This window comes from Uloborus diversus, chromosome 2 (assembly GCF_026930045.1).
Source record: "Uloborus diversus isolate 005 chromosome 2, Udiv.v.3.1, whole genome shotgun sequence".
NCBI lineage: Eukaryota > Metazoa > Arthropoda > Arachnida > Araneae > Uloboridae > Uloborus > Uloborus diversus.
This window is the reverse complement of record NC_072732.1, coordinates 47,428,930-47,501,018: the sequence shown is the minus strand read 5'-3', so window position 1 is coordinate 47,501,018 and position 72,089 is coordinate 47,428,930. Positions and strand designations below refer to the sequence as shown.

Below are 72,089 nucleotides of genomic sequence, written 5' to 3'. Positions count from 1 at the left end.
AATTCTTTTTTTTTTATTTTTCCCTTTTGCGAAGTCAGTCAGTTAGTCTGACAGTCAATCAGTCAAGCACTCAGTCATTCAGTCTCAGTCAGTCAGTCCAGTCAGTCAGTCACTCAGTCAGTCAGTTAGACCTTCAGCCAGTCAGTCAAGCAGTCAGTCATTTAGTCTCAGTCAGTCAGTCATTCAGTCAGTCAGTCAGTCAGGCAGTCAGTCAGTCAGTCAGTCGGTCAGTCCTGTGCAGTCAGTTAGTCACTAAAGCAGTCAGTCAGTCTCAGTCAGTCAGTCAGTCAGTCAGTCCAGTCCAGTCTCAGTCAGTCTCGGTCAGTCAGTCTCGGTCAGTCAGTCAGTCAGCCTTATTCAGTCAGTCTGTCAGTCAGCCTTATTCAGTCAGTCTGTCAGTCATCCTTATTCAGTCAGTCTGTCAGTCAGTCGGTCAGTCCTGTCCAGTCAGTTAGTCAGTCAAGCAGTCAGTCAGGTAGTCAAGCAGTCAGTCAGTCAGTGTCAGTCAGTCATTTAGTCATTCAGTCAGTCAGTGAAATAGCCAGTCAGAGAGTCAAGCAGTCAGTCAGTCAGTCTCAGTCAGTCAGTTAGTCAGTGAGTCAGTCAGTCAGTCAGTCAGTCAGTCCAGTCTCAGTCAGTCAGGCAGTTAGTCAGTCAGTCTCGGTCAGTCAGTGAGTCAGTCAGTCAGTATCAGTCAGTCAGTGAGTCAGTCTGTCAGTCGGGCAGTATCAGTCAGGCAGTAAGACTCCGCTCGATAGAACTCCGATAGCCTAATGGCTAGACCGCTGGTCTTCCAAGCGAGTGGCCTGGGTTCGAGTCCCAGCCGGAGCGAATATCTTCAATGTATATATTTCTTTTCTAATTTGAAAATTCTTTTTTTTTTCAATTTCTTTCCTTTGCAATTATTGATTATTTATGTAGGGAAGAAAATTCTGAGTCAGTTTAATTTTTCGACACGAAGATTTCAAAGTGTTTAAATAAACAATTACCAAGGTGCATTTTTTGTTTTTATTATAATTAAAACTCCCACCGACAGAGCTCCCATAGACTAATGGCTAGAGTGTTAGGCTTCCAAGCGAGTGGCCCTGTGTTCGAGTCCCAGCCTGAACGAAAATCTTCAATGTATACTTTTAGTTTCTAATTTGAAATTTCTTCTTCTTTTTTTTTTCAATTTTTCTCTTTTGCGAATATTGATTATTTATGTAGGGAGAAAAATTCTGAGTCAGTTTAATTATTCGACCTGTAAATTTCAAAGTGTTTGAATCAATAATTACCAAGGTGCATTTTTTTTTATTATATTTAAGACTTCCATCGACAGAGCTCCGATAGCCTAATGGCTAGACCGTTGGGTTCCTAGCGCGTGGTACTGGGTTCGAGTCCCGGCCGGAAAGGAAATCTTAAATGCAAATATTTTTTTCTAATTTTATAATTCTTTTTTTTTATTTTTCCCTTTTGCGAAGTCAGTCAGTCAGTCTGACAGTCAATCAGTCAAGCACTCAGTCATTCAGTCTCAGTCAGTCAGTCCAGTCAGTCAGTCACTCAGTCAGTCAGTTAGTCCTTCAGCCAGTCAGTCAAGCAGTCAGTCATTTAGTCTCAGTCAGTCAGTCATTCAGTCAGTCAGTCAGTCAGGCAGTCAGTCAGTCAGTTAGTCGGTCAGTCCTGTGCAGTCAGTTAGTCACTAAAGCAGTCAGTCAGTCTCAGTCAGTCAGTCAGTCAGTCAGTCCAGTCCAGTCTCAGTCAGTCAGTCAGTCAGTCTCGGTCAGTCAGTCAGTCAGTCATTCAGTCAGTCAGTCAGTCAGGCAGTCAGTCAGTCGGTCAGCCTTATTCAGTCAATCTGTCAGTCAGTCAGTCAGTCAGCCTTATTCAGTCAGTCTGTCAGTCATCCTTATTCAGTCAGTCTGTCAGTCAGTCAGTCGGTCAGTCCTGTCCAGTCAGTTAGTCAGTCAAGCAGTCGGTCAGGTAGTCAAGCAGTCAGTCAGTCAGTCTCAGTCAGTCAGTTAGTCAGTCAGTCAGTCAGTCAGTCAGTCCAGTCTCAGTCAGTCAGGCAGTTAGTCAGTCAGTCTCGGTCAGTCAGTGAGTCAGTCAGTCAGTGAGTCAGTCTGTCAGTCAGGCAGTATCAGTCAGGCAGTAAGACTCCGCTCGACAGAACTCCGATAGCCTAATGGCTAGACCGCTGGTCTTCCAAGCGAGTGGCCTGGGTTCGAGTCCCAGCCGGAGCGAATATCTTCAATGTATATATTTCTTTTCTAATTTGAAAATTCTTTTTTTTTTCAATTTCTTTCCTTTGCAATTATTGATTATTTATGTAGGGAAGAAAATTCTGAGTCAGTTTAATTTTTCGACACAAAGATTTCAAAGTGTTTAAATAAACAATTACCAAGGTGCATTTTTTGTTTTTATTATATTTAAAACTCCCACCGACAGAGCTCCCATAGACTAATGGCTAGAGTGTTAGGCTTCCAAGCGAGTGGCCCTGGGTTCGAGTCCCAGCCTGAACGAAAATCTTCAATGTATACTTTTAGTTTCTAATTTGAAATTTTTTCTTCTTTTTTTTTTTAATTTTTCTCATTTGCGAATATTGATTATTTATGTAGGGAGAAAAATTCTGAGTCAGTTTAATTATTCGACCTGTAAATTTCAAAGTGTTTGAATCAATAATTACCAAGGTGCATTTTTTGTTTTTATTATATTTAAGACTTCCATCGACAGAGCTCCGATAGCCTAATGGCTAGACCGTTGGGTTCCTAGCGCGTGGTACTGGGTTCGAGTCCCGGCCGGAAAGGAAATCTTAAATGCAAATATTTTTTTCTAATTTTATAATTCTTTTTTTTTTATTTTTCCCTTTTGCGAAGTCAGTCAGTCAGTCTGACAGTCAATCAGTCAAGCACTCAGTCATTCAGTCTCAGTCAGTCAGTCCAGTCAGTCAGTCACTCAGTCAGTCAGTTAGTCCTTCAGCCAGTCAGACAAGCAGTCAGTCATTTAGTCTCAGTCAGTCAGTCATTCAGTCAGTCAGTCAGTCAGGCAGTCAGTCAGTCAGTCAGTCGGTCAGTCCTGTGCAGTCAGTTTGTCACTAAAGCAGTCAGTCAATCTCGGTCAGTCAGTCAGTCAGTCATTCAGTCAGTCAGGCAGTCAGTCATTCAGTCAGTCAGGCAGTCAGTCAGTCGGTCAGCCTTATTCAGTCAGTCTGTCAGTCAGTCAGTCAGTCAGCCTTATTCAGTCAGTCTGTCAGTCATCCTTATTCAGTCAGTCTGTCAGTCAGTCAGTCGGTCAGTTCTGTCCAGTCAGTTAGTCAGTCAAGCAGTCAGTCAGGTAGTCAAGCAGTCAGTCAGTCAGTGTCAGTCAGTCATTTAGTCATTCAGTCAGTCAGTGAAATAGCCAGTCAGAGAGTCAAGCAGTCAGTCAGTCAGTCTCAGTCAGTCAGTTAGTCAGTCAGTCAGTCAGTCAGTCAGTCAGTCCAGTCTCAGTCAGTCAGGCAGTTAGTCAGTCAGTCTCGGTCAGTCAGTGAGTCAGTCAGTCAGTATCAGTCAGTCAGTGAGTCAGTCTGTCAGTCAGGCAGTATCAGTCAGGCAGTAAGACTCCGCTCGACAGAACTCCGATAGCCTAATGGCTAGACCGCTGGTCTTCCAAGCGAGTGACCTGGGTTCGAGTCCCAGCCGGAGCGAATATCTTCAATGTATATATTTCTTTTCTAATTTGAAAATTCTTTTTTTTTTCAATTTCTTTCCTTTGCAATTATTGATTATTTATGTAGGGAAGAAAATTCTGAGTCAGTTTAATTTTTCGACACGAAGATTTCAAAGTGTTTAAATAAACAATTACCAAGGTGCATTTTTTGTTTTTATTATATTTAAAACTCCCACCGACAGAGCTCCCATAGACTAATGGCTAGAGTGTTAGGCTTCCAAGCGAGTGGCCATGGGTTCGAGTCCCAGCCTGAACGAAAATCTTCAATGTATACTTTTAGTTTCTAATTTGAAATTTCTTCTTCTTTTTTTTTTAATTTTTCTCTTTTGCGAATATTGATTATTTATGTAGGGAGAAAAATTCTGAGTCAGTTTAATTATTCGACCTGTAAATTTCAAAGTGTTTGAATCAATAATTACCAAGGTGCATTTTTTGTTTTTATTATATTTAAGACTTCCATCGACAGAGCTCCGATAGCCTAATGGCTAGACCGTTGGGTTCCAAGCGCGTGGTACTGGGTTCGAGTCCCGGCCGGAAAGGAAATCTTAAATGCAAATATTTTCTTCTAATTTTATAATTCTTTTTTTTTTATTTTTCCCTTTTGCGAAGTCAGTCAGTCAGTCTGACAGTCAATCAGTCAAGCACTCAGTCATTCAGTCTCAGTCAGTCAGTCACTCAGTCAGTCAGTTAGTCCTTCAGCCAGTCAGTCAAGCAGTCAGTCATTTAGTCTCAGTCAGTCAGTCATTCAGTCAGTCAGTCAGGCAGTCAGTCAGTCAGTCAGTCGGTCAGTCCTGTGCAGTCATTTAGTCACTAAAGCAGTCAGTCAGTCTCAGTCAGTCAGTCAGTCAGTCTCGGTCAGTCAGTCAGTCAGTCATTCAGTCAGTCAGTCAGTCAGGCAGTCAGTCAGACGGTCAGCCTTATTCAGTCAGTCTGTCAGTCAGTCAGTCAGTCAGCCTTATTCAGTCAGTCTGTCAGTCATCCTTATTCAGTCAGTCTGTCAGTCAGTCAGTCGGTCAGTCCTGTCCAGTCAGTTAGTCAGTCAAGCAGTCAGTCAGGTAGTCAAGCAGTCAGTCAGTCAGTGTCAGTCAGTCATTTAGTCATTCAGTCAGTCAGTGAAATAGCCAGTCAGAGAGTCAAGCAGTCAGTCAGTCAGTCTCAGTCAGTCAGTTAGTCAGTCAGTCAGTCAGTCAGTCCAGTCTCAGTCAGTCAGGCAGTTAGTCAGTCAGTCTCGGTCAGTCAGTGAGTCAGTCAGTCAGTATCAGTCAGTCAGTGAGTCAGTCTGTCAGTCAGGCAGTATCAGTCAGGCAGTAAGACTCCGCTCGACAGAACTCCGATAGCCTAATGGCTAGACCGCTGGTCTTCCAAGCGAGTGGCCTGGGTTCGAGTCCCAGCCGGAAGTAGGGAGATAATGCGTTTCTGCCCCAAGAGGCGGCACTGCGGCTATGCATCTGCAATCCGGCTCATAGCCGCCTCCCACTCCCCCCTCCGACCTTGGGGATGACCTTGGGGTTGCGCCTCGAACTTGAAGAAGGTGACCACCGCGTTTTAGATATTTTCCCGCATTTTTTGGACTTTGTCATTTTACCGTGAAAGGTTACGAATAGTTTTCGCGCGTTTTAGATATTTTCCCGCGTTTTTGTACTTAGAATATTTTCCGTGATTTTTTCTTTGTAACGAATGTTTTCACAAAAATAATTAATTAAAAGATGATGGTCCCACCAACCAACCAGGTGTATTAAATACACCCTATCAACCTTTTTTTTTTTCATTTAGGTCTTAGACTATTTTCCAGTCTTTTGATCTTCAATTATTTTCCTACATATTTGAACTTTGAATATTTTCCGCGAATTTAATTATTTTTATTTTTACAGAGTATCGGAGTTGGGAATCGAACACCCAAACTTTGATTTATACACGTATTTCCATCTTTTTTCATTTTTACAGCTTAATTTATTTTTCCGCCTTTCGAACTTCACAGTTTTCAGAATTAGTTTGTTTTCACGTATTTCGAACTTTGTCATTTTTTCTTTGTAACCATTTACGAGGGTATTTTCGCGCATTTTGTCGTTTTTTTCGCGCGTTTTCGAACTTTGTCATTTTTTTTTGTAACCTTTTAAGAGGATATTTTCGCGCATTTATATTCCCCCCCCCCCCCCCCCCCGCGTTTTCGGACTTCGTCACCTTTTTCTCATAATCTTTTACGAGGATATTTTCACGCGTTTTTAGATATTTTGCCGCGAATTTTATTTATTTTCGGTCATACTGGACTTAGTTGTTTTTTCTCACAAACTTTTACGAGGATATTTTCACGCGTTTTGATTTATTTTCAAGCATTTTAGAGTTCGAGGATTATTTTACCGTTTTAGTCTTAGACTATTCTAAAGTCTTTTAATCTTTGATTATTTTCTCACTCTCTTAGTCTTTCACTATTTTTAATCATTTCAGACTTTGAATATTTTTCACAAGTTAGATTTTTCTTTCATGCATTTTTGGACTGGAAATTTTTTCACATCCATACATTTAGGATTTCGATTATTTTTTCTAGTTAGGTCTTTGACTATTTTAAAGCTCTTTTGTCTATTTTTAGCAATTTGTAGACTTAGTTTATTTTTATACCTTTTGATTTCTAATTACTTTTGCATCTTTTATTCATTTACAAGTGTACTCGACTTTATCATTTTTCCAACTTAAACTATTTTTTTCATCATTTAGGAGTTCAATTGTATTTTCATACATATTTACACTTAAAATATTTTTCGAATTTTGATTTTCTTTTTCATGCATTTCAAACTTTATCATTTTTACAACTTTGATTCTTTGCACGAATTTCAAAACTTGCAATCAATTTACTCTTAGTAGTAATTAACACTTATCATTAACAAATTTTCACGAATTTTAAAAATCAACTTAATTCATTTTATCGTATTACTTTATTTATTTTTTCATACAAGCACTCTTGTTAGAATAAAACAAAATTTTCAACTTTCATGAATTTGAATCACTTTGACTATTTCATTTTCCCAATAATATTTTATTTTACTTTAACATATTCTCACGCGTTTTACTATTTATCATTCATTTACCAAAGTGATGAAAAATGTTCCCGCTATTATATTCAAAATACAACTCTTTCAATATAGTTATTTTCCAAGACGAAAGTTAACAAGTTTTTCTAAATTATTACTTTACAGTCAACTAACTTCATTAACAGAGTTTTCAATACAATTTATAAATTTCAGTTTTATTTATTAATTTTTCATTCGCATGCAAATAAATTCAAAGTCGCATATTTCATTCAAGTCGGCTTCAATTTGTTATAACTGAAGAAGCTTCCAACAAAACACTGCCACATCACAACCAAGACTTACAAAAGATATTTTTACAAAATTTCAAATCATTTCAAGAATATACACACTCATAGAAAATCCCCAACGAAATAAAATAAAAAGTTTGCTTAACACAATTTTAGACCTATCACAAGTACTATATTTGCTCCTTTTTAAGAATTTTCATTAAACTTCGAATTAATTTAATACTAGTTCATGATCAACATAAACAGATAGGAACAGACACATACAATCTTCGTGAAAAAAAAAAAAACAAAAACCCGGAATCAATAGTAAATTTATCATACGAAGAAAAAAATATTTTAAAGTCAAAAATCCAACCTTTGTAGGAAAAGACTCCTCCAATACTTTTGCATTGATGCATTATTGAAGATAATGAATTATATTACAAAATATGCGTCGATTTTAAATTTAACAACGGCATAAAATGTAATATTATCCAAGCTTCATTTCCATGCCTTCCTAGAATGTTCTGACTGCAACCAACACTCTCTTCGCTAAGCGTCCATCCACATCGAAAGCACAATGGATAATGAAAGATGAAACATAGGCTTATCTCAGATTTTATCTTATCATAGTGAGTCATGGAATTCACGTGGTAAGATTTCAACTCAATACTAACGGCTGTTAACACATGTGACCTCTTTTATCGCTGATAAATGTTTGATATCACAACAAAACCATTTGTAATAATCTTATCTCCCAAAAACTTATTTAAAGAAGATACATCGATTTAAATCTTTATTTGAAACTAATTTCCTAATTAATTTCAAAACCACTGTCGACGATTTATTTATTTTTTATTTTTTCCCGAACTTGAACTGTCTACAAAGTTATTCTATTCTATTCGTTTCTCATGCACACACACACACACACACACACACACACACACACACACACACACACTTAAAGACTTAATTTTTTCTATTCGCAATCAGTCCACCATAACATTTCACATTTTGAAAAAGACCATAGTTATTACTTTTTTAAACTGAGTTGTTTTCCAATGATTATTTCACTGTGGAGATTATTTTCAATGCGTTCTTATTCTTTTAATAGTTTTCATCAATTAAGCATTATAATTATTTATTCTTCCAAAAACATAGCGATTTTCACATTTCCAAAACATATTTCTAGTGATTTTATTTTTACAACAGCGAATTCAATTTCCTTAGAAATTTTCGAATGTATTTTGTCATATTTAAACGAATGCAATATTCAAGTTATACATATGTACATGGTGTAGCAATCAACCTTGAATGAATAATTGCAGGTCTTAACATATAAAAAAAATTTCAAGTTGTAAGAATATTTTTTTTTTTTGTTTCAAAACAATATTTTTTCAAACTTGTAATATTTTTCTACTTTGAAAATGAAATCAAATATTTTTTTTTCTTCAATTATATAAAATGTTTTTAAGAATTAATTTCTCAAACTTGTAATGTATTTCCACTAATTAAAAAAAAATCAATTTTTTTTTCAATCATATAAAAATAAATTTTTAATCTTACAAAAATAATTTTTTCCGCAAAAATATTTTTTCAAAACAAAAAATAATATTTTTATAACATATTATTTTTTTTCTTTTCAATCTTTTTTCACAAAACTATTTTTTTTTTTTCATTTTTTTTTTCAAACTTACAAAAATAAATTTAATCAACTGAATCTTCAAACAGAATGATTTAATTAATTTTAAAATTAGCAATCACTTTACTTTTTGTATTAATAACAACTATTGTTAATCCATTTACTCTTTGCACTCTCAGTATTAATTAGCACACATGCATTTCAAATAATAGTAATGTTTAAGATACTTATAAATCATTCACTCAAGCTTTCAAATATCCAATTATCATGTTATTGTTCAATCATGTGAGGGAACTTGTAATGAAACTTTACTCATCAATCGAAATTATAAGCGAAAATATCACATTTTTAGCAATTAATATAATCATACAATTAACTTTGAATTTAAGAAAATTAAAAACTATTATACACTTAGTAACACATAGGTCGAAATGGTTTACGATCAGGTGAGTGTCTTTTATCAATTGAGAGAACAACATAGTTGAGAAAGAGCGCTCACATTTCATATTAGAATTTATAAGTCTTTAAGGTATTTCTCCAATATTGAATTCAGTATTAATACGTATGAATTTCAACATGTGAATGTGACTGTATATTATTTTTCAACCCATTAACTTGTTTAAGGTTCACTATCATAATTTTCAACTTTTTCTTAGCATATGTTGAAATATTTTATGTGTGTCAATCTATTGAAATATCACAAAAATCATATTCTCACTCAAACTTTATTACAATACCATACAGTGAAACAAACAAAATACAGCCATTCTAAAGCTTGCTTACAAGAAAACGCATGTAGAAATTTATGAAAGATTAATTTCAAAGCACAAATCATCAACTATATACAACGCAAAGCAACAAAACAAGTTTAACTGCCTTAAAGGATAACAGATACATTTTGAAGGATAGAGGTAATTCATTTATAAAACTTATTAATTTACTACTTAGCTAAAGGTGCGTATTTCGCAGTCTGAACTTCCACATTGACAATATGATCCAACATCCACCCAGATCCAAGTTGTATAAACACCTCTAAGGCGTTTTCAACCTGACCAATAGCATCATTCAAATGTTCTAAGATAGTGTCCTTAACAAGTTCTATTCGCATTACACTTCTAAAATAAGAAGTAATCAAATTATCATCATCATCACCAACATGACGACTCAGCACTGCCTTCATTACTATGCACCATTTAATGCTTCGTTTTTCATCTATTTCATCCTCCAATATTTGAATAATTTGGAGTCTTAACTCATCAAAACACATTTTTATGTCTTGAGAATTTTTAGGAGCAGGTGTTACAAACTCCGTAGCAAAAACACCGAATGTAGTTTGTCGAGTAGGTTTTAATCTCTTTGGGACATAAGTTTTCACTGTAACTTGCTTCACTGCACTATGCATAACACGAACGTGATGCAAAAAGGTAGATTTACTAGCAAGCACTTTTCCGCACTGATCACATGTATAGCTTCGTCCATGTATCAGTATATGCCTTTTCAAACTATCCTCTCGTTTAAACTTTCTGTCACATTTCGAACATGCAAAGGTGGTAGTAGAATTATGAATCTTCAAATGACGATTCAAAGCAGATTTCCACTTGAATGACTTTCCACATTCTTGACATATGAATGAGGGACCATGCTCCTTAATATGTAGATTCAAATGCTTTCTTTCATCGAATAGCATGTCGCACTTTTCACATCTATAAGACTTCTTTCTAGAATGTATCTTTTGATGACTTCTCAAAGTAGACTCACGCCCAAAGGAAGCATTACATTTCATACAACAAAATGGTTTCATTCCTGAATGAGTCTTAAGATGTTGATTCAAATTTGAATTTGAACTAAATTGCTTCCCACATGAAGCACATACCTGTAAAAGATATAAAGGAAAAATAAATCAAAAATTATCAGAAACTTTTTTTTATTTAAGTCAATTCTATCATTGAAAATAGCATTTAAAACACTAGCACATATGAAGTTTCGTGCTATATACTTTCTCAACATCATTTCATCATCTAAATTTAAACTCAAATGAAATGTAAATAAATACATAAAACGTGAAAACAAAACTCCTGTTTACATCATATTCAATTCTTTTAATAAGACAAGAATCCGAAAGTTGAAATTTTATAAAAGTTCATTTAAAAATACAGCACACAATATCGTTTACTGTTCCGCTACCAAAATTCAGCATGTACAATTTTTCCACTAAACTAACAAGCTTCTTTAGAATATTAAAGTAAGATGCTTATCAAATAAGCGCAAACCTTCAAGTAAGCACATTCTATGAAAATATTAATCAATTTTCATGAAATGAATATTTCGTACTCACACTTTTGAAATAGAAAAATTGGTGAAATCTTTACCCAAAATCATTTATTATATTATTTTCATACTGCTTGAGCCCTCAAATATTTCAACAAAAGAATTATCACATAACACACTCAAAAATAAATACTTACATGTGATGATAAAACATCTTCACGACTCACACCACCATCAACAATATTCGAGTTTTCCCTATGATTTTCCATTAGAAAATCTCTAAAGAAATTCGAAACACCAAGTTAAAATTTTCAACTGTTCGAAAAAGTTTTTCGATAGAAGTTAACTTCAGCACAGAAAACCTCCCGTCACGATCGGAATGGAATCCAAACCACCAAAGGATCTTTCGAAGTAACCACATCAAATTTATACTTTCGAAGGATGCGTTAAACAAAAAGGTGAAATTATCAACCAATGAGAATGCTAAATGAAATGGATGAGAGAACCAATGAGCTTAATGCATTTGTTTGAATACAATCCTTTCACAACAGTAAAAAATAAAACAAAATTAATAAATAAATAAAGATAAATTCAATCCATATGTGACCATCAAGATCTTTCTCAAAATTTGTCGAAAACTACTCTGAGTGGAGTTGTTTTTCTCAAAATTAAAAGTCATGGCACATCCTGAAACTTAAATTTTGAGAAAAACAACTCCACTCAGAGTAGTTTTCGACAAATTTTGAGAAAGATCTTGATGGTCACATATGGATTGAATTTATCTTTATTTATTTATTAATTTTGTTTTATTTTTTACTGTTGTGAAAGGATTGTATTCAAACAAATGCATTAAGCTCATTGGTTCTCTCATCCATTTCATTTAGCATTCTCATTGGTTGATAATTTCACCTTTTTGTTTAACGCATCCTTCGAAAGTATAAATTTGATGTGGTTACTTCGAAAGATCCTTTGGTGGTTTGGATTCCATTCCGATCGTGACGGGAGGTTTTCTGTGCTGAAGTTAACTTCTATCGAAAAACTTTTTCGAACAGTTGAAAATTTTAACTTGGTGTTTCGAATTTCTTTAGAGATTTTCTAATGGAAAATCATAGGGAAAACTCGAATATTGTTGATGGTGGTGTGAGTCGTGAAGATGTTTTATCATCACATGTAAGTATTTATTTTTGAGTGTGTTATGTGATAATTCTTTTGTTGAAATATTTGAGGGCTCAAGCAGTATGAAAATAATATAATAAATGATTTTGGGTAAAGATTTCACCAATTTTTCTATTTCAAAAGTGTGAGTACGAAATATTCATTTCATGAAAATTGATTAATATTTTCATAGAATGTGCTTACTTGAAGGTTTGCGCTTATTTGATAAGCATCTTACTTTAATATTCTAAAGAAGCTTGTTAGTTTAGTGGAAAAATTGTACATGCTGAATTTTGGTAGCGGAACAGTAAACGATATTGTGTGCTGTATTTTTAAATGAACTTTTATAAAATTTCAACTTTCGGATTCTTGTCTTATTAAAAGAATTGAATATGATGTAAACAGGAGTTTTGTTTTCACGTTTTATGTATTTATTTACATTTCATTTGAGTTTAAATTTAGATGATGAAATGATGTTGAGAAAGTATATAGCACGAAACTTCATATGTGCTAGTGTTTTAAATGCTATTTTCAATGATAGAATTGACTTAAATAAAAAAAAGTTTCTGATAATTTTTGATTTATTTTTCCTTTATATCTTTTACAGGTATGTGCTTCATGTGGGAAGCAATTTAGTTCAAATTCAAATTTGAATCAACATCTTAAGACTCATTCAGGAATGAAACCATTTTGTTGTATGAAATGTAATGCTTCCTTTGGGCGTGAGTCTACTTTGAGAAGTCATCAAAAGATACATTCTAGAAAGAAGTCTTATAGATGTGAAAAGTGCGACATGCTATTCGATGAAAGAAAGCATTTGAATCTACATATTAAGGAGCATGGTCCCTCATTCATATGTCAAGAATGTGGAAAGTCATTCAAGTGGAAATCTGCTTTGAATCGTCATTTGAAGATTCATAATTCTACTACCACCTTTGCATGTTCGAAATGTGACAGAAAGTTTAAACGAGAGGATAGTTTGAAAAGGCATATACTGATACATGGACGAAGCTATACATGTGATCAGTGCGGAAAAGTGCTTGCTAGTAAATCTACCTTTTTGCATCACGTTCGTGTTATGCATAGTGCAGTGAAGCAAGTTACAGTGAAAACTTATGTCCCAAAGAGATTAAAACCTACTCGACAAACTACATTCGGTGTTTTTGCTACGGAGTTTGTAACACCTGCTCCTAAAAATTCTCAAGACATAAAAATGTGTTTTGATGAGTTAAGACTCCAAATTATTCAAATATTGGAGGATGAAATAGATGAAAAACGAAGCATTAAATGGTGCATAGTAATGAAGGCAGTGCTGAGTCGTCATGTTGGTGATGATGATGATAATTTGATTACTTCTTATTTTAGAAGTGTAATGCGAATAGAACTTGTTAAGGACACTATCTTAGAACATTTGAATGATGCTATTGGTCAGGTTGAAAACGCCTTAGAGGTGTTTATACAACTTGGATCTGGGTGGATGTTGGATCATATTGTCAATGTGGAAGTTCAGACTGCGAAATACGCACCTTTAGCTAAGTAGTAAATTAATAAGTTTTATAAATGAATTACCTCTATCCTTCAAAATGTATCTGTTATCCTTTAAGGCAGTTAAACTTGTTTTGTTGCTTTGCGTTGTATATAGTTGATGATTTGTGCTTTGAAATTAATCTTTCATAAATTTCTACATGCGTTTTCTTGTAAGCAAGCTTTAGAATGGCTGTATTTTGTTTGTTTCACTGTATGGTATTGTAATAAAGTTTGAGTGAGAATATGATTTTTGTGATATTTCAATAGATTGACACACATAAAATATTTCAACATATGCTAAGAAAAAGTTGAAAATTATGATAGTGAACCTTAAACAAGTTAATGGGTTGAAAAATAATATACAGTCACATTCACATGTTGAAATTCATACGTATTAATACTGAATTCAATATTGGAGAAATACCTTAAAGACTTATAAATTCTAATATGAAATGTGAGCGCTCTTTCTCAACTATGTTGTTCTCTCAATTGATAAAAGACACTCACCTGATCGTAAACCATTTCGACCTATGTGTTACTAAGTGTATAATAGTTTTTAATTTTCTTAAATTCAAAGTTAATTGTATGATTATATTAATTGCTAAAAATGTGATATTTTCGCTTATAATTTCGATTGATGAGTAAAGTTTCATTACAAGTTCCCTCACATGATTGAACAATAACATGATAATTGGATATTTGAAAGCTTGAGTGAATGATTTATAAGTATCTTAAACATTACTATTATTTGAAATGCATGTGTGCTAATTAATACTGAGAGTGCAAAGAGTAAATGGATTAACAATAGTTGTTATTAATACAAAAAGTAAAGTGATTGCTAATTTTAAAATTAATTAAATCATTCTGTTTGAAGATTCAGTTGATTAAATTTATTTTTGTAAGTTTGAAAAAAAAAATGAAAAAAAAAAAAAATAGTTTTGTGAAAAAAGATTGAAAAGAAAAAAAATAATATGTTATAAAAATATTATTTTTTGTTTTGAAAAAAATATTTTTGCGGAAAAAATTATTTTTGTAAGATTAAAAATTTATTTTTATATGATTGAAAAAAAAATTGATTTTTTTTTAATTAGTGGAAATACATTACAAGTTTGAGAAATTAATTCTTAAAAACATTTTATATAATTGAAGAAAAAAAAATATTTGATTTCATTTTCAAAGTAGAAAAATATTACAAGTTTGAAAAAATATTGTTTTGAAACAAAAAAAAAAAATATTCTTACAACTTGAAATTTTTTTTATATGTTAAGACCTGCAATTATTCATTCAAGGTTGATTGCTACACCATGTACATATGTATAACTTGAATATTGCATTCGTTTAAATATGACAAAATACATTCGAAAATTTCTAAGGAAATTGAATTCGCTGTTGTAAAAATAAAATCACTAGAAATATGTTTTGGAAATGTGAAAATCGCTATGTTTTTGGAAGAATAAATAATTATAATGCTTAATTGATGAAAACTATTAAAAGAATAAGAACGCATTGAAAATAATCTCCACAGTGAAATAATCATTGGAAAACAACTCAGTTTAAAAAAGTAATAACTATGGTCTTTTTCAAAATGTGAAATGTTATGGTGGACTGATTGCGAATAGAAAAAATTAAGTCTTTAATTGTGTGTGTGTGTGTGTGTGTGTGTGTGTGTGTGTGTGTGTGTGCATGAGAAACGAATAGAATAGAATAACTTTGTAGACAGTTCAAGTTCGGGAAAAAATAAAAAATAAATAAATCGTCGACAGTGGTTTTGAAATTAATTAGGAAATTAGTTTCAAATAAAGATTTAAATCGATGTATCTTCTTTAAATAAGTTTTTGGGAGATAAGATTATTACAAATGGTTTTGTTGTGATATCAAACATTTATCAGCGATAAAAGAGGTCACATGTGTTAACAGCCGTTAGTATTGAGTTGAAATCTTACCACGTGAATTCCATGACTCACTATGATAAGATAAAATCTGAGATAAGCCTATGTTTCATCTTTCATTATCCATTGTGCTTTCGATGTGGATGGACGCTTAGCGAAGAGAGTGTTGGTTGCAGTCAGAACATTCTAGGAAGGCATGGAAATGAAGCTTGGATAATATTACATTTTATGCCGTTGTTAAATTTAAAATCGACGCATATTTTGTAATATAATTCATTATCTTCAATAATGCATCAATGCAAAAGTATTGGAGGAGTCTTTTCCTACAAAGGTTGGATTTTTGACTTTAAAATATTTTTTTCTTCGTATGATAAATTTACTATTGATTCCGGGTTTTTTTTTTTTTTTTTCACGAAGATTGTATGTGTCTGTTCCTATTTGTTTATGTTGATCATGAACTAGTATTAAATTAATTCGAAGTTTAATGAAAATTCTTAAAAAGGAGCAAATATAGTACTTGTGATAGGTCTAAAATTGTGTTAAGCAAACTTTTTATTTTATTTCGTTGGGGATTTTCTATGAGTGTGTATATTCTTGAAATGATTTGAAATTTTGTAAAAATATCTTTTGTAAGTCTTGGTTGTGATGTGGGAGTGTTTTGTTGGAAGCTTCTTCAGTTATACAAAATTGAAGCCGACTTGAATGAAATATGCGACTTTGAATTTATTTGCATGCGAATGAAAAATTAATAAATAAAACTGAAATTTATAAATTGTATTGAAAACTCTGTTAATGAAATTAGTTGGCTGTAAAGTAATAATTTAGAAAAACTTGTTAACTTTCGTCTTGGAAAATAACTATATTGAAAGAGTTGTATTTTGAATATAATAGCGGGAACATTTTTTCATCACTTTGGTAAATGAATGATAAATAGTAAAACGCGTGAGAATATGTTAAAGTAAAATAAAATATTATTGGGAAAATGAAATAGTCAAAGTGATTCAAATTCATGAAAGTTGAAAATTTTGTTTTATTCTAACAAGAGTACTTGTATGAAAAAATAAATAAAGTAATACGATAAAATGAATTAAGTTGATTTTTAAAATTCGTGAAAATTTGTTAATGAAAAGTGTTAATTACTACTAAGAGTAAATTGATTGCAAGTTTTGAAATTCGTGCAAAGAATCAAAGTTGTAAAAATGATAAAGTTTGAAATGCATGAAAAAGAAAATCAAAATTCGAAAAATATTTTAAGTGTAAATATGTATGAAAATACAATTGAACTCCTAAATGATGAAAAAAATAGTTTAAGTTGGAAAAATGATAAAGTCGAGTACACTTGTAAATGAATAAAAGATGCAAAAGTAATTAGAAATCAAAAGGTATAAAAATAAACTAAGTCTACAAATTGCTAAAAATAGACAAAAGAGCTTTAAAATAGTCAAAGACCTAACTAGAAAAAAATAATCGAAATCCTAAATGTATGGATGTGAAAAAATTTCCAGTCCAAAAATGCATGAAAGAAAAATCTAACTTGTGAAAAATATTCAAAGTCTGAAATGATTAAAAATAGTGAAAGACTAAGAGAGTGAGAAAATAATCAAAGATTAAAAGACTTTAGAATAGTCTAAGACTAAAACGGTAAAATAATCCTCGAACTCTAAAATGCTTGAAAATAAATCAAAACGCGTGAAAATATCCTCGTAAAAGTTTGTGAGAAAAAACAACTAAGTCCAGTATGACCGAAAATAAATAAAATTCGCGGCAAAATATCTAAAAACGCGCGAAAATATCCTCGTAAAAGATTATGAGAAAAAGGTGACGAAGTCCGAAAACGCGGGGGGGGGGGAATATAAATGCGCGAAAATATCCTCTTAAAAGGTTACAAAAAAAATGACAAAGTTCGAAAACGCGCGAAAAAAACGACAAAATGCGCGAAAATACCCTCGTAAATGGTTACAAAGAAAAAATGACAAAGTTCGAAAACGCGCGAAAAACGACAAAATGCGCGAAAATACCCCCGTAATCTTCTACAAAGATTACACGGAGGCAGAGCCATGAGATCAGAGGGGGGTCAACCCAAGGTCAGAGGGGGAGTGGGAGGCGGCTATGAGCCGGATTGCAGATGCATAGCCGCAGTGCCGCCTCTTGGGGCAGAAACGGCCTTCTCCCCCTACTATAACTTTGGAAAAAAAATTAATTGCAATTTATTTAAATAATTAAATTTTTACATTTTAAAATTCATTAATTTCTTTCATTTTTCTCTGTTATTATTTCGTTTTATTTAAAAAAATTTCATTAAAATTAAATAAATCCTTTTTTTTTTCAACCAAAGAAATAAATTCCTCAAAGTTAACTACCAATCTGAAAACGATTAATTTGAATCGTTCGCTATACGTTCACAAGAATTTTTATTCCTATAAGCATTTACTCAAACTAAAAAACAAGGATCAACTCTTGTTCAAATGTAGGATTAATTAATTTCATGATGGACAGATCTTGAATCACATGGAACTTTCGGAATGGGGCGTGGCAACGGTGAGCCCCTGTCGCCCTACTTGCTGTGGCGGTGGGCTTGTGGAAGGGATGGGGCGGAGCAGGATCGGCTGATACTGCTTCCTCCCTGAATCTCCCCCACTGTTGCTGACTGGAGGATGGACCAGAGTGTTAATTCTATTTTCAGCTGGACAAGCAGATAGATGGCGGCCAAAACTGCACGCACAAATAGGAACTGTAACAGAACAGAATCATAACAATGAGCTTAATTTTAAAAATATGATTTCAAATTTAAAACTAATATTTAGTGATGTAAAATCTTTAGAATGTTTTCTGAAACTAGCGAAAGCTAGAGATTGAGGGGAAATGAAACACTAAGACATGAATATATGCAATGAGAATTGTAAATTGTTTTTAAATAAATGCCTTGAACTGTTATAGATGCTCTGAGGAGGTCTAAAAAATAGGGATATAGTTTTTGCAATTATGAAAAATGTAAACTTTCTGCACTTCACAGAACTGTTGTTTTACAAAATTACTGATTCTCAAATTTTACCGTAAATTATTCAAAAAACGCAATTTTCAATAAATAAGTTTAAAAAAAATTAAAAATATATAATTCTTATTCCTTATGCATGCATACGATGTGCACGGATACCCACATCGTATTTCACTAAATTTTGATAGAGTTTCAACTACAAAAAGCCTTTATAGTTGAGTCTCTATCAAAACTTCAAATTTTTTAACTTGTAGGGTCATGAAAAAAAAAAGCATGTAGCGTAAAACGTCTTGATACCTCCTCGCTTCGCAAAAAAAGAAAGAAAAAAATTTAGCACGTTAGTAAATTTTTTACTGTCACAAATTGATAAAAGAAGAATTTCGTGTAATTTAAAACAAATTCGAAACCTTAATACTTTACAATTTCCAAATTGTATATTGTAAATTTTTCAGAAGAGGTACTTATGAATATTTGTCGAAATAAATTGAAAATGTCAATCGAACAATGTAGAGTTTTTTTTTAAAAATTGTTTGCTTCTACCGAAACTAAGGATCATGAAGTCTGAAAGAGTAGTGATGTGTGAGTAGAATATATCAAATAATTGAATTTTTCCACAATGAGTGAAACATATCAAATGATTGGATTTTTTCCACTATGAGTAGACTCATAATGAACCCTTCACTATGAGTAGAAAATATCAAATGATTGGATTTTTTCGCCGTGAGTAGACCAATAGTGAACCTTTCACTATGAGTAGAACATATCAAATGATTGGATTTTTCCACTACGAGTAAACATATAGTGAACCCTTCATTATGAGCAGGATATATCAAATGATTGGATTTTTCCAAATTCATCGAGATAGAATACAAAAAAATGCATTTCTTCCTACACTGATAACAACGGATTTCCGTAATTGTGATGCAAATGTGAAAAGAAAATCCTTAACAAAGGGCTTTACTATCTTATAGAATATACTGCTGTTAGACATTTGAATTTTTGGAAAAAAAATCATCTGCGTTTAGAGGCTATACTATTTGTTTCAGAGAAAAATGTTTTACCAGGAAACCATACAATAGAGTAATGGAAGTTTTTTTTTTAAAATCAACTATACAAAAAAAAAAAAAAAAGAAAAGAAAAATTAATTGTTTTTCGCAATCACGAGTGTGTGTATGTAGGCGTGTGTGTTTGTGTGTGGGGGTATGTGTATTTGTGTAGGCATGTGTGTTTGTGTCTGTGTGCTGGCATAAGTGTGTGGGTAGTTCTGTGTATGAATGTGGGGGCGGGGTATGTGTATGTGTGTGTAGGTATATGTGTTTGTGTCTGTGTGCAGGCATGAATGTGTGGGTAGTTGTGTGTCTGTGTGTGTGTATGTGTTTGTGTATGTGTGTGTAGGTGTATGTGTGTATGTGTTTGTGTGTGTGTAGTTGTGTATGTATGCGTGTGTATGTTGGATATGGACGCAACTTGGAGACGGCTTCGCTATAGGTGCAGCATCGTGAGGAGCCGGTCGACGGTGATGGTGCGGAGGGTGGCGGTGGGAAAATAAAATGATAGGACGCCAAAAGCAGTCAAATGAAAGCAATAAGCAATCGTGATTGCTCAAAAAAAAAAAAAAAATGGCGCAAAGCCATTGGCATGGCTCAAAGTTTTCTTAAACAATTGCACGATCAGCCGTAATTACAGTGTCTCGAGGAAAGACATGTTACTCCAATGTGGTGAGCGGATTTCCACCAAGATTTCGAAATTAAACATTATTAAGGACCTTTACTTGTTACTACAAGTTTAGGACTTCAAAAATGATATCACTCTCAGTTGATCAAAAGTTCACTTTATTTTACACTCAGTCTCAAAAAAAAAAAAAAAGGCAAAGAGAATAATGGTTAAATAATGAAAGCAATTTGTTTAAATGCCATGAAATTTTCTCAAGTTGTCGAACAGGAGGAGAGGAAAACAACAATTTGTTTTCAAATAAACAGTATAAATTATAATGACCATAAGTTCTGCTAAAAATGCTTAACTGCAAATATTTGTCAGTGGGGTGTAGAGTGAGTGACCATCTGTACTGGAAATATGGACTCATTTTCAGAAATTTGGAGCAAAGGAAGATACAGAGTCATTTCCAGAAATTTGGAGCAAAGGAAGGAAGAAATGAGCACCAAATAAATGCAACATTCAGCACAACGGGAGAAATAGCAATTGCTGAAATAAGCTTTTTTTAAAAAATATCTACTGCATTATATAGCCATGTGCAGTTATGCAAATGTTTTCCTGATACGCAACTGCTTTCACATTTTTACTATAAAGTACACAAGCAAATTTTTATGCTATAACTTTTCTTACTTACAATTTATTCTGATTTTACTGTTTGTTGCTTATTTTTTGAGCTAGGGTGCACTACTTTCGAAATTAAGTGTTTATTCCTTAGAGTTTATACTAATGTTACGGTTTCTTGCTCTTTTTTTGCGATAGGGTACACTGAGTTCGAAACTACGTTTTTCTTCCTTACAATTTATACTACAGGTGCTGTTAGTTTCGAACAGTGCACCCTATCTCAAAAAATAAGTAACTACGTTTTTCTTCCTCACAATTTATACTAATGCAACTGCTTGTTGCTTATTTTTTGAGATAAGGTGCACTATTTTCGAAATTAAGGGTTTATTCCTTACAATTTATACTAATGTTACGGTTTTTTGCTCTTTTTTGCAATAGGGTGCATTACGTTCGAAACTACGTTTTTCATCCTTACAATTTATACTAAAGCTACTGTTTGTTGCTTATTTTTTGAGATAAGATGCACTGTTCGAAACTAAATTTTTCTTCCTCACAATTAATACTAATGCTACTGTTTGTTACTAATTTTTTGAGATAGGGTGTGACTATTTTCAAAATTAAGATTTTTTCCCTTACAATTTATACTAATGTTACGGTTTGCTGCTCTTTTTTTTACGATAGGGAGCACTAAGTTCGAAACTACATTTTTCTTCCTTGCAAATTTATACTTATGTTGCTGTTTGTTGTTAAATTTTTGAGATAGGGTGCACACTAAGTTCGTGTGCTTCCTTCTTCTTAACAACGGGGTTTACCTTTTATTGGAAAAAAGGCAGGAGTGGAGGGACTCGTTGCCAAATGGTGAGATGCTGCCAAATGATGCGAAGATGGAAAGCAGAGCGGAGGAAAAGGAAACCTTGGCAGGTCTGTGTGTGACGTTGAAGACAGCAGAGCTTCTATGCAATGCTGCCGGCTGTTCTTTTGACTGGAAAAAGAAAGAAACGAAGTGTCAATTATTTGAAATTGTTCCTTTTTGATTTATTTGCATTGAAAATTAACTGCATGCTGTTTTCTTAAAGTAATGAACTTCGAGCATCAATGCTAAGTGCTACTTACTTTCATTTAATAAAATACTGATTGAAATGCTTAAGAAATATTAGAACCAATGGAAATACTTTGAGCATTAACTTTGAAATTTCTGTACCCTCCCAAATAAAAATGTCCAGGGTCTATTTCAACCTCCTAAACCCACCTATGTACTAATTAGTGAGCATTTAAGTAATTTTCGCATTGTCAAAATTCCTTTATTAAACATAAAAGAATGTAGCTTAATCAATACTAACTTTGAAATTTCTGTACACTTCCTAATAAAAATGTCCAGGATCTGTTTCAACCTCGTAAACCCATGTGTGATAATCAGTGGGCGTTTAAATAAATTCCGCATAGACAAGATTAATGAATTGGAAACAGAAATTGCTATGAATGTGTCTTAAACAATACTAACTTTGAACTTTCTGTATTCCTCCAAATAAAAATGTAAAGGATCTGTTTCAACCTAGTAAACCCACCTATGTAATAATCAGTTAGCGTTTAACTAAATTTTGCATTGCTGAGATTCCTGTGTCAGACAGAAAGAAAAATTATTATGAATGCGTTTTAATCAATGCTAATTTAGAATTTCATTACCTTTTCGAATGAAAATGTACATCGTATAGGATCTACTTCTACCCATCCCCGTAAACCATACCACGTAATAATTAGTTTGCATTCAAATAAGATCAAGATTCCTGTATTAAACAGAAATAGAAATTGCTGTGAACGTGTCTTAATCAATACTAACTTAGAAATTTCAATGCCCTTCCGAATGAAAATGTCCAGAATCTACTTCAACCTATCCCCGTAAACCAACTCACGAAATAATGAGTTTTCATTTAAATAATTTTCGCATTTCCAAGATTCCTGTATTAAACAAAAATAGAAATTGCTGTGAATGTGCCTCTATCCATACTAACTTAGAAATTTCATTAACCTTCAGAATGAAAATGTACAGAGTCTACTTCAACCCATCTCCGTTAACACACCCACGTAATAATCAGTTTGAATTGAAATAAAATTCGCATTGCCAATATTCCTGTACTAAGCAAAAATAGAAATTGCTATGAATGTGTCTTAAACAATACTAACTTTGAAATTTCCATAACCTTTCGAATGAAAAAAGTCCAGGATCTACTTCAATCCTCTCCCAAAAACCCACCTACGTAACAATCAGTTTGGATTGATTAAAAATTCGCACTGCCAATATTCCTGTTTTAAACAGAAATAGAATTTCTTGTGAATGTGTTTTAATGAATAAATAAATCGAAAATATCAGCCTACCAATCTCGTAGCGTGGACCACAATGGAGGAGGAATCAAACGAGCTGGTCGCAATGCTGGAAAATAATCTTTGTAGAGGGCTGCTGATGAAGAGGTTGCGAAACCAGGCGCCAAGTTGGAACATATTTTTATGGATTCCGCTTCATCCATTTTATTATCTTCTCCACTGGAGTCCATTTTACCTTGAAATTGGTCTGATGTAGAGCCCACCAGTGACAGCTGGTTATCGTCCTACATGAAAATAAGCGAGGTAAACTTTATACCACAGCTTTTCATTAAAAAATGCTTTAAGCAGAACAAAATCCTTCCGGAGATTGATCAAAACTGCATGTAACTTCAAGTCTTAAAACTGCTTTTTTTTTCTTTTTACAGAAACACCAATACTTTAACAGAAAAAAACTGTAATTTCTTGGAATGAATAAATAAATGAATCAATTCAATAAATATGTTTATGAAAATATATTTTTCTTGTGAAGTTGTAACAATATCTCAGGTACTGCATGTTTAGATAATTCATACGGTTAAAACATGTTTTGATAGCATTAATCCCGTATGGATCTAAATCTTAAAATAATAAATAATAATGGTTCACAAAACGAAAAGGGAAAACCACAAACATTGCATTATGTTTACTAGAACATTTTTTTTTTTAAGTTTCTAAGCTGGGTTATAATAAAATATGACGAGCTGCATAGTATCTTTTCTTTACAATTTAAAACATTATTTTGTCTTCCTCTATTGTAATTTACAATGCAAAGAAAACATTTTCATTCGTAATCATTTTTTTTACTATAAACTGTAGGCTATATTAAGCAATCCTAGGAACTGTAATTGTTATTGTTGCACTCATTATGACTGAATTTCCAGCTATATTTCATACATATCTTTAGATAGTAAGACGATATTTTTTCTGGTTAGACTTACTAATTGCATGAATTTCGTATTTTTCTATTTTCAACAAATATACTGTTTTCAAAAGCGCATTAAATTTCAAATGCAATTTTCGATTGCCTAAGAAATAAGCTTTTACTAGTTAAGTTTCTTCACTACGATGTTTGCTATTCAACTGGTTATGTTTCCTTTTATTTTCCATGTTAATCCAGTTGAAAAACTTGTATAGTTTCACTTGATGTCACTAATTTCCTGTATGTTCCTGCACTGTAAGGTAAAGTAGCCATATTTCGTCCCCGTACCCAACATTATCATAAGTAATTAAATCCTAAGATAAACTTCAAAATTAAACCTATCGTTTTTTTCGGTCATCTTTCTATTTTTTGCAAGTAGCACATCCAATGTGTTTTTTTTTAATTTTTAAGCTTCAATTAATGTTTAAAAACAACTTTCAGTTTGTCAATAAATTTATTGATTGTTTTAATTGATTTTTTAAAAAATATTAAACTATATAGTCATTCATACTCCTGCGGTTAACCATTAAATTTTTCGCAGGTTTCATGCAACTTAAAATAAATTAATTCGTCCACTATTAATACTGCCAGCTGTTAATTCTTTCACCGTTGAATTTCTATTGTATTAACCAGACAATGCTTTGAAACTGAAGTTACTTATCTTAGTTTCCACAAAAAGAAAAAAATTCTTTTATCGACAAGCCCTTTCATAATGAGCTACAGGTGTTTAAAATCGTATTAATAATGGTAATAATAATAATAATAATAACAACAATAACGACAACAATAACAAGTAGTAATAATAGTAATAATATTATTATTATTGTTATTATTATTATGTTTATAATTATTATTATCATCATCATCATCATTATTATTGCATTACTACTAATAATAATAATAGTGGAATAATATTACAACAATAGTAATAATAATAAAACTCATAGCAATAGTAATAATAAAAGGAGATAAATATAAGGAAATAACAATAAAACTCATAATACTATTAATAATGATAGGTAATAAATACACGCAGTGATAATAATAATGCTTAGTAAAAGGTGAATAAACAAATAATAACATAGTTTGATGAAGCAAAATTGAAAAAAAAAAAAAAAATCAATTTGCATAGGAAGAGCGTACCGTTTTTCCATCCCTGCCCTCTTTATCCCTCCATCCGCACTCCCCGTCGCTGCACCCTTCCCTCTGCCCCGCTTCCGGCAGGCTATCTTCGGAGTCGGATCTCGCCTGGCCGGACGATTCCGGCTCAGCGCCGGACGGAGAGGCGAACTTGAGAGCGTCGCTTTCGTCCGCATCTCGATGTTTCTCCTCCCGCTCTTTCCTTAACCTTTCTGCCTTGCGCCACTTGGCTCTGCGATTCTGGAACCAAACCTGGCAAATAAAAAAAAGATAGATACACAAATATTTTATTAAACTGATTCCCCATTTTCATAGAGATTTTCCAAAAGTATTTTTTTATTTTTCCATTCAAGTCAAAGAAAAATGTAAGTTTTTTATAAAATAAAATATGCACAATAGAAAGTCAAAAATGTGAACTAATCGGGACCATAAGTAGTTCGGATTTTGATATTGTTCGAATTTCCGAAAATAAAAAAGAAAATAGCGTTTAGGAAATAGTATGTCATTTAATCAAGTAAAGTGGTTATACGACATGCATGCACATATAACATTACGTAATGCTATAATATGCAATTACATTTTTAAACAACCATGGTCAAATAAGAACAAAGCGATGTAAAACTCAATAGGTTAAAACAAGACTTTTTGGTCTGAGGTATATATGGGTCATGAAAGAACTAAGTTGCCAAAAGTTCATTTAGTTAGATACGAGTTGACTTTTTAATAATTACTTCGTAAAACTATATGAGCGATCTAATATCTATTGTTCGCATTTGGTTGAAAAAGAGAGCCTTTGATGTTGATCTTTAACCGGCTGGAGAGATTAAACAAATGGTTCTTAATGACTATGAAAAGAAACATAGACTTCTCTACCTGAAATACACCGCCAGCTCAGTCATTTCCAGCCGAGGACTGCCGTTTCGTGCTTATTAGCACTCATCAGCCCGGCATAGGAAAGTGACTGAGCTGGAGATGGAAATCCTCTTAAGGAAGCCAAGAGTGCCAAACAAGCTGGTAGCTAATATAGAATTAGCGCAAACCTATGCCGGGGCTGATGAGTGCTAATAAGCACGAAACTGCAGTCCTCGGCTGGAAATGACTGAGCTGGTATTTCATGTGTTTCTACTTTAGCCCTGGCTATTGGGCGGTAATTTACTGAATAGACTTCTCTAGTCAAGATGCCTTCAGTAGAAGCCCAAATTCCTTTGCATCTCCCCCTCCCTCTCTCTCTCCCTCCCTCCCTCTCTCTCTCCCTCCCCCCTCTCTCTCCCTCTCTGTATATATTATAAGGTGAGTTAACCAATCTAAGGTTTATTTGGTTAAAAAGATTTAACTTGAAGAAAATAAAACTATTTAAAAACGAATAATTCGTGTAAAGCTAATTTTATAAGTAATGCATAATATCACTGCAAGACTTTAACAAAATTAATTTCTTACACGATTTATATCGTTTGTCAACATAATATTGGTATTGACTTCTGATGAAATATCTCACAATTTCCTGCAAAGAGTGAGCGTGAAATTCAGTGAAACAAAGCTAATATAAATGTCCTAGAATGTTTTAATTTGTGCATAGTCCCTCGTTCACAAAAGGAAGAGAGGGAGACTCCGTTAGTTTATGTCGTCGTCTACAATTACCAAATTGTTTTGTTGCGGCTGTGCCGGATAATGTAGGGGACAGAGAACGGGAACATTGGGATTAGTCCACGGATGGTGTTAAATACACAACTCTTTTAACACACTTAATCCACCCTCCCCCCACCAATTCGATGAATAGCTTCTCCGGCTGCAGTGGTTTGCTTCCCCAGGGGTATTTTTTTAATTTAAAAAATGATTTTGTCATTATGTGGCGTGTACGTTATGATTTGTTTTATTATGTATTTAGAGTTGTGAAACGACTAATTGAATATGACATTTGAATAGAAATTTAAAGTTTTGTATCGCCATAATTTGCTGAAATGAAGGAATACAACTCAAAATTTGAACACTCTAATGCAGTGAGGGAAAACAGAATTTTATCAAAATGATATAATTAAATTTAAACGATATTTTTTTGAGTGCAATCAGCTTGTGTCTTAGTGATTACTTATAGTTAATGTTACTTTTTTGAGGTTTGTTACTGCTTCATAAAATGAGAGATGTATTTTCGTGTATTGTTTGACTACGGATTGTATGTAATTTGGCAATCTGCCAAGTGAAGACTATTCCATCTGAATGAATCTAGCAGGGGAGAAGGGAAAATAACGATGAGATTTTGATGCACGCGTTTTATAAGGCCACTAGTGACTTATGCATTTATTGCATTCTCTAAAATAAAATAAGGGAAAACAAAAATAGTTACCATGGAAACAAAAAGAAAAGAAAATATTTTCATTTCGTTCAGGAACGTAAAAGCAAAATGGAAAGCTCAAAACTTTGTTGTGAATAAATAAATCAATTAAATTTTGCTGTGAGATTATAGATCGAATATACTTTAGATTAAAAAAATGTTGCTGAGAGCAAAAGTTTCATTTTTACAAAACTAAGGCTAAATAATAGAGAGGCAAAAGTGCACATCTGTAACAAACCAACTAATACCCCTATAAACTAATAGATACGTCCATTTCCGCCTATAAACCGGATATTAGCCTTTCCATGTAATCGATGGTCTGACAGTATTTTTAAATCTTTTGAGATTTTTTTTTAAATTAAAGTGTATCTCTTGCTTGATAAATTCCTTTTTGCATTCAAAATATGAATTTGTCTTTATTTTTCGACAATGGTATGTAAAATATTTCAGTAAAGCAATCCTATAAATAACATTCTTTCGGGAAAACATTTATGTCAAATTCGACAATAACTTTAAACTTTTCGGTTGAAATGAATTTGAATTTTTCCCGTTCGTTTCAATTTATGTACTGAACTGTGCGTCTAAAGGATTCTGTTTTTGTAAAAAAATTCCTTACATTGACTTAGCTGTTGTGTTTTCTCTTTTTTTTTAATAAAGAGAAAATGACATATTGCATAGGGTTTTCGTTTTTTTGCATCATCTCTGTCTCAGAAGTGTTTTTTTCAGTATCACTGAATTTTCTTAGGCATTCTATACTAATAGTTGGATATTATTAATACGGTAAACATTTTAAGGAGTCAGTTTAGTTTCTGATTTGTCTGCAAACATCTGAGTTCAGCGATGATAAGATTTCACGCGTTAGTATTTTCCAAATTTGAAAAAGGTATTGAAATATTTTCTCTCCCCCCCCCCCTTTTTTTTAAGTTTCAGTTTACTTTTTTTAGATTTATTTATTCTTTCTTTCTTCCTTTTTTTTTTTCTTTTCTTTTTTCTTTTTTTTGAGATAGGGGCATGAAACCTTTAAGTACCATACGAAATATCAATAAAATTTCGAAATTTGGCTACTGAGATGAAGGAATTACTATGTTCCACCTCTTCCCTATAATAACTTTAGCCACTTAAGGTGCTTAAAGTTATTAAGATGGAAGATTGGAATCGGTTAAAAAAAAGAAAAAAGAAAAAAAAAAGAACAGCTAAAAATGTAAAAATAATAAATATAACGTAAAAATAGTAAGAGTTGTTGAAAAGATGCTCACGAAGCCGATGCTCACTTTGCGTTCCTCATTATTAGTGCCACTTTAAACAAATCTCTTCATAAAAAGTGGTATTTAGGTGCTATACGCCATTACTTTTTCAAACATTTCAAGCAATCAGGTGCATTAAAAGAAGGCATCGAAAAACAGTGTCGAGGGTGGAGAGTACCATGCTTTGTTAAAGCCGGAATTAGCTGAAGTTGGAAGTGGTTTCTTGCTTCAGTTGAACAAAGAAGAGATAATATTCCTGATTAGTTAGGGAAATGGTTTATTTAAATGTTTCCGAAAATTGTGGGCGCATAAACAGGATTGCATCTTTTGATTGTAGTTACTGTTAATTGTTACTATTTTTTCATTAAATAACATGTTGAAAAATACTTCAGAAATAATATCACAAGCATTTTTATGTCGCTTTCTTCTGGGAGATGCATATGAAATGTTGCATGTAAAAATTCTCTAACTGGAATCAAAAGTTATTCGGAATGAAACAGAAGTTACATGAGATTGTTAGGGAGGAATTAGAACTTAATGTTCTGACTGTGCTTCTTTAGGTTAAGCTATTTAATATTTTTTAGGGAAAGCAAATTAACATTCACTTTTTTTTTCAGAATGATAAGTAATTAAAACTAAATGTGCGAATAAACTCAGCCTCACAAGATTCAAAGTTATACGAAGCATTTCCCTCAAGTAACTTTCAACCAGGCTTTTACAAAAAACAAATATATCAATGGTGATGACAAAACGCTGACTTTATTTTTCTAACTATCTTCATCAATATGGATGTTTTGTTTCGAACGAAAAAGCTATTTTGTTTCTAAAGATAACATGTTTGTTCCAAAATTCTTTAGACACCAGGAAAATATGATAAATATTGTCCTATAGGTCCCCAAAAGGTGGGAGGCAAATTAATGGAAAGGCAACCGCATCATATAGTGGATACAATGAATCCAAGCCGGAGTATTGACTCTATGATCCGAATCTTTTCTCGGATGACTTTCATCCAGAAGCTCATATTTCTTTGCATTGAAAAAGGTGTTCCTTGTAACACCGAAACACGTGTCTGCAGTAATTTGCATTTTTTGTGCTTCAAAACGTTGCATAACAGATAATTTTAATTTTCAGCACAAAGGTATTTATTCTTTATCTATGCAGTATATTGTGAAGAACTTCAAAAAATCGCTGGCCTTTGACTTTTACCAGGATAGTTTCTTGAAATTCATTCTGAGGCGTGACAGATGCATAATGCTTCCATGTTCATTCCGACTTTGTGGAAAAATAACCAATAGTTAGTATATTGATATGTCGCTGTCTTTGTCAAAAAGATTTCTTATGAAAAAAATCTAATGAAAGGTATTTTTGAGTCATTCCTAGTATTTAGTCTCAACATCAACAATAAAGTTTCGTGCCCTAACTTGACAAACAGTTTGGGAATTTTAAATACACTCACACTTTTAGAAATAAAAATAAAAACCAAAGAAAAGACTAATCAATATAATTTCTCGAATTCATCTCATAAAATAACGTCAATGTCATTAAAACCTGAGCAATTTCCAGAATTAGCTTACATTTACTTCATTTTCCAAATCATTTGACAAGAAGAAAACCCTTCAAGAGGAACAGACATAATTCTCTCATTGAAACTAAAGAAATAATCTCTTGTGCAGTTTATTATGCAATCACTTCTAATCAGGCGAACCAGACAAAGATGGTACTCCTTAGTCGATCATATCCACAGAATTTATTAAGCAACGAAATCATCTCGATATTTGAATGCCTCGGAGGGACGACGAAGGTAGAGACCATCCCCTTGCACAAGCTGATCCTTACAACACCAAACGCGAAATCAAACCTGCGTTACAAAGCAAGCAGTTGATCCCGCTCTGGATCCTGTGGGACGTCGCGTGATGCATTTGCCTGTCCGTCTGACTTTACGCTCTGCAGACCCCGACCGAAAGGTCCCAGAGGGAATGCCTTCCCCCTTTAAAGTCATCCGTAAATCTGAAAGTGCTCTGGAAATGAGGTTTCACTCAACACCAGGCTATGTCATAGGGGATGGACATAGGTGTATTTATATTTTATTTAAAGATCTGCTTCATTTGAAGTGAATCCCGGGATGTGATGTATTCTAGCTTGGTTTCAGAGAAAGGTCAGAAAGGTTATCTTCTAACTGGAGACGTTTTCCAAATTTAAGCTGATGAGAATGTTTCTGTGTTGGAGAAAATCGGTCGGAATTAAAGCATCTAGAAGCAAAAGGGTGTAAGTGCCAAAATTAAAAAACTGGAGACAACACTTTACTAAGAGTTGAAGAAACTCACATCTGTTTTAGGAATGGCAAGAGATGGTTATAGTAGTCCTGGAAGGTGATGCTATACAGTACTTTTAAGAAAAACTTTTCAATAAAAGTCTGCCTATGGTCTGTAGATGGGAAGCTAACCGATGGAAAACTGCAAATTATGATAAGAAGATACCACTTATTAGGAATGTTGCTTATGACTATAAAATGAAATTAAGACCCAGAGGCACTTTCAAAAACCATTTAAATCCAAGATGGTAGCGTTTTTCAAAATGGCTAAACTTATAGAGTTTTTTTAACATATGTCGTACAAAAAAGAGATTTTTATATCGAATTATAGGTTTTTTTAGGTCACAGATTTCATTTTGTATGTTGAATACTCATTTTGATGCTTTTTTTTACATATTGAATATTCATTGTTGAATGCTCATGTTGTCCGTTTAATTTATTTATTAAATACTCATGCCTTAATTAATAATAATGATCTTGGATCAAGCGCAAAAGTCGCATCTGCACTTTTAATCAAAACTGAGTTATTGTCCCGAGGTGGTTCTTTATAACACATTTTACCTATATGCAATTATTGTCGTTTGTGAATGGGAAATATTTTTTTTTAATTCTAAAAATTGGAATCTGAATCAAATATATGGAGGCGTAAAACTTGAAATATCAGTTTCTCAGTTTGAGCTCAGTTGCAGATACGACTTTTGCGCTGAGCACGGCAGTATAGGTAATCAATTAAACGAAGTAGTTCTTATAATTCAACGTTTCTTAAATTGTGTTCCGCGGAACCCCAGGGTTCCGCGGAGATCTTTCAGGAGTTCCACGAGTAAAGCTTTTAATCAGTATTTTTCAAATGAGCAGCAGAGTAAATAGTAGCAAATAAGGTGACAATAGTAAAGAAATAAAGTAACTGCAACAAACTTAGTAAACATGAACCGAAAATTCAACTTTTATCCACTCATCCCAATATTAAGTTCATCGGCGGCTACTAAAATAAGTACCACTTATTTCAGGAACATTTAAATTTAAAAATTTTTCTTTAAAAGAATTTTAAAATATTTTCAGAAGTTTTGTGTTTATTTTCGAAGTTACTTTTTAAAGATAATAAATGTAATGTGAAACAAATTTTGTTTTTACTGCAAATAAACCATTTTCAGAATGTAGCATTCAAACTACTCTACTGATGGAAAACCAGGGGTTACTGAAGAAAAATCAGTGGTTCCACGAAAAAGGTAGGCATTAAAAAGTGTTTCCATTAATCAAAGAAATTAAGAAATACTGTTATAAGCTATTACAGACCTGGAACTCAGATTTAGGGCTCACAATTTTTTTCTGGTTTTGATGACTATAGTCGAGGGAAACCTAACCTGGCCGCATTGTGAAGACTACACAGATCCTAATCACAGCATTACGATGCTGCGGAGTTAGGCTTGACCCAACTATAGTTAATACGTATTTGATCTTTATGTGGAACTATAAGTGTTAACGTCAGCGTCACATTTAGTAAGTATACAATATTGCTCAAATTAATGAAAAATATAATAAAAATGCAAAGAATTTAGGTGCATTTACTATCACTGGTTCTAATTTTATTCAATAATTTATGATTTCAGTGATTTTATCCTCCATTTCTTTCTCCATTGTTATTGTATAAAACTTTGCACTGCATTTATTTGCATTGTTCAAGTGTGTACAGTACGTTGGTCATTTTATGAAATATGATTTATTCTTCGTGTATACCTTATTTTTGAGCGAAATTTTTACAGAAATTTCCTATTTTGGTTGATGAAACGCTTTAACGCGCCTTGTACGCTTTATATTTTTGCATCAATCAAAAAATAATTTAAAAAGTACATTTTCAAGAGTAAAAACCTACATTTTTGTCTGAAATCAGACCGAAAATACATCTGTGTTATTCCTTGTAGAAGAAACTTATTGGGTCGGACTGAAACACAAAGGAATTAAAACAGTTACTATTTTCATTAAAAGTTTAAAAACTACATAAAAATCCATTATATTAGTTTAAAATGATCTCCAGTCACTGTCTTGCTTCTCGAGTAATAATAAAACATGAACCATTTTTTATTCTTAAAATTATGTTTCCTTTAAATCTCAAATGACTGCATAACGTATTTTAATTAAAAGATGTTTCTGAAATGTTTTTTTAAAGCACTTAAAACTGAAATAGTCGAAAGTAAAAAAAGGTTTTGGAAATATATCAATGCGATTCTAATAAAATAAACGCTAAATGATTTTGCCCCAAGTTTTTTTTTTTTCTTTTTTTAAGAAATTTTATTTTATACAATCCATTTATACAAACATCAAGGTTAACTTGTTTGTTTATATTTGCAATATAGTTTGTAAGTTTCAAGAAATTTTGAAACTTTTTCTATTTATTAACAGCGAAATAGCTACTGATCGATCATGTTACCTAACTGCCATGTATATGTATATTTATATTCATACTTGTCGATAGTTCCTTGCGTTTTAATGCCAACATAAACGAATAAATTTATTATTCTTGCATTAATAAATATCAAGTAGTATCATAATTCTCAATCAAAGCGTATTTTTCGTCTTGAGCACAGTTTTTGACTTGTGGTTGAACCATTTGAAATTAAACTGGATTAAGAAGGTTGCTCTTACTTGAACTCTTGCTTCAGTAAGATTGATTTTCATTGCAAGATCCTCTCTGGTGAAGACATCAGGATAATGCGTCTGAGCAAAAGCTTTCTCTAGTTCTTCCAACTGCAATACATAATAATTTCATCTGTAAATATTTATGTTAACTATCAGTATTTTTAATATTTTTTAACTGAAAAGTTTTTGTTCGGTTTGAGATTGAATGCATAGTAATTTTATAAGTATGGCCGAAAAAGTCATTTTAAAAGAGTTGCTGCTGCATCGAAAAGTTGACAACTTCGGGGACCGATTTCTATCATAAATTAAATTTGGTCAAACTATGACTCTGAAAGTTGTGATTACAAGGTGTATATTCATCGCTGATAGGGCGCAAAGTACTATGAAGTGTGCATAACTTGCAAAGTTAGGTAAAGAGCATTCAGAATGTAATTTAAAAAAACTTGTCAAGTAGAAAATTTGTACCTGTTGCACCGAAAAAGTGGTTCTGTTTCTTCGCTGTTTTCTTCTCATAAAACTCTCATCGTGTAAATCATTTTGGTAGCCGTAGCTGGCATCTGAAAAGAAATACATAAAACGGAGTTAGTAAATGACATATCTATGATTATCAGTTTTATATATTATCTTCATTTGTCATTCGATGCTTACTCTATTCCATTTTTAAGTAAACTGGTCATTTTTACAACAGCTGAAGCTGTGTGATGTGTTCTTCTTACATGGCTCTGTCGAACCTGTTTATCTCGAACCTGCCTATCTCGAAAACCTCTCTATGTCGAAGTTTTTCATTTTCTCTGTACCATAAAGTATTAATTCAATGTCTTCCCCCATGTTTGTCTCGAATGAAATTTTCTGAAAAACTATGTCTCGAATGTTGACTAAAGTGATTTTCTTGAATTCGATCCCCAACGATCTTTATTAACTGGAATTTTTAGACAAAAACCATTTTTCTTAATATTAGCAGTACATAATGCTCCAGAATTAAAACTTTATGTACAAGAAGCAAGTTTTCCAGCTATTATATCCATTCGGAAACTGAGAGGAAGGAGACATTGTTGATTAGTAAAATTGCTTCCAAAGTTTTACTTTCGAGTCATTGCTCCAATTTCTTATTTTTAGAACTTTTTTCAAAACCTCTGTGTCTCGGAACCTCCACATCTCGAATTTTTCTTCTCTCCCGTAAAATTCGAGATAGACAGGTTCGACTGTATTACGAATTTGAAAACTTAAGCTATTAGCTTGATTCTGAACTCATTTCCATAATATTTCTTGTAACTCCTTATTTCAAGCAAGTGCAGAATTAATAAATAAAAAATCTTCGCGACGCAAAAAGGGCAATAAAATTGTTTTGAGACTAAAAGAGAGACTACTTTCGAGACTACTTTTTGAGTGCAAACGATGGGAGCTTTTTAGCGAAAAGACATCAGATGCGTGCAGTTTACATAGCTATTTGAACATTGAACTTGAACTTTTCATTTTTGATTTATGCACAAAATTCTTTCAAGTAACCCTACCCAAGTGTGAATCTCCGATTGGAATAAAACTTTGCACATCGATAGATACTTAAAAGTATTAAACCCGTGCTTTTTTTTTTCATTATTTTTTTTTATATTTTTAATCGACAACAAACACCTTCAACGGGGAGAAATTTAACCCTAAATATTGGATAATTGGGGATTAGAGGGTACAATATATTCTTTTTCTTTAAAGTTTAACTACAATAATAGTTGATAATTTGAAAAATTAAACGAACTAAAGTTGACGTGTTTCATGATTTTCTGAAAATACTATTTATAGGGGGAAACCTTCCCTCGCAATCTTTCCCCGTCGTGCGGCTAGTTGATTTTGAGCAATTCCATGTAAGAAAAATCACCTTCTTGACCTCAGCATTTCCGATTTCAATAAAATTTAGTATGAAGGACACATTTGACATGATAAGTAATCCTGCCAATTTTTAGATTTCTATTTTGAAAATTGTTCGAAATACAAACCAGTAAAAAAACTCAAAATGTGCAAAAAAAAAAAAAAAAAGTATGTTCTTAGAAATTACTGTAACTTCCCTCCTAATTATAGTAGAATAAAAATTCAAAAAAGTTCTGTAAAGCTAAAACATAGAGCTTTCAATTGATACATAACATAACTTTCTTACGATAGATTTAAGTTTTAGGGTCATTCACCATGACGAGGTAATATTGCGAAGGATAGATTACCCCTTTTAATAGTATTTTCAAAAAAATACTGAAACACGTCAACCTTAGTTTGTTCAGTTTTTTCAAATGTTCCATCATTATTTGAATTTTTGTAGTTGAAATTTAGAATAAAAGGATATATTGTACTCTCTAATTCCTAATTAATTAATATATGTTTAGGGGTAAATTTTATCCCGTTAAAGGTGTTTGTTGCCGATAAAAAAAAAAGAAAAAAAAAACTACGGGTTTAATAGTGTTACGAATTCGATCGATGTGCAAAGTTTTATTCTAATCGGAGGTTCACACTTAGGTAGGGCTACCTTTTAGTTGTACTTTTTCCCCCCTTCAGAAAAGGAAATAGTTACTAAAGAAGTTATTTATAAAGTACTAGTGGTACCCGCACGGCTTTGCCCGTAATAGAAAATTAAAAGTTCTTTTGGTTTGCCTGCATATTTACAAATAATGTATGGTGAATTTCCTCGCCAATTGGCTTCTGCCCATGTTACGTTTCCACGTTATGATAATTTCGTAATTTACTCGTCCATATTATGATAATTTTGTTCCTAAAATTCGAATAGAAAAAGAACCACGTCAAATTTCTGAAAAATCGTTTCCAGGTGCATACCCCCATGCTACTAGCTAACTTTGTGCCAAATTTCATGAAAATCGGCCGAACGGTCTAGGCGCTATGCGCGTCACAGAGATCCTGACAGACAGAGATCCGAACAGAGAAACTTTCAGCTTTATTATTAGTAAAGATAAGCAAGAAATTATCAATATAAAAACTACAACGAAATAAGTTAATTCGAACGTCTACTAATTAAAGTTTTGTTTATTTTTATGCAAACAGTTAAATAACGTGTATGTGTAAAAAGACCGTGTATGTGCTATGTGTGCATATTTCATACACAAATCTACATTCACGTTGGATCTTTACAATTTTCGGATAGAAATTTTTTGATACCCATACTCAGAGACTATCATGAGTGAATTTTTAAAATTTTAAATAGTTTTAAACCATTCGAAATTAAAATTTGGAACTATAAACCTATATAACATTTCTGCTATCACAAAGAATAAACTTCAGTATTATTTTTAATTTTGCGTAACTTTAAAAGCCTCAAAATATTTTTGCATTGGATAAAATAAATAGCAAGACTGTTTGGAATTTGTGCAACATTTTGATAGCTTTAAATAAGAATAACTATTTCTAAATAATCAAAGTACAAGTCTTATAATTGTTATTGCTCTTTTGCAGACAGTCAAAGAATTACATGGAAAAAAATAAAAAGAGTGTCATAAAGACACACGATAGAACGGAAACTTTTGTATTAGAGGGAAACATTTTAATTATTCATCCGTCAATTTTAAATAGTATAGATTGTGTTTGTCATTCATTTATTAACATAATATATAAAGGGAAAGTTGCCGTCAATGAACCACATAACAGTTTTGACCTTTTCCGGAGGTAGTTCAGATTCAAACTTTATATTGACAATAGTAATAATTACTCAGTATATATCTCCCTTTAATAAAAATATTCGCTTTTATGTTAACAGTATTCAAAAATGAAAAAAAATTAAAAAGAAATATTTAAACATGTGGCCCATTCATGGGAACCAGTTGCTATGGATAGACCATTGAGTTTCCATCGTTGAAACACATTCTCAAATAAGAAAATCAAATCGGAAAATATAAATAGTTATTACAGGAGATAAAGAAACACTACAAACAATAGTAAGTTATTCAAGAGATTTTTTTTAAATATTTTTTATCACAGGAGACACATACAAGCCCCTCAGAACTCGCACAACACAGCTGTTTTCACCACACCTCGCTCAACTCTTAATACTTTCTAACATGTGACTTATTCTTCTTAGCTAAAACTTCATGGGGCCTCTTTTGAACAAATGGGAGTCCTGTTTCATCCAAGTTCAAAACTTTGGTCCACAAAGGTTTAACTTGACGACAAGGATTTTGCTATAGCACGTTGCATGCCCTCAGTTATCCACTGGCATTATTTCCCTTGTTCCCCCCCCCCCCCCTATTAATTTCAGGTACTCAGGGAGGATCGTAGAGGCGTTTTAGAAAGCTAAAATGGTTCCAAACACTTCAAATTTTTTATTTAGAACCATAAAAATATTTTTTTATATACGAAGGAACTATTGTAGTTTCGAATTAGGCGCTATTAGAAATTTCTGAAAAATTGAATCAGATCAATTTTTTCAAAACGCTATATGGCAAGGTTTCTTAGAAGAGCGGTTTCTAACGAAACAAAATCGAGGCCATGAGTCGATTTCTCCCATTTTATGGTCGAAATATTGGTTTTGTAAAGCTTTGACTGGATTTCATTTCTTAAACCAGTCTTGTTGTGTATCTGCACATGCACAATGCACATGTAAAAAATTCACGTTTTTCTTCTTCGAAAGCATCGTGGACTCTATGGACTTCAAAAAAGATTATTTTAGGCTTTTTAGGAGATATTATTAAAAAATGATTTGTTTGTAACGCGCGATCATGTTCATTCAGTTTTGATATCGCGACGCGCTTAGAATAAATGTAGCATAGAGAAAACCTTACGAAAAAAAAATTAAAAAAAAAAAGGGATTGGGTATGGTCGGTTTAAGGATTTATTATTTGTGCTTCTCTTTTGATCGACATGCTGCATTTAAGAACTGTGTGGCACCAAGCACAACAATTTGTTAAAAATGGTTTCTTTTAAAGTAAAATCATAAAAATATTGAAGTTTTTAATTAAAAAATGATGTTTATTTATTTACTTCGAAACCAAATTGCTTTTTCTTCTTCAAAACCAAATTGCTTTTTCTTCTTCAAAACTATATAAAAATTTGAAAAATTAAATTTAAATTTTGATTTTTTTCTCTTTAAAAAATCTTAATACCATATGGCAGCGATGTACAAGTCATATAATTTTGGGATAGAAGGATTATCTTTAAACAAAAAGATTATCAAGAGCTTTTGCTTAAATTACTAAACATTTATTTGAACGTCATAAGTTTTTTCTCTTCTTTTTATTACAATATAGTTCATGTTACATAATTTTGCTGCCCTTGAGCAAATCAGTTTTTGGACTTCATTTAAAATTTAAAAAAAATATTACCACTGTATTTTTGGGACAATTTTCTTTAGTAAGTAGCATTGTTCCATCAGGACATAAATGTTGTTTCTATGGAAAATGCTTTTTTTTACTAACATATGAGGTAGTGAGAAGCAAAGGGATGCAAGTGGCAAAATTAAAAATTTGGAGATAACCAGTACAAATGGTTGGTGAACACTCCTCTGCCTCTGTCTTGTGGCAGGAGACAGTACTAGTAGCCATGGTTGGTGCTGCTATACAGCATGACTTAGAAAAAAATTCAATGAAAGCCTACCTAGGAAGTAATATTTATGCGCGCTTTACTCAAAACTTGAAAATGTCCACTTATATCATTTTGCTTCTCACTACCTGATATGAATTTATGGTGTTATCTTATTGAAATTTATGATAAGTGTTTGTACAATTTGATTTTTTCTCAACATTATTAACATCAGATTATATCATACATGTGATTACTGCAATGATGATATGACATCTGAGTGTTATTAAAAGACACTTTATGTGTCTAGCAACATATGAGCACTTTTAACGCTGGATACTATGCCTTCGCTGAAGTAAAACGTTTGATTTGTAACACGTTAGATTTGTAACTTTTTCAAATCATGTAAAGAGAAGACTTAAAATATGCAATCGTTTCTAAAAGATATTGAAAAATTGAAAGTTGAATAATAAAAATATTGTTTTACGTAATATAGAAACAGCTATCATTATTTATTGACGATTAGAGTTTTTTTTTTTTTTTTTTTTTTTTTTACGCATAAGTACTTTTTTTTTTTTTTTTTTTTTTTTTGACGATTCATAACTATTTTCCGTCCTTTAGTTCATGCTGTTACCGTACTGAAACTTCACTGTGAGACTATGCTATGAATACCTCGAATTTTTCCTATATCAGAGTTTTCTTTAGAATTGGAATAAAAGAAAGTAAAAAAATTTGTCTACACTTGAATAAATAGGACTTTAGTTCCAGAAACAGTTTCATGTAATATTTGAATACTATTTAAAGGATCGCTGTGCTGCACAAAACATAAATTTCTTTTGCAAGATTTTTGTTTCAAACAGTGGTATACTTTCGAATTTCTACTACACTACTTCTTTGAAAAGGCGGTTACATCTTATTTACGCTTTCCGAAGTCTCTCCTAGAATACAAAATGCATATTTTTGCCACAAGAACTTGGAACGCTGTTACCAGAACAGAAAGTATTACACAAAACTCGTTTGTAACAAACAATGTTTATCGAGCCATTTTTGGAATATAAGTGTCGGTTTTCAAAAACCTTATTTGGGAGTTGAGAGTAAAGAATATTTTCGGTTGGGGAGAGATACTTATTCTTTTTAAGTATCAACAACCACACCACGTTTCTAAAAAGCGATTTTAGTATGCAGATGTCATTGTAGAATCTTTCTAAGCCAGCTGATATTGGTTGGGTAAGTACGAACAAAACATTCAAATAAAACCATGGTTTGAAATCGGAAACCTTTTCGTAGGCGCTTAAACGTTCTTTTCGTTTTAGATTTCTTTTCTGGATAGCAAAGAAGAAATTTGCTCCTTAATATTTTGATTGCTTTGCTTTTTGTGATAAAGTATGCCTGGCGGATTTTTGGCTCCTTTTTCGTGAAACGTTGTCCGTAATTGGTTCAAATTGGATCAAATCCTAACGCCCATAAACGCATCAAACTCTTGGCGTCCCTTGGGAAAACCCCAGGATGAAATAAAAAGCAATGGAATCGGTCGTCAGCTACTATTTTTGGCTCGCCATCGCTTGATAGGCCAGTTAAAGCATTTTTTACAAAATTGATTTCGTACAAATGTGAATTTTGTAGAGAGGTGCATTTAAAATCCAAAGAGACACTGATTCAGATTCTTTTACAGTAGGGTTGGTTGGGGTAAGTGGGATCCCTTTTTAGAACAGTTAGTTTTTGAGGCCTTAAACAAAAGTTTTGAGACAAAAAACTGTAAAAAAATTGATTTATTTTATCTTGGATATTATTAATAAACAAAAGTTCATCACTGTTTTCTAAAATAATGCTTGAAATGCTCTTAACGATAATATTTTTAAAAATAACAGATGGGTTTCTCACTTACCTCATGGAATACCTCATAAGAAGGGGTATGTGGTCCACCCTCGTTTTATTAAAATTTAAATCAAGCATATCTAAAAAAAGGGGGGGGGTAAGGGGGTCTACTTGTAGGTACATTTTTAGTATGAAACTTGTTTCTGTCAATGCATCCATTAATGAGATACGAACTATTTTGAGACATATTGAACGATTTTACATATTGAAAGAGAACTATTTTGAGGCAGGTAACAAGGAAATTTTCAAATCTGTATTATTAATCAGCGCTTTAAAATTTCAAAGTAATAAATCACAGAATCTTTACTAATAATAAAGCTCAAAGTCTCTCTGTCTGGAGGATGTCAGTGACGCGCATAGCGCCTAGACCGTTCAGCCAATTTTCATGAAATTTGGCACAAAGTTAGTTTGTAGCATGGGGGTGTGCACCTCAAAGCGATTTTTCGAAAATTCGATTTTGTTCTTTTTCAATTTCAATTTTAAGAACACTTTCCGGAGCAAAATGATCATAAGATGGACAAGTAAATTACGAAATTATCATGACGAGGAATGGGAGAGCGAATGAACATAGCCAATTGACGAGAAATTCGTCATCCATTATGTGTAAATATACAGGCGAGCCGAATGACCTTTTAATTTTCAACTACGGGCAAAACCCCAAGGGTACCACTAGTGTTGAATAAAGGTAATACAGTTGATTAAGATCAATTTTGGTGAATTAGGAAATTAATTGAAAACGTTAAATGGCAAAGTCTGTTTAAAGTTGACTAACTGAAAAGCATTATCACTTTAACCTCAGTAATAATTCCAACATCATATGCATCAGGCTAATAAAAAAAAAGACTATTTTTATTCGTTCTTGGAAATTCAGCAGTATTTTTTTTTTTTAATTTTTATCATCAACATCCAACATTAGACTTATTTAATACATTACGGCTTTCATTGATGTAAGTTTCACAAATACCTAATTACGTGCTTTAGTAGGTTTGTAGCTCAACTATTCATTCCTACTAGGTCATCCTTGTATTTCACTAATACGAATATCTCATCGGAGTTTCTTTTGATTTTAAAATCCTCACTATTATGGGGGGGGGAACCCACTTACCCCTTATAGCAAAAAATCTACGGGGTAAGTGGGACCCCTTCTCTTAAACACTTAATAATAATATTTCATACAAAAATTCTTGTTGAAAAATGCACTTTACGTTAAACTATAAACAAAAGTTTAATGATCATAAAAAAATAATAAAAACTTCCCTGGAAACACTTCTTTGAAAAATGTTGCTTGAACTCGCAAAAAAAAAAAAAAAAAAATCAGATTTTTTTTTTTTTTTTGACTAAGTTCTATGGCCTAGAAAAAAATTCCACGAAACCCAAATATATGCAAAACCAATCACTGTGATGAAATATAGTATGATCTGTGTAAAAAATATACAAAAACCATATCCATATTTCAGTTTTAGAAGGTGACCCCCTTACCCCAGTGACCTACTTCAAACAATCAACCCTAGTTACAATTTTAATTTTAAAGCTTTAATGTCTATTATTTTGTTCATTTTGTTTTCTAAACTTGTAACATCAAATAATTTCATTAATTTTAAGCACCTTTTCCCTCAGTATTTAATTAGTATATCGAGTATAATTCTTGACAAAATGAAATTTTTAGAAAGATATTTATGTCTTAAAATTATGTTATTTCCAGAAATTTATTTTTTACAGTTACGATTGCACTTGACTAGTAAATTTTAACTTAAAAATGCTTTTAAAAATATTCCAAAGTGCAGTTTGTAAACTCCAACATTAAAAAAATAGCTTTAAAATATAGATAGCCGCTCATTTTGTAGGAGCAAAAACCCATAAAGTTATGTTTTGTAATAAACTTTAAAAACACACTTTTGCATTTACTTCTCTTATTTAATCGCTCAGAACTTTTATATTAATATCACTACTCTAAATTATAAAAGATTAAATAAATTAAAACATGAATTTGAAATTTATGTCTTTGTAGCATTTATTGCTTCATCACAATGGTACAGTCCACTCCGGATTGTCCGCTAGCGACTTATCCGCGGGGCGGACAATCTGCAGTATTTCACACCTTCAAGAAAAAAAAATGGCGAAGATTATCTGAATATTGATAAATGCAGACATTAAACTTTACAAGTGCAAATTTCATTTTTACATTTAAACATTCCTGTTGCTTTCTTCCCCTTCCCTTCCAATGACATTACATCTCTTAAGGTCACCAAAACCCGACTAGTTGAAACCCAATTTCTAAAATCGACACTATTTACTGCTTTACATCTTTACTACGTACTGAGTTATGATTTACTAGTGGTATCTGCACGGCTTTGCCCGTAGTAGAAAATTGAAAGGTCTTTTGGTTCGCCTGTATATTTACAAAAATAATGTATGATGAATTTATCACCAATTGGCTTGCCCATGTTACGGTTCCACGTTGTGATAACTTGATAATTTACTCGTCCATCTTTTGATAATTTTGCTCGGGAAAATGTTCTTAAAATTGGAATAGAAGAAGAACAAAATCGAGTTTTCAAAAAATCGCTTCGAGGTGCACACCTCCATGCTACAAACTAATTGTGTGCCAAAGTTCATGAAAATATGCCAAACGGTCTAGGCGCTATGAGCGTCACAGAGATCCTGACAGACAGACAGAGATCCGGACAAATATCCAGACAGAGAGACTTTCAGCTTTATTATTAGTAAAAATAAAGATAGAGATGTGTGTAATCCGTTTGGCATAGTGGGGGATAATTTTTCCAGCTTATCGTTTTGGCTGTAGTTTAATTGTATGCAAGTGTTATTTATCGTTTTAAGCACTATTTACATACCCTAGCCGATACCATTGCCGATTAAAGGTTTGAGTCCCCAGAGAGAAACAATTGTGCGGGAGCTGAGAAAGTTGTCCGTTTCCTGGCCTCCGGTTCCTTGCGCTCTGGTTCAGAGCGTCGAAACTTAAAAATGTTTTCTTTATTCAACTGTTTGACCTTTTTGCATGTCTGTATGTTTTTTTTTTTTTTTTTGAGCGATCACGATTGCTTATTGTTCTCACTTGATCGTCTTTGATGTTTGGTTCCTTTTTCAACATGGACAAGTAGCCTCGCCAGCACCACCGCCCACCGGCCTCTGCAGGCGCACTGTCCCTCGGAATCTGCTTCTCTTCAGCGGTAACATCCGTGTCCTACACACACGCACGCCTACACACATACACACTCACACAAACACGCCTTTACACACATACAAACACATCTACGTGCATACCCACAGGTCTACGCACACCTAAGAGCCTACACAACATGCACCGTTGCCTACAGGCACGTGCACGTACACCCACGCGCGCCTACACGCACAACTGTACACACGTAACCGCCCAGGAAGAGGGGCAGGCTTGATGGGACAGGAGCCGTTTCTCGAAACAATAACTCCAATGAGTAGAGTCCTGTCGCAACTCGTGATTTTTTAAAATCTTTATTTGCTGTTTAATTGTTTGTATATTGTGCTCATTTTAATTTTGTGTATTTTGTACTGTTGTGCGTCTTGCCTTCCTGCCCTATGCGATACTATGTGGTGCATAGGAAGTTTCTTTTTGTGTCTAATAAAAAAATGCATTTGATTCAAATACAACTTTTTCAGATTTTTTAAAAAATTATTTCCCATCGGCAAAAGACCATAAAACGTTGTATTTAGACGGAATATATAAAAAAACCGACTGGTGACCTTAACTCAATTTTGACAAAAAGTGCAGATACGACTTTTATGCTTAGCACGGCAGTTTACCTTTTTAAACATTGTCCAGTTTTTTAATGCAGAAATTCCCGTTAAGATATAGTTCTGAAAATATATTTAAATAAAAGCGCTCGAATATAACATATTTGTTGAAAATTCAATGAGAAGAGGTGAATTATTTTTTAAGCCCTTAAAAATTTACGTTCGTTTTTTGCATTATACAAATTAAAAAATTGTTTATTATGAATTATTACACGTAACTTCAAAAGGAGAAATATTTCACCTCAAAACTTCAAACTTAAAAAAGTGTGCTTTCACTACCAAAACGATGCGTTTTTTGTAGAAAAATTGCTATTTAAAATGTATTTCATTTTAAATAGCAATTTAATTAAATAACGAATTCAATAACGAATAATTATGATGGTAAATTACGACTCTTACTGAATACAGCAAGAAGTTTTTCATCAAAACTGGATAGAATCTAATTTATTTTAGTACGAGTTGTTATTCACAAAAACGTATAAGAAATAGTATTATGTGGAAGAAAATTCATTCGGTATTGCACTTCGTTGCATATTATAGTTTAGAGCAGCATTCAGTTTTGAACAAAATTTCCCAGTAGTTTTTATGTCCAAGTATTATCTTTCTGTAGAAATTCAAACAAAATGTTAGTTTAAGTTTGGGACAGTCATTAGGAAACCACTAAAGTTTGGCACGATAATTAAGAAAACATTCAAATAAGTATGAAATGTAATGTTTTAAGAGTCACAAAATAATTGTTTAATTGAGACAGAACTCATAACTTGGAATATTCACAACTGCACAACATTAATAAATAATCATTCTTACGAAAACTTAGTCCTAGGTAATAGCTTCATACATTGAGAAGAGATAAAATGGAGGGAGTGAAGACTTTCATTCATGAAACCAAGATCCCAAGTCACGTGATCGAGTTTAAAGCAAAGTATTGGAAGAAATCAGGTTTTTTTCGCTTGTTTCACGCAAAACGTACTAACCATTCGTCATTGCTGAGTCACGTGACTTGGGATATTAGGGTCAGCTTTTGCTAAGCCAATAATTGAACTTGCTCCCTCCATTTTAATTCCTGCTTTAAGGCATCATAGCATCAAAATATCCAGTTTCCTTTCTTTTTACTGATAAATTTGTATTAAAATTTTGTAATAATTTTTTTTCTGCAAATCTTTTTTCGACATCTTTTTGTATTAATAAAGGAGTCACTAAATAATATACTTTTAAGAACTTCTAATTATTCTAATTATTCAAAAATTTTACCGCTTTTTTTAAACTGAAATTATTAATTGTTTGAGGTTTTTAACTAATCACTAAGTATACTAATAATTACAACGAAAAAAAGTTGAGGTAAATGACTCAGAAATAAACTTCACTTTTAAATTGCTGCGTTTTATACTAAGCACAGTGTGATTAAATTTATATTATTTAAAAAGATGTTTGGCTGAATTGTTTTCTGACATCTCTTTAGAGTGGTGACGTAAGAAAATTGTCCCGCTTACCTTGGCGAAAAAAAAATATTCCACTTTTTAACACTTAGAATACAAAGTCTGACACTCTTGCTGAAAATACGACGCCAAAGCCAGCAACCCTATTCTCACACCTTTAACATTAATGGGTTTTAAAAGAACGGCAAGAGGAGGGAGGGCCGTTTCGGGAGAGGCTCTGACGCGAACGTATTGTCTGCAGTCTTGCCCTGCAGTGCCAAAAAGTCTTGCCGAGAAAAATATCAAAGCTTCCATTCGGCGAGCTAATCTCATAGGCAGCCGGGACTATGCATTGCAAAGATCATAATCTCTTTAAGTCAATTGGAATATTCGCGCCTATCAACAGAGAGTGGCGTTTTTACGCCGAAAAATCTTATTATGCAAAGTGGAAAATGAGCTTCCGACGATGGGGAGAGAAAAGTTGCGCGTAATGCCTCCCAGGCTTTTCCTCTAAAGTAGTTTTAAAACTGAAGGGTTTTGAAAGACGTTTTCTTTCCGACGCCATGATGCCTAGCTATTGGAAAGCGATATCTGGAGCACTTAAACGCATCATTTTTCAAAATGCTTTTTGGTCTGGTGTCTGAAGAAATTTTGTAAATAATCGTCCGTTTATTGAATGAAAACGCTTTTTCTGAAATATGTTTAGTTGTTTAAATGCGAATTTGGATTATTTTTGCTTTCAAACAAATGAGTTTTGTGTTGAAAGTGACAGTAAAATAATTTTTCAGGATTCCAAAATCACTTTGTTTTGGATTCTGAGCTATATTAAGTTGTGTAAATGTGTATTTTTTTTTTTTAAACAAATGAGTTATGCGTTGGAAGTGACAGTAAAATAGTTTAGCAGGATTCCAAAATTACTTCATTTCGGATTCTGAGATTTATTAGGTTCTTTAAATCCGTAATTTTTTTTAAACAAATGAGTTTTGCGTTGATATTAACAGTAAAATAGTTTAGCGGGATTCTGAAGTTACTTTGTTTTGAATTCTGAGCTATGTTAAGTTGTTTAAATGTGTATTTTTATTTATTTATTTTTTTTAAACAAATGAGTTATGCGTTGAAAGTGACAGTAAAATAGTTTAGCAGGATTTCGAAATTACTTTGTTTCCGATTCTGAGATTTATTAGATTCTTTAAATCCGTACTTTGATTTATTTTTTTAAACAAATGAGTTTTGCGCTGATATTAACAGTAAAATAGTTTAGCAGGATTCTGAAGTTACTTTGTTTTGAATTCTGAGCTGTATTAAATTGTTTAAATGTGTATTTTGATTTTTTTTAATTTTAAACAAATGAATTATGCGTTGAAAGTGACAGTAAAATAGTTTAGCAGGATTCCGAAATTACTTCGTTTCGGATCCTGAGATTTATTAGGTTCTTTAAATCCGTAATTTTTTTAAACAAATGAGTTTTGCGTTGATATTAACAGTAAAATAGTTTAGTTGGATTTTGAAGATACTTTGTTTCGAATTCTATTTTACTAATAGTGCTTGATTTAAGTAATCTCGAAATAATTTAAACGACGCAAAGTTGAAAATAATACTTGAAGCTGATAAAAACGTATTGATTAAACATTTTGAAATCAGATGTACACATGAAAATTGAAAACAGTTTTAAAACTAAAAGATTTTGAAAGATGGTTTCTTTCTGGCGCTATGCTACATAGCTATTGAAAATCGATAGCTGGTGTACTTAAACGCAATTTTCAGAATGCATTTTAGTCTGACGTATGAAATGTATTTGTAAATAAACCATTTATTGAATAAAAATGCTCTTTTGAAACATATTCAGCGGTTGAAATGCAAATTTGGAATTTTTTTTAAACAAATGAGTTTTGCATTGTAAGTGATAGTAAAATAAATTCTATTAGTTCCTGCTTTTGAGGCCGAATTTTTGTATCAATAGATTAATTTGGGTTCTGTATCATGGAAAAAGAAATGAACATGTAATATAAAAGTAAATATTTATTAAGTTAAATTGAAAACTCTTTAATTAAAACTATCTATTATTTTCTGTTAATACCGAAGGTACCGGTGTTTCACCTCAGCAAATACCAGTATTACGAAATTGCAATTGCTCGAAATACCGGAATTCGGTATACCGTTATACCGATATTGCAATCACTAATTAGTGCATTTAGCATCTTAACGTCATTTTATTTTTTTACCTGTTCTGGAAAACTATTAATCAATTTCTAGAACAACAACAGAGATTTGTTAGTGATTTTTAGCGCTGAACCCGAAAACGACCTTCGATCTTTCCATCATATAAGAGTTTTGGTTAATCTCAAATTTCAAAATTTCAAATCAGTATTATATCTGAGGATGTGATTGGTCGGAAGTGAACTCTTTGACCCCTTAATTTCTTATGAAAAATACCAAAAAAAAAAAAAAAAACTTATATCCGCAGTCTTTTGTGACAATTTTTATTCATTTTGAAAAATGCTAATTAATACTGTCACAGTTTTATATTTTTTCAATAAAACTAACAATGTAATTATGAGAAAATTAAAAGATTTTTAGAAAAGTTACTTAAATTATTAAACAATTACGAGAAGTTTCATGCTTAAATATATTTTTAATAAGCATTTATGTGTAGCCTTTCTTTTATCGTAGTGACGTATATTTTCTAAATTCTTGGAATGGTCAATTCTTCTTAGAAAAATTCTGATCACCTGAAAATAGTCTTTAGATTCTTAAAACATTATTTCCATTAAGTTATTTATTGGTTTAAAAAAATGTTGCATATTACAGAAAAATCTATCCATAGTGGCAGGACTACGATTAAAATAAGAGCAAAAATATAAGTCAAAGTTACAATTAGAACAAGTTAAAGATTTAAAAATTGCAAAAATGTCGCTTCAAAATAAACAAAAGATATGTTTAGAATGTCCAAGCCACTATTTTGTTAAAAACGTCATGCAGTTTATGTAATAAGCAAAAACTTTCGATTCCTATTAAACTAATTAACTAAGTAACTATTAAACTAAATTATTAACTAATTAACTATTAACTAAACTAATTAACTATTAACTAAACTATTTAACTTAAACTGTATTAAATATTAAAAGAATATTGCTCTGATACAGCTTGTGGGAAACCCATAAATTCATCAGATCAGTTCATGCAAAAGGAGAAATCCCAATTGGGCAACTATGGAAACCTCAATTTCGAAACCACTTGAACTCCCACAAGGCTAACTAAGAATCTGATCAGGATCTATTACCAACGCCAGAAGTTTATCAATTTCTTAACTTAAATTACTTAAGTCATTTCTTATATCACTTATATTGAGGTTTCTTACTTCACTTACATTGAGGTGAGGCAGCGGAGTAAAGGGAGAATGGTAAACTCTGTGGTCTTGTTGGCACCCCGGGAGAGTTGACGGTTAGTGGGCAGTAGCAGAACATTGCTGGTTCAATGGAAGTTCTTCACCTGAGAATAAAATAATATTATGAAATTTTAACTTTATTGATAAACGCAAAGGGAGTCATTAGGGTCAATTGGAGTAAAAAGAAACAGGACAAATGGTACAGTAAAACTTCTGAAGTTGACCACCCTTGTAAGTTGACCACCTGTCTATGTTGACCGCTTTTTCAGGCGCGTAATTAGCCCTTATCATATAAATCAACCTCTGTAAGTTGACCACCTGTTTAATTTGACCTTTAAAGTAATGCACCGCGAGTGGTCAACTTACACAGGTTTCACTGTAACAAGTTGCATTATGTGTGGTGATTTCTGAAACTAAACTGCTGGTATGTAAAAAAAGCAATCGAAAAATAAATCCACATTCCGTATGAAAGAACATGAAAATTGTGTGGAAAAACAGGATTTTAAACGTTCCTCTATCGCTCAACATTGTTGGTCTTGTAATCATAATTTCGAATTTTCTATAACCGAAATAATTCACTGTTGTTTTACTACTCACAATTTTGATTTTTTTGGGAATCTTACTACATCTGCAAAACTGTACATTAGTGGTTAATGACTTGTCAAGTATGCCCCGCTTTGCCTAATGTATGTCCTTTAAAATGGGGCAGGTTTTGTCCGTGACATTTTTATTAAGTACAGATCGCTCACTCCCTTCAAAAACGTCATATCGCAAAAATTTTGAAGTATGCCTTTTTTTGAACTGCTGTGAATGAGTAAATATTTCGGCATAACCCCTTACCTATAACTTAATATTTCGCCGTTAAAGAGCAAAAGTGTCGCATTTGCATTCCCAATTATTTTCGGAATGTTCTTTCATCTTGGGTTGTGATTGATCCATTAGGCATGAAACATCTGTGTTGTTAAGTGAAAGATGGTATTATTTATTTATAGAAAAGTTTGGGAGCCCCTGTGTACATTTCCGAAAACTGGACCGATTTTTTAAAATTCTTTCATAATATTCCAGGATCGTTTTTTCTTTTCTTTTCTTTTTTTTTTGGAAAGTTATTTACTCTTATAGGGATAAGTACAATAATTGCCTGACTTTACTTTTAAGTGTCGTTTTAAATCAATGGTAGTGAAAATGTTACTGCTAACTTGTTTCGTATTTTTTTAACACCTAGAAAAATTCAAATAAAAATACAGGCTTCATAAAAAAAAAAAAAAAAAAAAAAGAAAAATCTTTGCGAATTTTGCTGGTGCATGAACCAAGACGATTTAAGAATGGCTGCCTTAAAGCAGTAAATCTATCAAATCCAAAAACACAAAGTTTTCACACAAATCCAATTCTTAATTCTAAATCGTTTAACCCTAAAAGGGAGTACAAAAACAAAAATGGTAAAAAAGTAAATAAAATGTAAATTTATTCCACGTCGGGCTGCAGGTAATGTGTCGCGGATGTCAATTTAGGGTCACTAGACGTGACCGCCACAACAAACTGCATCTCAACAACTTGTCGTGACTGAGGCCATAACATAATCATATTACACCAATTAGATGTCGGTTGAAAAACAGGTAAATCGGAAGAAGGCCATTTCCAACTTTCGCTCCCGCAAGGCTCATTTCCGGTCGCTTCACATACTTCCTTCCGGGAAGGCTAAACGCCTTGCTGAATGGCATCGCGGCTTCTGGAAAGGCTGTGCCATATCATTGCTGTTATTTAATTACAGGGTGCACAGGGTGACGTAATTTAAGTAGATTTCTCCTGTATTCGGACGTGTTGTCGTTAATCTTATTCAAGGTCTTTAAATGGAGATATGAGCGTTTTTATAGCTCTGAAAAGTGGGTATCGTCAAATTAAAGGGTAAGTAATTAATTCTGGAAGCCGAATCAGCGATTTATGAGCAGTCAGAGAATTTCACACCTGGAGAATTTATTGTAATTATGCAATCGAAAGAGTTATTCAGGGTAACTTGGATCCACAATTTCTCTATTTTTAACTTCCCCACTTATGTCTTCCATTTGAAATGAATTATTAATTTGGTACAAAGTTACCTTGACACTCATGGTAACTTAGAACCATGCAAGAAGCACATAAAGAGAAGTGTTTAATAGAAGTAGTGCAGCTTTGAACCAGAAAAACAAAATTTCTTATGTTAAATGAAGAAAAAGAAAGAAAACCCAAACAAAGTTGGTTTCATCTAGAGATCTATAATTGGGGTTAACCTAACCTGGCAGCATCATAACGCTGTGATTAGGATCTGCGTAGCATTCACAATGCCCCCACGTTAGGTTTGCCCCAATTGTAGCTAAAGAAGATTTGAAATCACAAGGATTAATGTGGGATGAAACAGGGCTGTGAATTCGGAGTCGAAGAGTCAGAGTCGGTCTGATTTGGGGTAAAGAAATGGGAGTTGGAGTCGTTAGATAACAGGCCGACTCCGAATCCGGGGTTCTTTTTTTTTTTTTTTTTTCTTTTTCATTCACTGACTGTCCTTGCATTAAAAAAAAAAAAAAAAAAACTGGCTACCAATTAGTTCGATTACTTGTATAAAGGCCTACTAATGAGAAAATAATTGTCATTGTCAACAAGCTGGCTTGATTGTTTATGTAGAATTTTCTGTAATAGTTGCCTCCGCCGTCTCCTAGTTTGACTGTTTTTAACACTCTTTTATTAGCTTCAGCTGTATGTATGTATCTTGTAACGAAATCTTGTATAACTCAAACTTCTCCCATTTCCTGCTAGCGGATTCTTTTGAAATTCAGCACGCGACCTTAGACACGATGAAAATGCAATATTCTATGATTGAATTATTCTATTAACTATTAATTGTTAGTTTATTCCAATTTGAATCAATATTTTGGCCTGAATTCCAACCATGTGAAAAGGAAAATTAAAAAAATGCTCCCTTCAAAATCATTTAAAAATATCTATTTAAACCTTTGAATTTACAAAATTTGTTCCAATGTTCCAAGGTAATTAGAACATGAGTTATAATTGTTTTTAACTAATTTCATGCTAAAACTTAGGTGAGATTTCAATTGGCAATTCATTGCTGATCAGGCCACTGTTGAACAATATTTATATAAAATATATCTCAAATGTTCAAAGAAATATAAATATGATTTCTGCACACATACATGGATTAGCTGGATTAGACAATTATTCGACAGGCAATTTATCGGCGCAGTTGAATGTTTTTAGAGCTCGGCTATTACACTTTAAGGGGTATTACTGTTCTCTTTGGAGTTAGAGAGACCGCGTTTCGAATGCTGTTCGAGACCTTTAGTCGCTTTTTTTGGGTGGCAAATTTCATGAACAAACATAAAAAGTTTTGAATTATGTTGAAATGAATATTTTTACGTAAAGCAAGTTAAAATAAACAGAAAACAAAAAATAAAAAGAAAAATAAAAAAATAGCTTAAAAACCAAAAAAAAAAAAAAAAACATGCTTTTGTAGCAAAATGAACTAAAAGGTAAAAAATAATCTTTAGATGATAAGTATATTAAGTTACTGAGACCAAACATTTAAATTTAATGTAATACAAAAAAACGTGGGGGGCTTCTTATCAGTTGTCTTGAATTTCTTTCATTTGTTCTCCATGCAAAAATGGAAATAAACAGCACCCCACGGTTTCTTTATTACATCAAAATTAAGTGCTTGGTCAATACCTTAATATACTTATCATCCAAACATAATTTTGCTTCAAAAGCGTGTTTTTTTTTTTTTTAGTTTTTCAAACAATTATTTTATTTCAACTCTCCTTAACTAATAGCAACTGTCAGCAAACGGTTTTGCTGCCTAACATTTTTCAAGTAATCACTCTCAAATAAAAAATAATAATATATTTTTTAATTCTATCTGTGTTATAAAATAGTAAAAGGAATGTATCCCTTGAGCCAGTCGGGACACGTAGCTCGAGAGGAAGCTTCTAAAGGTGTTGTTCGGTAAATTAAAGTAAGTAAGTGTTGTCGCGAAAGCGCAAATCCAAAAGATCCGATAAAATATGTTTTTTTTTTTTTTTTTAATCTTAACACTTTTTCTATAATCTTGGTTCCCACTAAAAAGTATTAAATAAAATAAGATTATGACTTCTTGTTTACAAAACTGAATAATCGCAGTTAACCTTTTATGTCTTATTTAGGTTGATTCTAAAGCAATTAATAAAATAAAATAAAAAATTGAGCGAAAAAGAAATATAAGTATAGTAAAAGCGATTCGTACAAAGCTGTGTACCGCCTCATTTAGTGTAAAATTTGCTCCAGACGCACATATACCCGTACCCGGCCTCTTTCTGCAATATAGTGCTCGATTTTTGTTGAAATTTTATAGATGAAATGTAATTTAAGATTTATTGAGGAAATTTTTCATAAATAAAATATTTATTTATTTTTTTTTTTGTAAAATTCGAAATTAACTTGGGGTGTCACCCACCAGATTAGTGTCACCAGGGATGGACCACTCCCTCTCAAGAAAGGTTTCTTGAGTTAGCAAAAAAGCTTTTGTTATCTCAAGTTACAGCTTTCAAAAATTGAAAGCACACGGTTTGATCAACATCTATCTGTTTAACAGTAAAGGAAAGCAAATTAATCCTTTTCAAATTTTCAAATAATGAGATTTTTAAGTTACTTTTAAGTAGCTCACTTTTAAAATCGCAACTATTCGAAAATTTGATTTTCAAATTGAATTTCTAACGTTTTTTGCATCTTAGGTTTATAGTGAAATGTAACTTAAAAATAACTTTAAAAGGTATTAATATTTCAATCTCTATTTAGAGGTTTTTTCCCCTTCGCATAAGAATGAAAATTGAAAAAAATATAAATAAATAAATAAACAAATAACGGAGTCGGAGTCGGACGTTTCAAAATCCAGGAGTCGGGGTCGGCCCTTCTCCTTCCGACTCCGCTGCCCCGGATGTAACAAATATGAATCAAATATGAAACACATCAGAACATATTGTGCAGAAAAGCTAATATTTGCGCTAGACTGGTAAAACTTGACCACAGAGAGATGGCGGATAACCTTGAAGCAGTAAGATCATTAGCAATAGGTAGAATCTGCCAGAAAGTGGCGAGTAAGAGGTGCGTTCTCGTTGATCATATCTAATACAAAATAATAATTAACTACCTAATTCAAAAGATACAAATAATGTTTCCGCTTCAAGTTGATTTGCCATCTCTCCGTGGTTAAGCTTTACCAGTCTAGAGCAAATATTAGCTTTTCTGCACAATATGTTCTGATATGTTTCATATTTCCTTCATATTTGTTTCATCCAGGATAGCGGAGTCGGAAGGAGAAGGGCCGACTCCGATTCTGACTCCTGGATTTTGAAACGTTGTACTTCTACTCCGTTTATTTATTTATTTATATTTTTTATCGATTTTCCCCCTTATGCGAAGGGGAAAAAACCTTTAAACAGAGATTGAAATATTAATACCTTTAAAAGTTATTTTTACGTTACATTTCACTATAAACCTAAGATGCATAAAACGTTAGAAATTCAATTTGAAAATCAAATTTTATTGGAGGGATATTTATCTCTAACAATAACAACGAATTTGTTGCTCCGAGAATTTTTAAAAGGCTTTCATCATGTAAAACAGCATTTGCAAGTTTTTCTGGGATTTGTAAAAGAGACCAAAATTGTAAAGATAAAATATTTTTTTAAGACTTATTTACATATCACTATAGTGCATAGGCGTGCGCAGGGCTTCAGAAATGGGGTACTTCACTGTACCAGTAGGTTGAAATTGTGTTTGGAAAGGCTCCCATACTTGCTCAATTAAGGAAAATTTTCAAGCATTGTTAGTAAAAAAGCGTTTTTAAAGCGTGTGAGTTAAGAAACTAATGAACCTAAAAATGCAAAATTTTAGCCATTTCCGTATTAACTTTAATTTTTATGTGCTAAGGGGGGTACCACGGTACCCCCGTTGACCCCCGTGCGCACGCCTATGCTATAGTGCAATGCTCAACTTTATTTCAACTTTAGCGCCAGGTTTGATGCCCCCAAGTGTTGGTGCCCTCTGCACTTCGTTAAATGTAAACAATTTTTCATTTGCCATTTGGACCCCATTCAGGGTTCTATTGAGGTGGGTACCTCTCGAAATTGCCGCACGGTAAATACGCCACTGTAGAAATAGACTACTGATATGTATGAACTGAAAATTCTATTCGTTTTCGAGTGATCACCCATTCACTTTATCAATTCTTATAACGGATAAAGCACGAAAATGTTTAATTTGTACTTTACCTAAGTTATATGCACGTTAACAGCTTTCGTAACATTAATTTTCAAAAAATTTCTGAAAAAAAGTTTCAAAATTTGCTATGTAATGCAAAGTTTTCCAAACTTTATGCTGCCCTAATAAGTAAGCTTAATTTTGTCATATACTTTGCAAATTCATTTTTCCAAAACTGATATTTTAATCCGTGTGTTTCATTGTGTTACAGCTTTTAAGCTTATTTTCCCAAAAAAGAAAAAGAAAGACGAAAAAAGCATGAATGAGGGCTTAATGCATCTTAAAAATATTACTAAAACGAAAAAAAAAGTCAAAATAAATAAAAAAAATAATTGAATAAATATTGAAGTATTTAAAATTGTGGAAAGTCGGGCTTTGAAATGGGGAAACCGGCCTGACTGTCTGACCCCCCTCCCCCTCCTTGAGTGAACGTTTGAGTGAATAGTCCGATAATTTTGAACAGTTCAAAAAATCTTAACATTAGCGTTTTGGGGAAAATTTGAGGTCAGACCCTTTGTTCTTACCTTAAATATGAGCTTTTTTTTGATAAAATATATTTATTGTGATGTGCTTTTCATTTTGCTTCTTTTCTTTTCTTTTCTTTCTTTTTTTTTTTAATCATCAAAGGTTTTTTTTTTTTTTTTTCAATATATATTTGCTGTTTTGTTTTGAAACGGTGCTACTATAGCTAATTAAGAGATATATTGACCATATTCTAGAAAATCGAGGTTGGTATACGGGAAAGTAGGCTCGTTTAGTTCTGGACTGAACTGCGTGTTAATTGATTGATGGCTGAATCTGTCAACAAATATTTTCATTGTTTGATTGCGTTTACATTTTCCTTAACTATCGAATGTTGAATAAATAACGTTATGTTTATTTAAGCATACAGAAACGTTGCTAATGATCAAGCGAAGAACATATTTTCACTTTAACGAGTGCCTAGAAGATCAAGTACATATTACTAGGTTACAACAGATTACCAAGGTAATTTGAGAAACGAAACGATTTCGACCTGTTAATGGATTACTTTAGTTAATCTGCCCATTATATAGATAATCTGTGGAACAACTCAAACCCATCATTTGTAATTTTTTCAGGGTGTAGGGGGTCATAAGGGGTGTATTTCGGAAAGTAGCAAAAACCACTCCCCCTCATGTATAAAAACTTTAATTTTTCAGAGCAAGGGGATGGCAATGGATCCCTCTTATTAAACCCCTCCCCCTCCCCTCTAAGCGAAGGGCCTTCACTGACTGATTTCCGTATTTAGTGGAAATATATACAAAAATGTTTAATCAACTGCCGTACGAATCTGTAGAAAGGCATGAAAATTGAAAACTTAGTTAATATCATGCCCATCGATGTTATTTAAAAGCATTTAAAATCAGTAAAAATTTGTAATGGGGTAGTTTCAAAATTTTAAAAAGTATTTTTTTCTGAAAGAGCATGCTTAAAAACATAGAATCTGACCATTTTTTAAATAATTTCTTTAAGTTCAATATTTTTAAAAAAATACTTAAATATGTGCTCTTTTAGCGTTTAACGCTTCTGCGGATGACATCACAAATGATGAAATGCAATTCAGTGTTGCCATTCACGGTCCAAAATATTTAATTCGCATCTTTACTCACGTGCATTGGCAACAATATGGTTAATAGCGAGCGTAGAGCGCAATTGTAATTCGCTTCTTGATTATCATAACGTGGAAACGCGTTACAAAGATGCGCCAAAAATGCATCATTTGTGACGTCATAAAGACCACGCCTTGTTTGAAGAATCGGACATTTAAAAAAAATAATTAAAAAATAACTGTTGGGAAAATAAAAGTATTTTTTAAGTTCATGTTTTTTTTTTTTTTTTTTGCTTATTCTATCAATTTCTGAGACAAAAAGTACTACTTTTGACTAAAGGAAACAACACCATTTCTCATCATATTAATTAATCATTCTTTAAAAAGTAAATAAATAAAAATAACAAAAACCCACCTAACGCATCTAGGATCCAATCTGGGACCAAAGTTCCAAAAACTGCCGACAAAAATAAACATTCGAAGCAGCGAATGTTTCATTTGCAAACCATACGAGCATGAAAATGGTTTTCGAACATCCATAACAATCTACGGATAAATTTTTAAACCGCTCTCTCGTGTTTCAACCGACGCCGAGTCTTTTATATAGCTTTGGTTTTAGTATGGTTGACGTAACACGGAGAGCCACACAGTATAAAAATAAGTAACCATTTAGGTTTGTTATTGTTTGAATCGAGAGCACGTGATTAGTGCGTGCGAATGAAAATTGAAGGTGCAAGGTTTTTTTTTATTCTCTTGGACAAATATTGTTACACGTATTCAGACCAAACCAATCGTTTATCGTCTGCGATTTTGTAGTTTGTCGAATCAATATGAGGGTGGAAATGTGAAATGTGTTTTTCCAAGGTTGTTAGATTTATTTGTAGATAAAATTATTTTTCCTGGAAAAATAGCATGGTAGTTTCAAATATATCAGTTATTTCAAAAATAAAAGAGAGGGGGAGGGAAGCTTAATACTATGCATTATCTTGATTAACTTTCGTTTAAATTACAATGATAAATAATTGACAAGTATTTTTCAATCTTTAATAAATAACGAAAAAGGATTTAGATCGGGAATTTTTTAGAAAAATTTCCAGTATAAAGTCCTCTTCTTTGTAAATATCCTTTTAAAATGAAGAAAAAAATCTGGATTTGAAAATATGTTGTAAAGTAATATTGATTACTTACTACAATTTTTTTGAGGATATTATTCTGGTTACACATTTTTTTTAAATATGAATCCATTGAAACTAAAATATAAAACTTGGAAAGTTGATCAAATGTTTTGCGTTAACTTTTGCTAAAACATTTGATAGCAAACATGATTATTCAGCATGTTTGAAAACTTTCAGCTTGTCTTTCACAGACAGAGTCAACAAAATTTTTGTTTTTTGTGTACAAAAAAGAAATAAATTTCAAAGCTGTTTTCTAATGCTTTGTGTTATTGAGTTAGAGTATAAATACCGAAAAAAAATTGAACTGGTTATGACTTTAAAAAATATTGATTAGTATATTTTAAAAGGCTAAAAATTACGTAAAAAAACTTCATGATCTTTATGACGATTGAGAATTATGCATTTATGAGCAATGCGTTTAGGGAAATTAAAATAGTATGTTGAACTTTTTATTGATTTATTGATACAAATAAATAATACACATTTTCACAGAAACCAAACATCTGACAATTGCTGTTAGAACTTCAGTAGACCATCTTATGGACTTCAGCATTACAACTTTTGCTGTTTTTGAAAATGCATGCAACATCCGCAGAGCTTTTGAATTTAGTAATACATACAAAAAACATTTTATGTAAAAAACACCGAATTCGAAATAATGTCACAACGACTGTCAAAATTAAACACATATTCGATAACCCTTTCTTTAAAGCAAAACCCGATCGGAATGAAGTAAACTAGTGATCCTCAAACTGTGTGGCTCCTGGACCATTGGTGGTCCGCGAACAGCAAATGAAAAGTAGTCTTAAAGTAATTTTTGAAGTTGTAAGTAATATTATAAAAGAAAACTTATGGATTCATCTCATTTCTCCAAATATAATCGTTGTAAAGATATTATTTCTACTGTATGTGGCACGCTTAGAATTCGGAAGGGTATCAAGTGGTCCTCAGTGGTGAAAAGATTGAGAATTGCTGCAGTAGACACTTTTTATTTGAGAGCAATTTTGCTCTTTGAATCAAACAGGACTCTTAAAAACCGTTGTCCACGGAAAACTGACACTTTTCACCTTATGTTCACGACTTGACACAGATGAGCATCTGTCATACTGACAGTAATTCAGCAAAGGCGACTTTAGGACCTCGTCCATTCGCATTGAACCATTGTTAAGGATAAGGTTTCATTGTTTTATGCCACGCTCCTCAAATTCATACTGACTGTTACTCAGAAGCATGTTCAAAATACACCAGTGCCCACCGTACAAATGGTTTAATTTATAGATTTTCTAAATTTCACTAGGATCTTGTTTTATTTGCCAAACATATATCAAAGTCCAGCCTTGCTACCGTAGATTAAAACTCGGTAAACTTCTGGTGCCCATGACATGGAACAAGAAAAAAAAAAAACCGCGACATCCGACAAAAGGAAACTGAACGCTGTACAATGCAAATTATGTGATTTCCTTTTGGTTCAGTGTAATGGTGGTGTCTCTAAGAGCGTTGCCGATTCTGTCAGTTTTTTTGGGGGGGGGGGAGGGAAGGACAATCACGATTGCTTATTGTTTTCACTTGCCCATTTTTGATCTCCTATCCTTTTTGCTATTCACCAGTCTCCACGCGCAGGTGCTCCCCTTTGGCGATGGCGGGGACGGACTCCTCCGGCTCTTCATCCGTGTCCCTATGAATCAACTTTATTTATACCCGACCCTCTCAACTTTACACAATCCTCTTTAGGCAAAAACAACATCCAGCCCACTACATCCACCATCCCACATACAACATTTACCATCGAACACACAACATCTAGCATCCGGCCACTGGCATTTATTTGTATTTTGACGTTTTGAATTCAAATCATGTTTCTCGGACCCGTGATATCGATAGGAGCCATTTATAGAAACTAGAAACTCAACGAGTTAGGTCCTCTAGCAATCCGTGATTTCAAAAAACCTAACTTGAATTCAAGATATCAAAATTCAATTAAATGCCAGGGGTTGAATGCTCGTTTTTTTTTTTTTTTTTCTTGCATGCTTACCTGACGTAGAAGTAAATTCTTCAAATGTGCGATATTTCTCCTGACTACCGAAGAAATTACCTAAGGGAAGTCACGTTACTACTCGGTCCGTATGGCATATTTGGTCAGTTGATCTCTCTCTAAAATTCTGATCAGTTTTATAAACAGGTACCGAGGATATTTCCTAGCTCCATATCATATCCACCGGACGGTGCTGTAAAGGATGCCAATGTTTCACCCAGGCACAGATAAAGAGGGGGGTCATGGGGGTCATGACCGCTTCCTAAAACGACCAAATATTGCCTAAAGCTGTATTTTGGACACCTATATTTTAAAAAAAAAGTTCCCTAAACCCTCTATTTGAGTCCAAAATTGCACTTTAATCCCTCTTTCTCCAATAATGACCTTCTAAAAAACCAGAAGCTGGATCCACCCCTGGTTTCAACCTATGGCAACTATGCTAGACTTGAATATACTCTTGGCAAATCAAACTGGAGTCCTCTGCAATTTAGAAAAACTGTAAACTTAACTTGTATAAACTCCTATTTGCTAACTTTGTTAACAGCTGTGTTTTGTGCTGTATTCTGCTGTAAACAAATATACTTGTTAGCTATTTTTTTTTTAATTTTAAAATTCAGCTTGTTTCTTTATGAAACACTAGCTGTACCCGACGCGCGTTGCTACGCCAACAAAAAAAATACATCATTATATTGATTTTCATGACAATCGGTTGAACGGGGCAGAAGTAGCTACTCTGCAGTGCCATCTGGGGGCGAGTGGCTTCAATGAGCATATTATGCCCCTTCTCCGTGGAAAAATACATATATATAGTATTTTCATAATAATCGGTCCAGGTATCAAGTGAAGCCGTGACTATACTCAAATTTTGTACTCACGCAGTTTGCAAGATCAATCAATCGCTAAAAATATCAAATAGAAAAAGTTTTAAATCCCGCCGTTGCATGAAAAGCCATAAAACAATAAAGAAAGAATTTATTTGTTCAAACTCAAGAAAAATGGCAACAGCTAACTTCTTATCAATGAGATCTTTCACGCGAATTAATTTCTGCAGCCGATAATTTTATTCGTATTTATCCAATGGATAGTGACTTAAATTGGAATAAAAAAGGAACTATCGATCAGATTTTTTTCGAACTGGTCTATAAACATTCCCAGTACCAAAAATAACAAACGGTGAAAGTTTGAGCCAAATCTGCCGGGTAGTTTTTGAGTTCATGGATGACATACAGACAAACATTCATTTTTATATATATAGACAGTGCAATTTTTTTATCGAATTTTATGAGATGTAATTTCCGGGAAGTACACCATCACTCTTGCTTTGGAGGTAGATTTCGAAAATATAATTCCTGAAGCAATAACACATGCCTCATTTTTATACTAAAATTCAGGATTGATAAATTTTCACTTACAACAAACTGAATTCTAACATCGTTTTCATCAAAGACTTCATAACTTGAAAGATTTTCAAAAATGCTTCTCTATTTTTGTTTTTGAAATTTTTACCAAATTACCACAATATACATCGTTATTAGTTATATTCTTCTATATTTACTTTTGACATTTGCATTTTAGCAACTTCATTAGTCCAAAGTTCAAATTTTTTTTATCAAAAAAATCCTCCAAATTGATATTTTCCTTTCTAGCATTTCCGTTTTTAAAACGCTTCTTGGGTGTAGTTAAAAACTAAGCATACAAATTTAATGTAGATAACCAAAAGAAATACGCAAAGATCCTATCAAACCGTAACTAAAGTTCGTTCAGAAGAAATAATACTGTACATAAAAAGGGAAATAAAATAATTGATGCAATCGCTTTGACAACATTATCTCTCCTTCTTGAACATTTTTTCTTTTCATTTTTTTTTTTTTTTTTTTGCATGAAAATACTCAAACTGACATCGTTCTCTCCTCCAACAGATAAATTTGGATTATTAAACAACCAAATGCATCCCCAAGTCTGATGCCCGGATAAAAGGAATGTGCGGGGGAGGCTATAGTCTTTGAGAGATTCTGCCGGGGGGGGGGGGGGGACAACGTTTCAACACTGAAGTTCCAAAAGTGCAATTTTAGACGATCTCGGAACTCTCTTCCTGAACTTTTTACAATTGAAATCCTAAAAACGGAGTTTTATCTTTGGAGATGTCAGGGAGAGGAGAGGTTCTGGGACCTTTCACATTATTCAAAACTGAAGACTTAAAAAGGGACCATAAACCATGTTTGGTAAAGTTAGAGCGGGATTCGAGCACTTTCCTCTTTTAAGTTTTTGAATGTAAAGTTCTAGAAACGCAATTTTAAACGATATTTAATAACAATAAGAGGAAAGGGTTCAGGGATTCTCTTCTGGAATTTTTCCGAAACTGATGTTTTATAAACGTGATTTCGCCTCTCCCTTGAAGAAGCGCTTCGCTTTTGAATCAACCTTTGGATAATGCTTCTCCTTGTGGCTGCCAAATGTACGAAACAAAAAGAATTAAAATTACTCGTTTTCTACAACAGAAATCCGCACTTAAGTCTTAAGCTTCTTCTACTGATGCGTTCTCACGAATGAAGAGTTACTTGTGAACTTTACTCAGTATTCAAGGTACGGTAAATTGAGAATTCAAATCGAAAACTTTAATCACATCATGGGAACAAATGCATTAGCTAAAAATATTTAGAGCTATATATGTACATTAAAAAAAAATAATTTTATATATTTTTTTTTCCTAGAAAACAGTTTTCAAAGATACCAAAAAGCTATTTCGTAGAAAAAAGCGACAAAAACCTCCCTTCATTTTATTTTTATAAAAGAGACAGAGGGAGTATATTCAATGACTATTTTTTCCTAAGCAGATCCACTTAACCAATCATACATACAATTCTATTATTTGAACAATTATTGAAATGTTTCTTGAAATATACATTTCTATTGGAGACACGCGTTCCCTTAATTCTCAAACGGATTCACGCCTCTAAGTGACGACGTGTAAGCATTTTAAATACAGTTAAATCTAAGTATTAGAATACAAATATATAAAAAAAACGCCTATTCATATAGTTCGCAAATAAAAACAGTATTCCATGTTATTTTTTCTTTCAGCTTAAAACACAAATCACTTAATCATAATTTCCTAGAAAGCGAAACGCAAATCTCTGAACCAATTTCAATTTTTCTGACATGGGCACTTTAAAAGGCATTAAAGACAGTCTCATTGTTTAGGAACGAAGGAAAAGAGATAGAGTTTAATTTTTCAGATCGTTTATTTTTAAAATATTCTGTGTAAAAGTTATTCTACTTTGGAAGCATTTTTAGTATGAAAACATTGAAGCTGAAATCGAAATTCGCCGAAAATATTAATCTAAAGTAAAAAAACGTTTAATATTTAAAATCGTTCCCTAATCTTTAACGCGAAACGGCTCTACAAGCGAAGAAAAAAAAGGATGATCGAAACTTGAAAAAAACATTTCTTTGAATCAAAAAGAATCGTTCTGGGGTTCTGTTCGCTGTTTTATACCACTTTCTGCTCTAAATCTGTTTACTCAACTGTTCTTGTATTTATTATATGTCCTAAAAAGTGAATGTGTTTTCATTTATGCTGAGGAAAGTTATGGTCTCTTTGTTATTACACATAAACGGCTGTAAGGCTTGACATAGTGTTTGCAACTGCTTGTAATTTATAACTTCACTGGAAATCTATGTTTGTGGACACTTTTTTAAGTGCAGACTAAAAATGTCAGACATTACTTTATTATTAACCTTGAAAAGAAATAAAGGTTTGTCTTTTTTTGTAAGAACTTCGTTAAATTTAATATGATCATTTTATGAAAATTTAATCCCGGAAGCATTTTTATCTATTCATAAATCAAAAGTATATTATTTCAAGGTGTCAACAGAAACATACATTAAAAAAATGGAACTTTATTTATTTATTTTTCCTGTTCCTTAAAACTATTCGAACATTAGTGTTCTTAGAGAAAGGATTTTAAGTCCTTAAAAATATGTAAATTTTCCGAGATACTTAAAAGCCTTGATGGTTTTCGAAATTGCGCTGAAGTTTTTGATGTTTCCAAAACTGTCACACGGAAGTCCATGAATTCATTGAAAATCATTTTAAAGTTCTTATGTTTTCGAAAATATACTCAAATTTCTTTTTAAAAGTTTTCAAAAAATTATGCAAAAATCCATAACGTTTCCAAAAGGTACACTCTTTTAGTTTCTTTTAAAAAATCACATAAGTCTTAAAGACTGCTTTATAGGAAAGAAATTAAAGGATTTTTTTATAGTAAGAACTGCAATCAAAGCAATAATTGATTTCATGAAAATATTTTAAGACAGAGGTTCAAAAGATTTTTCAAAAACCACAAACAGATAATTAATAAAGGATGTTTTATTTAGAAAATATACATTATGTATTCATTACTGTAGGCAATTATGAATTATGTCGATTTCAAAAGTTTAGTTAAATATTATTCATTGCTTTGCGTAATTTCAAATCTTGTGCCTCGGCTATCCCTTCGCACGAAGATTCTGAATAATATTTCGATAGTTAAGATTTTAGAACAATCGCTAAACTTTTAAAAAATGCCATCGTTGGAAGATTGTATCGCGGGTCAGGAATTTTTTTTTTTTTTTGGGGGGGGGGATGCTCTTACTTACTTTTTTCTAAAAGTACTTTCCAAACTTAATTTTTTCTGAATTTTAGCATATGTGAGATTTTAAAACTTCCGAGACTATAAATGTACGCTTTTTTGTCTGTCTTAATTGACATGGATTGACTTGGATGTTAAATAAATTATATAATGACGGTGAAATTTAAAAATATACGTAATAACTGTTTTACATGAAATCTAGCACTATTAGTAATTTTTTGACGTATGACAGTTTTTGACGCTTTAATTCGTAGTTTAAAAGGATTGTCTTAATTGACATGGATTGACTTGAATGTTAAATAAATTATATAATGACGGGTGAAATTAAAAAATATGCATAATTACTGTTTTAGAAGAAAACTAGCACTATGAGTAATTTTTTTGACGTATGACAGGTTTTGACGCTTTAATTCGTAGTTAAAAAGGTCGAAATGTTAAAAAACTCAAAAACTTATTTGTATATAAAATATAAGAGTAAAAAATACATAAATAAAATCTAGATATTATAAAGGTAGTGGTTTAGAAATGTTTTAATACTCGTAATGATAAAAATAGATTGAAATCTCTGACTACGTACTTTCGCAGTATTTTAATCAATGTCTCTAAAATACTAAATTGACTTTAAGAAGTTTCTTAAAACCTTCGCAATGCAATTTAGATAATTAAACTTTAGCATTTTAAATAAAGTGATCGCGTGGAGTTTTATAATCGGTTTCAGCGATACTTTTCTTTTTTAATTATTTCAGCGGAATAAATAGTTGCACGCTTATGATATAATTAACTTGATTATCAAAGAAAGTACGAAACGCATTCTGCTTTCAAACATTAAGTGGTTTACTGTCAAATATTTTAGTGAGAAAATCTTTTTAAAATTGTTTTTATCCAAGTGCTCCAGAGGTAACAATTTAGAAATCACTTTACTGCGCTTTAACTCTATTTCTAAAGCTTAAAAAAGAGTAATTTGAAGAAAAAAATATATCCTACAATTGGAAGATCTTCTCTCTCAATCTCTTTTCAATTGTTCATTTTTTTTATATAGATTGGTTAATATCTTCTAATAGCACGTTTAGAGGCCGTAACTTCAGCAGTAGAAAATATATTTTTTCCTGATTCTCTGAAAGTGATAATTTTCTGCATAAAAAAGAAAGACATGAAACGAAGATAATGAAGAAAGCAAATTACGGCCTCCAGGAAAAGATCGGTTTAATGCATTTAATATTTTTTTTATAATTTCTCTCATCGCCTTATACGTGAGGCATTTAAAATCTTAACAAATTAGGAAAAGTGTTGTTTCGCAATTAATACTTAGAAAAAATCCTCCTAAAGACACGATTTTTTTTCTCTGTTAGCTGGAAATTTAGAGGAATTTAAAATTTCTTAAAAATGCCTTGAATGAAATATCATGGAAGTTTTTAATACAATAAACGGCTTTTACCTAAAATTCTGCTGTTTGACTTCCATTAATTTAGTAGCCAGATTCCTATAGTTGCCATACGTCTTCAAAACATGTTTTGACATTTTATCCTGCTTCTGCAGCCGGCAAAATTCAAAATTTGCAGAAAAGATAATTTATTAATTGAATATCAAACAAAAATTTCGTCCAAAACTAAACGAGCCTTCTTTCCCGCATGTTAACATTGATTTTTTTTAAAGCACCTCTCCCGATTGTCTTAGATTTCAAACAAACATTTATAGAAGTTAAAGTCATTTTTGGAACAAAAACATATGTAAAAATAGAAAGCAACAACGTAAAGAAATGAAAAGAGTATCAATATATATTTTAGTAAATTCCACAATTTCTATTTAGCAGGGAAATATATTAAATTAAGGTACTTTTCCCCAGTGTATTAGGGGACACAAAAGTGTTAAACAAAAAACCCAAATGAATTTTCAAACACCCACAATAAAACTATGACTATGACAAAATGATGGACGAGTAAATTACGTAATTATCATAACGTGGAACCGTAATATAGGCACAAGCCAATTGGCGAGAAATTCACCATACATTATTTGTAAATATACAAGCGAACCAGAAGACTTTTTAATTTTTCTACGACGGGCAAAGCCGTGCGGGTACCGCTAGTGATATATAAAACGAATAAAAAAATATGAAAAGGTAAACTGAGATTTGTATAACATTACAACTTTCAGAAACATAACAACAAGTGTGAGTGAACAATTGGCAGCAATTCTTGATTTCTAAAACTTTTAATTACTCAGAAACCAATTTAAGTTTTTTTTTCTTTCTTTTGTGTGTGTGTTGTTTCAACACAAAATAAACACAATGTGACAACCAATGCCATGTACCAACGATAAAAGTTTAGCATGCACATTTTTTTTCCAAAAGAAAAAGTAAAAAAGAGCATGATTCCTTGTCTTTTATCCGTAAAGCACAATATTGCAAAATGATATTTTTGGGTTTGTTTTCGATTTTGCTTGCATAACTATGCTAGTTGGATCTTACACTTAAAGATATTTTTATCAAATATGTTACTGAAAAATAAGTCGATGCTCTAACGACTAAGTTATTACAATAACAATAAATTTTTACGCGAAAATTCTTTTAATAGGGTCTATCATTCTAAGTGTACTTTCTTTGTTCATTAAATAAAAAAGGTATGCAAATGCCAATACATTTCTTACATATAAAAACTTTCAAATTTAGTTACATTTCTGTAGAAATATTATTTTAGTTTTTAAAAAAACACATATAAAATAAAATTAGAAACAACATTTAGGAAATATTACAGACACATGTTTTGGAGCTACAAAGAAACTCTTAATCATTGCCGAATGAATTTTTTTCCAAAAGTTTATACCTTTCTACACTGATAAATGGATTTTTTAGCTCCCAAACATATGTTGTAACAGTTTTGAGAACAATTGGTTATTTTTCAGCACAATGCTTATTTATATAGCTACTTATTTTACTAATTAAAATAGTAATGCAATATTGATACTTACATTAAAAAAAACATTTTAACTAAAATGCATCTTTATAGCCATAATACTTTGATTTATTATTTAAAATGCATTACAACACTAATGATTGCATATAAAAAAAAAGTTTTATACTACGGCGTTGTTTCTTTGTTTTGTTAATTAATATTTACTCATTATTATTAAATCATTATTCGCAGCAAGTAAGATTTTAATGCATTTATTGCTTTTGTAAAAAAGAAAATAAAGTTTAAACCCGATCTATTAAAAAAAAACTATTTTAAATCGTTTCTCGAATAAAACCCCAACTGTATCTCACGCCTTTTGCTGTCCCCACAATACGTGACATCACAATCAAGTAGACAAGTATTCACGCGATTTTCCTTCCTCCCCACCACTTTCTCCCCTATTCCTCCCCCACCCTTATATCCCCCTTCCTCAAACTCATTTTCGTGTTTGTTACGTGATTTGTTATTAGCCATTTTCCTCATATAATCCCTAAGCACTGGTTGAAGGGGCAATCCATTTTGCCATGACGGGGAAAGTAGAGATTATCCCCCCCCCCCATACAAGAGGAGAGGTCTTCTGTTATCCCGACAACCAGCTAATGATTACTCAACTCTGACCCCCCATTAAAGCCTTGTGGAGTGCCTTCCGTTTTTGAAGCACCCCGTTGTCAGGACTTTTACGACATAAATCAGTTTATGAAAAAGAATCGTAGGGAACGATTATGTTTTTGGTGTATTTTCTGTGTTTGTTTTTTATTGAAGCAGTTTTTAATTTGTGTTAAATGATGATAAAGTCGACTCTCGATATGACGCTCTTCTGTTGTTGTTTAATCCAGAGCTGTTTCGAATGTTTAGCCGGTATGCATCAATTTATTCCTCACCAATGGGGTCGTTTCCAAAATTTCAAAAGTATTTTTTTTTTCTGAAAGAGCATGCTTAAAAACATTGGATCTGACCATTTTTTAAATAATTTGTTTAAGTTCAATTTTTTTTAAAAAAATACTTAAATCGGTGAGCTTTTATTGTTTACATTTCTTGGCGATGACATCACAAATAATGAAATGCCATTATGTGTTGCCACTCACAGAGATAAATATTTAATTCGCATTTTTACTCACGTGTATTGGCAACGATATGGTTGATAGCAAGCGTGTAGAGTGCAATTTTAATTCGCTGCTTGATTATCATAACGTGGAAACATAGTAGAAAGATTCGCCAAAAAGCATCATTTGTGAAATCATAAAGACCACGCCTTGTGTGAAAAATCGGACATTTTAAAAAATTAATTTAAAAAAAAAAACTGCTGGAAAAAAATGAAAGTATTTTCTGGGCCCATGTTTTTTTTTTTTTTTTGCTCATTCTATCCATTTCAATGACTAAAAGTAGCACTTTTGACTGAAGGAAACCATCCCATTGTGTTTTATTGTAACGATCCACTTTCATCTCTCCACATATTGAATTAAAAAGTAGGAATCGAGTTTTCATTTAAAATAGTTTTAGCTGCATTAAAATATCCGAAAATGCTCACATCAACATTCTTGAAATTTGAAATATAGAACACGAAGATATGTTTTTTTCGATTTAAACTTACTAAAAACGAACAACAGATTATTTATTACTTTTATGTATAAATAAGTAAATTTAAAAAAAAACTGTTAAATTTACGCTGTTTTTTACATGACTTTTTTGCAAGTTTCAAACATATCCCGATAAATTATTATTACATCTTTACTAATAATAAAGCTGAAAGTCTCTCTGTCTGGAGGATGTCTGGATGTCTGTGACACGCATAGCGCCTAGACCATTTGGCCTATTTTCATGAAATTCGGCACAAAGTTAGTTTGTAGCATGGGAGTGTGCACCTCGAAGCGATTTTTCGAAAATTTGATATGGTTCTTTTTCTATTCCAATTTTAAGAACAAAAATATCATAAGATGGACGAGTAAATTACGAAATTATCATAACGTGGAACCGTAACATGGGCACAAGCCAATTGGCGAGAAAATTCACCATACATTATTTGTAAATATACAGGCGAACCAGAAGACCTTTTAATTTTTCTATTACGGGCAAAGCCGTGCGGGTACCACTAGTTGTTTATATAATTTAAGAATACCTTTTTTGTATGATTTTCTAGAGATTGTACTAAAATAATTGCTATTGTATTATTATTATTATTATTATTATATAAGTAATGAACTTTTATTTAAAAACTATGTCAAAAACCGTTTAAAATATCATACAAAGTGTTCGATTTTCATTAAAATCTTTATTTCTGCAAATAACATTTAGATTCTAGTACATTCTTCAGATCAATTTAGTTTAGTTCAGTATTAATTTTATTGAAGTTACTACAAAATTTTGCACATTCTGGAGTTTCCTCTTAAAACAGCATAAATTTAACTGTTTTGTAAATTTATGCTTATTTATGCCCAAAAATACTGCTTTATTATTCATTTTTATTTTATTCAAATTTGGAAAATATGCTGTATTGCAAGTTTCAGGATTTTTTCATATTTTGCTTTAAAGTTATACTATGTGTTAGTCTCATGCGCTTTTATCTTCAACCTGAAGAACTTGAAAGTACACATGAAAAGCACTTGCACTCTGGAATTCGTCATGAAAATTTTAAGCAATTCAGCTCGGAAATTCAGCGTTTATCGTTGCTTTCGTCACGTTGAAGACGAAAAGGAAAGGATGAGCTCGCATATAGCAGACCTAGCTTAAAGCGTTTGGCCATGCTTACAAAACAATAGGATGCATTGTGTAGCTAAAAATAATGTATAAACCAGAGATTTTTTCGACCGGTGGTCAGGTACCAGCAGAAAAATTTGGCGTGTCCTCAGAAAATTTTGCTCTTCTACATTAAAAAAAAAATCCTTTCGAAAAAAAGGAGGGGGGGAGAGAAAGAAAACACCATTATAACAATTCTACTGTCCAACCACGGATTGTACGGAATTTTCAAACGCCCAGATAAGACGAATCTATCTCAATGAGGGGGAAAAGTAAAAATTTGATGCCGGTTTTCCGCTCATTTGAATAAGACTCTGCTTCTGCAAAAGCTGCCATCGCTAAAAAATAATAGATTCGTCCATTTCGGCTGTAAAACGGATGTTTGTCTTTAAATACAATCCGTAGTCAGACAGTATACATCTTCAACGTGAATTTTGTGATTGTTTTTAGTAGTTTTCTATGATTCTTCAGCAATGCTTATTACTTACATATATAATTATATTACGATAATTACTGATATCATTCCTGATATTTAAATATTGTTTGCAACAGTTCTTTAACAACAAGTAAAGTTTTATCTATATATTTATTAATTCATTCATTATTATTTTTATCATTTTATAAAAAAAAAAATAAAAAATCCTCAGCCGTTTGCAAAACATTTTTCGCAAAAGCTTAACGGTCCCCGAGAAGCAAGTTTTCTTTTTCCCGCAAAAAACGGGGGTGAACCTCATCGATTCATAAAAATCCAGATGTTTTTAGCGGTCCGCAAATGAAAGGTATTTTGTTTTTTAGCAAAAAAGGAAAAAAGAAAGGAAGGAAAAGAAAATAAGAGAAATATATATTTAAAAAAAAACATCACCGGTCAGCTAGGTTTTTTAAAAGCTTCTGCCTGTCCATGGGTTAAAAGAGGTAGATAAATGCTACTATAGACTATTCTGTTATCTATTTTTGTTTGAAAATAAAATAAAAATATTGGAGGACATTTAAAATCAATTGCGTAAAAATTACAGTACTTAATGAAAAAATAAAAGTTTCAATTTTTAAACTGTATTTGGGATAGGGCAATTAATCATTAAACACGCCCCTAT

General features: G+C 32.4%; 1 protein-coding gene across 2 annotated transcripts; it reads right to left on the bottom strand.

Moving 5' to 3' along the window:
• Positions 1 to 17,703: 17,703 nt before the first annotated feature.
• LOC129217015 (diencephalon/mesencephalon homeobox protein 1-A-like) lies at positions 17,704 to 62,213 on the bottom strand. 2 transcript variants are annotated; one of them, XM_054851247.1, is made up of 8 exons: positions 62,096 to 62,213; positions 49,610 to 49,731; positions 34,127 to 34,218; positions 33,668 to 33,769; positions 25,147 to 25,395; positions 23,100 to 23,329; positions 21,539 to 21,708; positions 17,704 to 18,188 (listed from the first exon to the last, which is right to left on the bottom strand). In XM_054851247.1, the coding sequence occupies exons 2-8, from the start codon at positions 49,704 to 49,706 to the stop codon at positions 17,962 to 17,964; spliced, it is 1,167 nt and encodes a 388-aa protein (XP_054707222.1). In that variant the 5' UTR covers positions 49,707 to 49,731; positions 62,096 to 62,213; the 3' UTR covers positions 17,704 to 17,961. The 2 variants fall into 2 exon arrangements, with proteins under 2 accessions (XP_054707222.1, XP_054707221.1); XM_054851246.1 differs by lacking the exon at positions 62,096 to 62,213 and adding an exon at positions 57,892 to 58,045.
• Positions 62,214 to 72,089: the final 9,876 nt, after the last annotated feature.

What these genes read in the sequence shown, in the direction of transcription:
- LOC129217015 (XM_054851247.1), bottom strand. Translation starts at nt 49,706, where the DNA reads ATGTTCTGCTACTGCCCACTAACCGTCAACTCTCCCGGGGTGCCAACA. An exon ending in CCACTTTTTCGGTGCAACAG is followed by an intron (nt 33,770 to 34,126) that starts GTACAAATTTTC and finishes TATGTATTGCAG; the next exon opens with TTGGAAGAACTAGAGAAAGC. An exon ending in TGCCTTTTTTCCAATAAAAG is followed by an intron (nt 18,189 to 21,538) that starts GTAAACCCCGTT and finishes GTTCTGTTACAG; the next exon opens with TTCCTATTTGTGCGTGCAGT.